Source organism: Uranotaenia lowii, chromosome 2 (genome assembly GCF_029784155.1).
Source record: "Uranotaenia lowii strain MFRU-FL chromosome 2, ASM2978415v1, whole genome shotgun sequence".
NCBI classification, from domain to species: domain Eukaryota; kingdom Metazoa; phylum Arthropoda; class Insecta; order Diptera; family Culicidae; genus Uranotaenia; species Uranotaenia lowii.
The window spans coordinates 95,965,133-96,037,221 of record NC_073692.1 but is presented as its reverse complement, the minus strand read 5'-3'; the positions used below and the strand labels follow the sequence as shown (position 1 = coordinate 96,037,221).

The window sequence follows — 72,089 nt, the reverse complement described above, 5'->3', positions numbered from 1 at the left end:
ATTTGTTACGTTATGAAACGAAGGGTTAGTACTTAAACAGTTCAATAAATGTGTTATTTTACTTTCAAAGTTATTTATTTATATTAAATCTTAACTTTCCAAGTTAATTCCTAGAAATGCATCTAATATATAAAGATGAGTTGGACTATATATGTTTGTTTGTTTGTATGCACCTTATACAAATCGACACCGCTTAACCGATCAGCCTGAAATTTGGTACAGTTATGTGTTAGGACCATGGTAAGGTTTTAGTAATAGTTTTGAGCCCCTCCCACCTAAGAAAAGGGACCCTCCCATACAACTTTCGTTTTTATTCACACGAATCAAAGTCATGGCACACATTTTGCCAACCGTTTTTCGTTTCACGTGTTCACGAGTTCACGTGTACTGGATAGCAAATCAAAGCCTGCTAGCGATTTAAAAATTCATAGCGAAGTTTTTGGCGGGTTTTTTCCTTCTACTGTTCTAAGCACGTGGTACTGGTACGAGGTATTTGATTGCAATAATGAGCCTTAATTAAGGATTTAAAAATACAATTACCCTTTTAGGAATATATTGACAAGAATTTCAGTGGTTTTCAAGTGTTCCCTACCGCCGCCCGGGGGCTTTGAGAGTCTACAAGGATACACAGTGAACTGAAAAGTGAACAGTGAATAACTATTTGGCCTGGAGGCTGAAAAACTAATGAACAGCTTTTTCATAGATCCCAGCTTTTAAGAACCAACCATTTTCATATTTTTAGGATTCCTTATAAAGAAAGAAAAATTAATAAGATTCAGAGTTATACGTTGAAGGCTGCAATTTCAATGCTTTGATAGCCGCCGGGAAATTTAAACGGGGGAGTAGAAATTTTATTAGATGATTAAATCTGAAATTTTAAGCTTTATAAAATTCTATTTCATTGATCAATTTTAACTTTTGATTTATTTTTGGCCATCAATGTGTTCAATTCTACCATCCAATTTGGAAAAAAAATCGTTTGGTAATGCGAGTTCAAACAAATAATATCAAAGAATTTTAACATTGATCACTCTTCAAAATAATTAATAGAATGATTGTGTCCGAGGATAAAAAACCTAAATAGAACTCAAATAAGACCATTTCCATAACATTTAAATGGTAATTTCGGTTCAGAGATGATTTATTTTTGATAACTTCAAGAAACTTTTAGTAAACTTTCTACATTTAAGAAAAACTAATCATTAAACAGTGTTCAATTAAAAAAGCGAAAAAAGCACTCATACAATTAAAAACATGCAAAATGAGTCTTAAACATAGTTCAACAAGGTTCAGAAGTGTTTTCTGGAAATTTTTAAGTGAATAAAACTTAAATATACCATTGTACAAATAGATCATCCATCTTGAAAAGTGGGATAATCTCCAAAAGAGATTTTCATCGAATGGAGGATGGAAAAGATAGAAAATTATTTTATCATTTGCATTTAAAAAATTAAAGGCCAAATCTATTTTAGCTACTTCGAAAAAAGGTGGGTTAAAAAAAAGTTTTTCGTGATAGGGAAAAGGAAAGAAAATTATTTTGAAGTGCTATTGATAATCCTCAAAACTATATGCTTCTTCAAAAAAAAAAATTAAATCGATAAACACAGTGAATAATCTCAATAAAAACTTTCAAAAGACTTACAAAACATACTTGGCCAAACATGAGCCAAATTTCTTAAAATGATGAATATAAAGCTTCCAACATTTCGAAAAATCAAACGAATCATTTTGATTTATATTTTTTGTGAACCCGAGCAAGGCCGGGTAAAATAAGCTAGTTTTTCATAAAAAAAAAATTCAAATAATAAATAATAGATTTTCAAAAATTTATTTTCAGAGAAATTCTTTTTGCATCTACTAAAAGTAGAAAAAAATATCCTTATTCTTTTCAACAACACAATATATTTGAAAATAAATTTTATTTTTTTGTGGTTTTTGTTCTTTTTTTTGTTTCCAAACTAACTGTAAATAAATGCAAAATTTTAATTTTGAATTAAGGATAAAAACTATGTTTGAAATGAAGAGTTAATCAACGTAAATTTATTTAGTGAAATTATTTTTTCGGCTATATCGGTTAAATTTATATTCTTTGAGAAAGATTATTAAAGAACCACGCTAGGCCTAATGTTGTGTGGTGGTTAATACAATTCTATCTGTATCAACCACTGCAAGGTAGTAGGCGCGTGAGGAACAAATCGATGAAATGTGATGAAAAGTTTCAAGTCAATTTCAACATCTTTCATCTTATTCTAATCTTCTATCCGTCTATAATCGTTCAATTCTTAAAAAAAATTTCTCAAAGAATATAAATTTCACCGATATAGCCGATAAAAAAATTTCACAGAATTAAAACTATGAAACTGCAATCTCCTGAAATTTGAATTTTTATTTCAATTCCGGATCTGAATCTTAATTTTTGAACCTGAGTTCAAATTCTGAATTCCAAATGTCACTACGAAGTATTAATCTATGTTCCAGAAAATATTTTCTTTTATTTATGAACCGACAAGCGAATTTTGTATCAAAACCATCAACCAAAAATCTCATTTCTATCAGAATTTTAAAAACTATTTATTTGAAATTCAATTTGTAAATCCTTATAAAATTGCGAATGATTAAACTGTGATTAAACTATTTCGAATTCTTATATTCACCATTGTGAAAACTTTCTTAAGTTCTTATCCTGCAAAAAACCTAAAAATTGATATGTTATAATAGTCGCGATTTTATTTTATTTTTTAAACATTCCGCAATAAAGAGTTTCGAATACGGAAAATGCATCTACTTGAAGTTTCAAATGCAAAACAAAGATTCCAATCAGGTTTTTTCCTCAATGATGATTCAAACTGCATTACATTAACAAAAACATTAGAAAAAAACTGAATAAAGAATCCGAAATCTGAATCCAGAATTATTGTATTCTATGCATATCACATATTTTTCCGCTACTATCCAGGCCGTGCAATTTCGGGTTATTTTCCCCAATATCCGCCAATAACAAAATTATTAGATATACATAAATTCTGAAGAAAATCTCTTTAAAAACTGCGTTTATAATAAAACACACCAGTCATTTTAAAATCGTATTTTAAGTTTCTTAAAAATCGTTAACATAAATTTTGATGAAATTTGCTCTAAAAATTTTGACGCAAAATACGTAATCATATTTCTTATGAATCAATTCATTTTTTTTTATTTTGCAAATAATTTGAACAAAACCGGATGGCATCTCGTTAATCTGTCAAGCTTATTCCTAATTTATCGAAATTCGATATTCGGGACTCAATTTCTATCAAAAAGTGAGAAAGTTTTTGAAAAACTGTGGTTGAATTGTGGCCCTTGAATAAGATTTTGAGATTTTTGCTTTAGTTCCGAGTCGAGATTATAACTCTTGAATCATTTTAGTCGTTCATCAAAATTTTATTGAGAGTTCGCAATTTTGAGTTTAGAGAAGAACATTTCACTTGGTTTTATGTAACCTCATAAGGGAGGTTAAACTCGAGAAACAGCTCTCTTTGAAAATTCGTCAAAAATTCTGCGTTTAGTTTTTTATAGAGAAATGAATCCAACTGTTGTAGATGAAATTTCAGGGACTAGATAAGAGAAAATCGATGTTGAAAAACATGCGAAAAAAATTCACCTTGTCTCCCGGTAGGACTTGAACCCACATCTTGCGCCTCTCCGGGGCCCATGTATTAACATTCTACTACAGGAGACCAACTGGCGTATGAATATTATACTGGTTGAGTGTCGATGTCTATCGGAATGAAGGGAATAGTTCTCCCATGTGATCATAATCATTTTTCTAGATCTATTTCTATTCCCATCATTTCATCTTACGGTAGTAGGAATCAAATTTGGACATTTTTAAGCACGACAAGATTTACATTGCCTTCTCATATCATGCACGTCAGTTGTCAGTTATGATGAGAAATGATGCGTTTGCCTCTTTTCAAAATTAATCTGGTGTGACTTAAACACTTTCCAAGGTTCATCGATTGCATAACCGAACTTTTCACGCCACTTTTCTTAATTTTTTGTTGTCATGATCTTATAAATATTATTATATATTTCATGTTGAATTTTTAAAAACAAATATATCCTTGTGTAAGACGTTAAGCTCTCATTTTGAACTTTCCTGGGCACTTTGTGAGTTTTTTTTTCGAGCATTCCGTAGTTGATCAACAGTCTTTTTTTCTAAAGCATGTTTATTCATATTTTTTTTCTTAAATTTTGATAAAAAAAACTGATGTATTGTAGCTGAATAATGACTGAAAAACATATTTGAGTTACATTAAAAACTTTCCAAAACTAAAAAATTTGATTGAGAATTTGAAATTTTTAGCTTAGAGAAGAATCCCAAGTAACCAAAAGTTCCATAGAACGGTCTCTTAGAAGCTTACTCAGCCCTGTTTTAGGGCTGTATAGCATTCTACTCAGCTTAAAATTTAAGTTCTTATCGATACTTTAAAGTTCCATAATCGAAGCTGAGTAGAAGGCTATTCAGCCATCGCATGAGACTTAAAAAAAAGGATTTTTTTCAAAAAGAATGGTAGGTATTTACTTTACCACTCTTTCATTGAAATTCTATTCATTTAATTTTTATTATACTTTTCTCGTTACTCTTAATGAATTTTATACTTACTTGAACAATTTTCATGAAGATTTGAACCTGGACCTTTTTGGTGAAAACTCAACACGCTACCTCTGTACCATAGCCAATGCTTTGATTGATGTTATCTAAAACTTCTATTTAAAGTTAACTCAGGTTTATCACCTTTTCCGAGTAGGCTTAGGATTTAAAATGTAAACATTTGCATCCATCAAATTATGCATCCTTTATTCTCAAAGCGGACTCGCATGGTTCATGATAAAACGTAAGTTTTTAAATGTTTGATTTAGCTTTTTGTGAAATGTATGCCTTACTTTTTTCTTACAAGTTCTAGTTTAAAAAAGAAGAACCCCATACGGTTGGATTACAAGTTTCTATTTTCAACAATCCGATAATGAAGTGCTGCGAGATCTCTTTCAAGTTGAAAAATTTCTGCAACAGCAAATGGAAAGCCAAATTGAGCTCGTAAACGAGTATGATTTTTTAAAATGAGTTTTATTCGTTCTGTGCCACTAACGATAATTTTTAATTTTAGATTCTTGTTGGGTGAAATAAAAAAAACAGTTCTTCAAAATGGGCCTGAAAAAAATTCAGAAGGCGCACAGTTTTCAGTTTTTCTCATTTGAGTGCTTCTCGTGCAAGAATAAGCTTCTCCCGGTACAAACCAGTGGAGACCTTGCTTTAGGCTGCTCCGCTTCTTCTGTTACAGCTTCCCGCCATGAAGAAAATAAAGGAAAATTTAGAAACATAGCAATGTAAATGAGAAAATATGATTCGGTGTGAATATATACTATCATTGAAAACAAAATTTGAATAATAATTTGATTTTTTTGTTTGTCTGGCTCAAAAACTAAACTATGGATTATTAATGTTCCAAAAGTATAGAATTTGTGGAAAGCTGGTGCAGAAACTTATTTTGGATTTAGTAAAGTATTCGCTTAGTATCATTTACTTATGAACCTGGACTTTTCCATTTCAATGTTCTTTTCCTAACATCATTTTTGTTCCAATCGCCGACGGAGACAGTAAAACAAACCATTCTTTTATTTTTTGTAAATAGTTTATACGTTTGCATTGAAGTTCTTAAGAAGTTCCTCATGGAACCAAAACGTTCGTAACAAGTTCTGCATGGAACCGAAAAGTTCGTAAGAAGTTCTTCATGGAACCAAAAAATTCGTAAGAAGTTCGTAACGAAGCACGATAGTCCAAATTGAATCCTGGATTTTTTTAAAGGTACTTGGAACGCACAAAAATGATCTATGCTACTTTTTTAGACTTTTTATGTTCGTTCAGAAGTCCGATTCAAGCTCTTATATTCAATTCTCTCGAAGACCTTTTACTCAGCCAAATGTGAACTTTTAATGCACAGGATTAAGTATTTATGAGACTTTTGGTTACTTGGGATATTTCCCTTCGTTTTATGTAACCCCATGAGGGGGATTTAATCCTAAAAACATCTCACTTTGAAAATTCGTCAAAAATTCTGCGTTTATTTAAAAAAAAATCTACATATGCATAAATGTGTCAAATTTCGTCATTTTGTCAATCCTCTTTTCAAAATTTATCTGGTACGGCGTAAATATTTTCCAAGGTTCATCTATTGAATAACCGCACTTTTCACACCTCTTTTCTTACATGTTTTTGTGGTCATTATCTTATATTTTTGTAAATTTTATGCTGTACATTTGAAAACAAATATATCCTTGGGTAAGACGTATAGCTTTCATTTTCAACTTTCCTGGACACTATGTGAATTTTTTTTCGAGCATTCTGTAGTTGGTCAACAGTCTTTTTTTCTAAAGCATGTTTTTCGTTTTTTTTCTTACATTTTATTCAAAGAAAAACTAATGTATTGAAGCTGAATAATTACTGTAAAAAAATATGAGTTACATTTCGAAGTTGCTAAAACTGTTGTGAATCAATCGAGAAATAGCAGTTTTAAGCTAGGAGTGTCAAATTGAACACTAATGTTCTGGTTAGGGTGTGTTTTCTTCTGGGCTTCCAGGGTGCATCCATAAAAAAGTAATTATGCAAAATCACAGATTTCAAGAATTCATTAAAAGTCCTCATAGATTTTTTTTTATTTGGATGCACCCGAAATTGCCGCCAAACTTCCAATAGATGTCATATTGACACTCAAGAGCGGATTAGAGTTATGGAAAAAAAGTAGAATTTCAGAAATCGCAAAGCAAAAACTAAGAGCATAAGAACCGATGACACCATAAACCATGACCTCTCAAAAATTATTTTTTTTTTTAAGATTTAAAACATTAAATAAAAAATTATTTATATGGGAAGTCACCGATCAAATATCAAAATCGTTGGTGGAATGGAACTTGAGGAAGCTTCACGTGGGTAGTGCTGATAAAAACGACTTTCGCAACGAGTTGCATATTAAATTTTATAAAAAATTCTAATCATTCACTTAAAAATTCTATTTTAAACCTACGTCAAAAGTATCTTAACTAATAAACGCATATGAACGACAATGCCAATTACTGAAAGTTTCTTATCACGTTGGTTGTGGGCAGTACTTATGTAAGCAAAAATACCGTATCTAAAAGTTTCCTTTAAACCACTGAATTGCATAAAATAACAAAATTTTTGCAAGGCCCCTTAAATTTTCACATTTAATACATTTACTTTAAGCAATAGGCTGAAGAGTCAACTTTTGAACACTGAACACGGTGCTTTTATGGAAGATGTTTAAAAGAAAAAAATACAGTAACTCTAATTTTTTCAGAAATGAAAAATTTAGCCTTTTCTGAATCATTTTCAGGCAAAATTGAAATATTTGGTCGGTGAGTCCTCATACGTTTTGTTTTTTTGAAGATTGGTGGTCCATATTTAGAAATTATTACCTGTAAATTTATTCCATGCAATGGAATAGTAACTTTTTTCATGGAAAACTTATTTTTTTATTTTTACTGAAATATTTTGTCATTCTGAAACAATAAAAAATTTCAACGCCTGAAAAGATAAGTGATTTGGACTTCCTGAAAAACTTATTTTTATATGAACATTTTATTTTAAATTTTATTATTTGGAATATCCTTGTTATTATTGGTGTTATCCAAATGTAACATGAATTTATATTTCTATGTGTGTATCTTGGAGAACTAGCTCTGGTTAAAAAATGTTATGATACATGAATAAGAACAGTCCAACACCATTTGATTGGTTTCCAAAAAAAAAAAAATACTAAAAATATATATATATTTTTAAATTGTTTTTTTGCAATATTTCCTCAATATTTGCAGGCTCTGATGCATATGGGTACGCACTTTTGAAATCAAAAATTTAATTTTTGATGATGTCACTCGTTTACGGCATTTTTAAAATAAATTTAAAGATAAATATTAGATTTAAACATATCTAAGGAGACCAGTTTTCAATAAAATTTGGTTAAAAGTTAAAGTACTTGCACTGAAATGTGCTCTCCGCTACATAACATCTATTTTAAATTTCTTTTTCTCATATTGATGGTGAATAAATTTTCTGTTAATCATTTGAACTTCACTTTTGCTTAAGAATTTAAGTACTGCTGATATTTTCATATTCATGATCAACAAAACGATGAAAAACGATTTTTTTTTCAAGAAAAATTTTTATTTTATCGATGGTTTTGGACCTGATTTATGCGTTTTATTTATTTTTTGTTTTTATGGATTTCTATGGTTTATTCAAATCAATGAGTTCTATACTTTTTGCCATAATTGGTATACAATTGAAGAAGTTATGATTGTTTTACTGTAACATAAATGCTTCATTATGATTCTATTTAATAATAAAGAGACCTTCAGTGTACAGTAGAATAATTAAAATAAGTAAGGGAGGAACAAAATATGATGAATCCGACGCGCTGAAGGCTAGTTTGCTATCGATAATCTGCAATTCACTTTTGCTAACAATACTGATAATTTTTGTACATATAAGATCGACAAAAACATTGAAATGCATTTTTTTTAGAAAAATTCCAAATTTATCACAGATTTAGACTAGATTCATCCATTAAATACATTTATTTCCAAAAAACTGTAAAATTTTATTTAAAACAATGAATTTAAGAGATGATTTAAATAATATAGTGGGTTGGAAATCGTGGAAGCTAAAGTTATTTAATCTTAACAGTAATGCTAGCTCTTTGAATAAAATGGAAGAATCACAGAGTGCAGCAGGGTTACAAAACTTGGGCTAGAAAATAATAAAAATAAAAAGGTTAAAGCAAACTCCAGGCTTATAATGATAATTGTATCAAAAGACAGAAACAAGCAAAATTTAAGCTAGATTGAATTGCTGTAGCGATTTGCATTGAGTCTGAAGTGCGATTGGAATTTTGAGACATTTAACTCAGGAGAAGTATAAAAACGGATTTCTCATCAAAGATGTCTTTTAACGTATTGTTAACTTTCCAAAATTCATTATCGTAATATGTTTTTCCAAAGCTTAAACTAATGCAAACGTTTCCACTCCTGAGCGCATTACAATAAGAGTTATCATAAAAAAGTTATAGCGGTTCCTAGTGTTTAGTAATTTTCTTAATCATTGAGCTTTTTTTCAATAAAATTTGCTCCAGTGTTGCCACAATAAAAAAATCTAAAAATTATGGATTCAAATGGATTCATATTATTTTAGATAATTCTAACAATTTCAGATAATTTGACCCTCTCAGACTACTGACAGGATTTGCCAGCCAATTTTTGATTTTTTTTTTTTAGGATACGAAGATACTTTTTAAGCATTTTTTATGTTAAAAAGCTCTGTAACTAGTTTAAAAAAAATTGAAAATTTTTCAAAGTTTTTAATGACATTGTTGAGTTTAATTTAAAGGTATTAAAAGTTAAAACTAAGAAAATAAGCTCCTCTGAAATTATGAAACACTATAAAAATATATATTAAATATATTTATTTCAAATAAAAAATTTTCAAAAAAATATTTTGTATGGGGAGTCACCGACAAAATATTTTAATTTTCGGTGCAAATGAACCGGAAGAAGCTCTTCTTTCTACCCATGCAAAAATTAGCGTTACTGTATTTTTTTTCTTTAAGTCCTTCTACGAAACACACCGTGTGAAAATAAAGGGTTACATGGTCAAAATTTGGTCACGGAAAAACGCGTGTAAATCGGTGAGATCGTTAATTTGGAAAATCAAATTAAATTTCTCTTTCAAGTTTAATTACTATAAAATTCAGGAAAAATATTCAGTTTGGCTTCCGATTTTCCAAATCCCTTGTCCACCTTCTTCGCCACAGAAAGCCAGTTTGCCTTAACATTTGCTTTGTAAGACTCTTTAAGTCTCTTATTAAACCTAAACTTGGTTTAGAAGCCTGCTATAAAACTTAAAGTGTTACTTGGGTTTGGCCGTCGTATTTTGTTTATCATCGCGATTGGGAGTCACTACCTTCTTGTAAGTCGATAGTCCGGCTCGTTTTTTGGCTCGATGCACGGTTGAAGACGATACACCCAGCTTATTTGCGGCATCTCGGAGAGAGAGGTCAGGGTTTCGCTTAAAACTGCCGGTAACTCTCTTTGTCGTCTCAGCGGCTTCCGGTTTTCGATTTCCTCCCGATCCAGACTTCCTGTCTGTCGAAAAACGTTCCCCAAACACTTTAATTACATTTGTAATGGTTTATTTGGCAACTTTTAGCGATTTTGCCAGCTTTGCGTGCGAGTAGCTTGGATTTTCGCGATGCGTGAGCAAAATTTTGATACGCTGCTCTTATTCCTTGGACGGCATTTTGACAACCGAACAGTGAAATCAAAAAAGGGGCAACATTCTTCACACACACACCTTCAAAATGAGGAGTATTTAAATTTTTAAAATGCAAAATTGAAAGAAATACGTCAATTTGATACTGACCATATTTTGACCGTATCACCCTTTAGGATAATAATTTTTTTCAAATTTGTATACCCCTGATGGGGATATTTATATGGATTTTTGTACACCTTCGTCTAGCTTTTTTTTACAAAATAAAGAGCTGCTATTTATTACCACAATTGGATTGTTTTGTCCAATCGAGTAACAGGAATTAATGCCAAGTATCGACCCAGTTACTCAACAAGAAAACAACATAAATGCAACCTGAGCCGGTGGTCATCCATCAGCCGAACTTTTCTTGGCTAACGAAAGTCATTTCCGATAAGCGTCAAATTTTTGGCCAAACCCCAGGCAGGTTTTCGAAGAGATCATCCCGCCAATCTCTTGGGCTTGGGTCGTCGTAAGGCTTTTTGATTATTTTTTTGGTTTTTTACGGTGGGAACTCTGCCGCCGGATATGCGGGGGCTTACCATCTTGCGGTGGCCGTTGAATGCTAATGAAGGTCGTTTGGCTAATGGGATATAAATTTTTTTTCTCATTGCAGTGTACTAGGCTCGGATTTTTTTTATGGTCATAAAGTTTACTGGCACATCGACTTGGATCAAATTGGATTATGTAATTACGGTTTCATATTCAAAAAGTTTTGATTTGATGGTGCTGCACCGAAAAAACGTCTATAAAAAATGTTTCTGGGCATGTTTTTAATTGGTTTTATTCTGAACAAAATTCAGATGTCTAATTTTTAGGAATTTTTGATTTTAAATACCATTTTAACGATATTCTTCCCAATTCCATGGATTTTTAGCTTTTCAAAACCGAGAAAGAAAATGAAATCTTAATAGAAACATTACTTCCATACATTTAAGCGAACCCATATTGAGCCGAGCGAAAGCAACAAACCAATCTCTGCCGATGATAATGGCTGATGTGTTGCTTCCGAAAGGTAACCTAAAGAAAAAAAAATGGAAAAATAATTTAGGTGATACTGAAGATGAATTTCCTCACCTAACAGATGGAGATAGACAGATGGATGGTGGCTGACTGACCTAAATCTTCCAACAAAAATTACCCCAACGACGAAGACGACGACGGAGACGGATGATGGTTGTGGAAAATCTGAAGCAGTTCAAGGTTACACGCTTGGTGGACCATCGAAATTGGAACCGATTGTCTTCGACACTTTTACGTGCCGGAGAAAGATGTTTTCTCTATTGCAGCTTCGTAGCATGCAAGGAGGAAGAAAATAAGAAAGGCTTTCTCTCAATGTGGGAGAAAATTGTTTTTGACTTTTGCAAAAAAAAGGTGTGTTGTCGAATTATCTGTTTTCAATGAGAAAAAACCAAGAGTTTGAACTTAGTTGATTTATGTTATGATAAAATTTCTATAAAGCATTCATTAGAACTAGGGAATAATTTGTATGTTGAATTGAATATAACATAAATTTGCATTAATATGAATCGTTTCACAATTTGTAATTTTTTGGATTTTTGAGCCATTTACTTGCGCATAAATGATGTCGTATCCACTCGTGCATTACATTTACATTTCGTTCTGAAAATAGAACGAATCCATATATTTCGAATACCTTATTTGTAGATGAGGCTGAGTCATTCGGCCGAAAGTCTTGAGGCCGAAAGCCAGCCACCCGAAGGTCATCCGGCCGCTGGAGGTTACACCGAATGGGTTATCAGGCAGGATAGGCCACTAGGCTAAACGGGTAAATCGGCTAAAGGCGGTTAGGCCTAGAGGACGCAATGCCGAAAGAATGTTCGGCAAAATGGTCACTAGGCCGAATGGTCATTTGGTCGAATGGTCATTTGGCCGATTAGTTATTAGGCCGAATGATCGTTTTGTCGAATGGTCACTAGGCCGAATAATCGTCAGGCCAAATGGTCGTGAGGCCGAATGGATATAATGCTGAATGATCGTAATGAATGGTTGCTAGGTCAATAAAAAATCTTTTAAAATTTTCTGCATGTTAGGCCGAATGGTCATCAAGCCGAATGGTCGAATCCAGCCTTTTTCCATTTGGCCTGATGACCATTTGGTCTGATGACTATTCGTCCTAACGACCATTCGGACTGGAATTTAGCCTAACGATCATTCGGCCTTACGACCATCCGGCCTTATGACCATCCGACCATAAGAACATTCGGCCTGATGACCATTCGACCTAATGACCATTCGGCATAACATCCATTTGGCAAAAAATTATCTGATCAAATAACCTTCGGCCAAATGTTCCATTCGGCCTATTGTCCTATTCGCCCGAACATCCTTCGGCCTGTTAACACATTCCGCCTAGCGACCTTCGGCCTAACATCTTTCGACCGAATGTCCGGGCCCCTTTCCAGAGACCTATTTTTGCTTTATTGGTGTTCATGTGAGTTATAAGATTTTTATGACATTTTCTATACATAAAACTGGGTACCGACGCGTTCGAAAAACCCGTCTTGATTATTGGAGGAGTAGGCTGCATCTGTAAACGACAGTTATGAATTTTTTTGTTGCTAATTTAAACTCCTGGAATTTTTTATTTTTTGTGTTGAAAAATAGTTAGAAGATTGATGCTTTGGGTTTGCATCGTATTGATTCTTGATTAGTTGATGTTTTGAAGTGTACAAGCATTATTTATTGCGAAAATTGGTGGATGAAGTCACTGGCCGCTGCAACAGCTGGAGCCGGTGCCAGAGCTGATTGGAAATGACGAAGAACTTTGTACTGAGAGCATCGAGCTTCAACATTTAGCGACCGATGAATAATAAAAAATGCTCAAGGAAAAGTACACTTCCAGGAACGTTGATTTTAGCGATGAACTCGGAAACAAATTTGAGTTACGAAGTGAAAAGTGGCGAATGGGATTTTACCGGAGTAGGAGAACAGGAATCACCGTTTCAAAAATACTGGTTGGAGAGATCAGCGTCCCAAACCTGCCTGGATAAGCGTCAACCTAAGAAGTTTCTGGTGAGATCAATCCATTTTTTTTTTGTTTTAAAGTCTGATTTTAACTGTACATTTTAAACATTAGCACTTTATAACCTAACCCTACATAATCATAAGTAGCGTTTGGCAGGGAACTCCACGCTTCATCTCTCCCTTGTTCCTGTATCTTTTGCATTTTCATCACATGGTTGGCCTGGCCGTAGTAGTATCTGCAATGCATTTTCTGTGTATCAGATACTATGTTGAAAAGAAAAATGAGAAACGCAAGTTTTTATTTTCCAGGATGCATACAAGTTTTGGCCATGATGGTGTTAGAAGAAGAAGAAGAAGAAGATAAAACTGGGTACAGACGCGTTCCTAGAGCTGACTCTGGTGGGAGTGGTTTGGGTATGGATTTCCAAATTTTAAAATTCAGTCCATAAAAGGAATGTAAATATTGAAAATAGGAGGCAAATGGAGGGCGAAGGGAAAAAGGGGTGCTGTTGCAAATGAGTTTTAAATATATACTTCACATTGCTTCTCCTCCTCTCCTTGAATTTCATGCACTCTAAAATCAGAAATTTTATTTCTAAAATTTATAAAATTCAAGAAAATTAAGAGACACTTTTACCAAATTTTTCTATTTACTGATAACCTTTAAAACAACTAATACATCGTTTTATAAAGCAATCTACGAATCTTCAATATGCACAGCAAAAGATATGATTATAAATAGATTTTTTTTTCTTAAATGAGAAATATTAAAAACATATTACTTGATGCACTCTTTAATGAATTTCTCGTGATAAAAATCATTTAACAAATGAAAATAAAACACACATTTTTAGAGCAGAAATTGAAAAAAAAATTAAAGTTATCCACAATATTCTTCCTAAGCTTCTCCATATCAGCGCTAGGCTCAAAACCAAATGTAAATGATTCTTTTTGTGTAACTACACATTTGAATTACCAAACATTTAAGAACAGTGTTTGGTAATAATTGCTTTAAATTCAAAATGATTGCGAAATTCTGATATTTAATTATTCTCTGAAGCTTTTTGCTGAATGGTAAAATTCGAAAATATCGTATTATTAATATTTATTCTGATATCGATTCTTCAAATATAAATTTAATTTTAAAATAAGATTATCAAAATCTTATTCTAAAGTTTGAATCTTTTGGATCTTATTTTCATTAATATTCTCTTTAATTTCAAACTCTCATTCTAAAATTTTAATTCCATTTGAACTTAAACGAATGAAATCCTAACAAATTTGTAACAAACTATTTTAAAAAAAAGTGAAAAAGAGTTTTTTTCTTTTGTATACATTATTTAAAGTTTTTTTTTGCATAGTTTTAAAAAGAATTGAAAAATTGAAATTAATGATTTGTATCTGAAAGTAAGTATTTTTTTTTAATGAAAAGTCTTATTCAAACGCGATTTGAACAACCAAAGTCTCATTTTCAGAATGGATTTTCTACTAAAAAATTATAACTAGAATTCTGCTGGAAACTTCTGGGGAAAAAAACATAGGCACATTTTTCCTGCCCATGTTTTAAAAACAGATTTTGAAAGGTTGTTGCGTCTTGAACATGATTTTTTTGTCAGACTTTGCCTACCACCTCTAGTTTTAGGGATTTTAGAAGTTTTAGAATCAATCAGTCTAGATTGAAATGATTCATTGATAATATAATTGATAAACAAATTTACTTACATGAAAAAGAAACAAAAAAAAAGAAACTATTCAAAATCCTCCATTGTGGCAAATTCCTGGAAAAAGCGATACAGATTTTGGCTACATAATCTCCTTTGAGGAAAACAACGCTTAAAAATATGTAATTTACAATAAGATATACAAGATTCATTTGGTTCAAAATGATTCCACAATTTTAACCCTTTCCTTCCCACGAGGTTTTTCATGTTTTAAAAATAGAAATATTGATTAACAACTAAAGTTCTAGAACAAAAGATGCATTATTTTAGTCTACTTTTATGATCCAGTTGATAAATTTGAGTTTTGAGGTGGATCATATATGCTCCATTGGGAAGATAACAACACAGAGGGTGCAAATGAAGAATAAGAAATAGCGGCCAAAATACAAGGAATTTCATCACCTTTTCGATCACAAACTAAAACGATCCTATTTTGTGAAATATTTCTTGGGTATATCCAGCTCTCAAAAGTCAAACTATTGAAATTTTTGAAATTTTCAGTTTTGCTTTGAGCAATGGCCGCCATGACACTTTTTACCAGAGAAACAAAACATGCCGTTATTCGAAAAAAATCACGAGCTTTTGCAAATATTTTGAGACATATGATCATTTCAGTAGATGAAATAGCTATCCTGAAGAGAAAAAACTTTTGACGGAAAGATTTTCATGAGTATTGATAAAAAACTTAGCAAGATGAAAAGTACCTTTTGTTCCCAGTGTATCACCAGTGATCCACTTTACTTATTCGAAAATGTATATGTTTTAGTGGAAATCTAAGCAAACCATCATTTGATTTTACTTACACAAGCAATTTTCTGCACGTCAGTATTTTTATTTGAGAATAATTATGAAAACTTGTGAAGTTATTGAACATTAAATGACGACTTGATTTAAATTTAAAAAAAATCCAACTTTTGCGCAGCTTTTGATCTGCCGAGCAAAAACAAGTGAATCAATTTTCTTCAAATTTTGTGCAATGATTCTTCATTCATACTTGCACATTCGATGAGAAAATGGTGTTGATCCAAAGCGCCCAGATCAAATGCGAGCTATGCGAAGTTGTGGATCACCTGTGCTACCATGGGAAGGAAAGGGTTAACAACGAGAAAAAAATAACAAAATTTAAGCTTCTATATTTTTTACTCAGAAGTTAAATTTAGTCAATATTCCGGGAGAATCGATTATTAAACTGAAACCTTTTTTTTTTGAAATCGAACACAAACACATACAGGATCTCAATGAAATTTGATGTTACCTCTATAAGAAATTCCTTTTTCTTAACTCTAAGCGTACATCTTCCGAGGATATGATGGCTAGCATCTTACAAATGCTAAAACCACCAACCCACAGAAAGTGTACTATGTATGCCGTGACCAGGATTCGATCTCATGCCCGCTGGCTTAGAAGACTTGAAGGCTATGCTCAACGCCACGGGCTGCGGCAAAGCACTAATTATTTCATGTTAAAAAGCATCACGTTAAAACAGCATCATTAATTACTTTTTATCCCGTCTTGGGTCTGAAAACTCTTAATAAACGCAAAATGTAGTGAAATACATAAATAATCCCCATTTGTTGCTGTATTTTTTTATGTTTTAACGCTCTAACTTGAATTTATGAATCTAGGAAGAATATGCTGTTTTACAGTTCCTTCATTTTTCATCCAAAATATTAATATTTGAAATGATCGATTTGAAACAAAACTATATTTGATTTCTTTTTGCCATTCTTTAGAAATTCATAAATAATTTTCAATGGTGATAAATTATGGGTAAGATAAATTCGTACATAAGAAACATTTTTTATATTCAGAACCTCATTTACTATTTTGCAATCAATTTAGGAAATCTAAATTTCAGTGTTGATATTCAATTAGAAGTTCTTATTTTAATTTCAATAACTAATATATGTGATGGAAAGATAAGCTTCTTATTCTTAGATTAAAGATTTAATAAATGTTTAATAAAATTCATAAAATGTTTTGATTATGGTTCTGAATTTATGGTTTTTCCTCGAGTTCAAAAATATCGTGAAAACACAATAAAAATCGTATAAGAGAATAGAGTGGAATCGTATTAGTTCCACGAAAATATTTCAAATATCGATATCAAAACGACACAAACATTTGCTGTACGTGATGTGTGAATCTTCATTGAGAATTATATTATATAAAATATATATTCTTGATTCTTTTCGTTTTTTTGGATTCACAACAACCTTGGCATTACAAATACATATTTTCTTTATAACCAACTATGTTTTTCTGTTTTTTTTTTATTCAGAATGAAAATTTTTGATGCAAACTATGAATCATTATTGAAAATAGTTTATATAGTTATACTGGGGCCAATTCAAACGAGGCTCTTTTCTTTGTAAGAATTCACCAAAATAATTATCTAATCAACAAAAAAAAATTTTTTTGTGCGAGAGAAATATGAAACTTTTATCAGTTGAGCTAGTTCTCAATTTCTGAAATTCGATTTTTCAAATACATTTTATTTGGTGATGTTCTTAAATTTTAATGTTTCTTCTTAATTAAATCGTCTTGAAAGTTTCGTTATGTTTTACCTAGAAAAAGAATGGGGATTTTGAATGCATGCTGTTAAAGAAGATTATTTATTTAAAGCTAATCTCAACAAATTTCAAACCTTTGACTTGATAAAAATTTTTTTAAATAATTTTTAACATGAATGATATACAAAATTAAAGGATATAAAATTAAGATTTTTTGTTCAATTTCAAATATATCTGTTATTATTTTGTTACTTTATAAAATAAACACAAAATCTGAGATTATAAACGTAAAAAAGTGGCAACAATGTTTCAAAGGAAGATAAGGAAGTTAGACCGTCAGTGAAAGTCCTACTCTTCTTAAATTCATAATGAAAAATTGATGACTCGTTTGGAAAATTTCACTGCAAGATAAATTTCTTACCATAGAAGTAAATAAAATATCCAATGTCTTTTTTACATAAAAAAAGGCAAAGATCTTTTGGTCCATCAAACATAGTTAAAAAAATTTGAAAAAAATTGAAGAATACTGCAAATCACATTATTTTGTGCATAACCATGGCAATATTATGGTTTTTTTTATATCTGATACCGTGATAGAATTTTAGATCAATAACGATGTTCTGTTTTCGTGCATCGTTTCCGATCTGAAATTACACGAATTATTTTTGCTGTGTAGGGAATTGCTAAATAAGCTTTAAAGTTTTGTTTAGGATTTATTAGATCCATCAATCCCTTGGGCTTATATGAAAGTATATTCTAAGATAAGATACTAAGATACTAAGATACTGCATGGTGAAAGCAATGCATTGTTTGCCATAAACGAAAACAAATTATTTAAACTATTTAAAACCTCGTTAATATTTTTAGAAAAAATTTCATCTTCTAAAAATTTAAAAGAATATTACGAATTTGGAACTTCAGAAATTGAAGCAGATGAAACATTCATAATCATTTGTTTGTGAAAATTTAGGCGTAGGCGGGCACAATAGTACAATTTTTTCCAATAAAAGTTTCCTCTACATTTGATTGCTTTGCCCAAATTTTTGAAGCGAACTGTACAATAGACAAAGAAATAGTAAATTAAAACTCAACACTCAGCATTTTTCAGTAAAAGTATTTTTTTTTTATTTCCATAGTCTTCCGTCTCACGACATAACTTGACGAACATAATTCCTAAAATTCACTCGGTCCATGGCAACCGTTCTCCAATTTCTCGGGCACCCCACGTTTGCCAGATCACGCTCCACTTGGTCTAAACTAAGCTTGCCAGATTGCCCGGTTTTATCCGGGTTTGCCCGGATATTTGATGCAAAATTTCGAGAAAGTCCGGTCCGGCCCGGTTGCCCGGATATTGTGAAAAAAGTCCGGATATTGCCCGGATTTTTTTACAATTTTTACAAAGAAACCAAAAAAAAATCAAAGTTTTTGAGTAAGTTTCAGCAAAATCGATTAACGGTATGGAAATTTTCAACGGTTGTTTCAAATAATATCGCTGATTTACTTTTATAAACCTTTAAATATTTAAGTGTTCCAAAAAGTTTTTGAAAGTCTGCAATTACATTAATAAAATATTAATTTCATATTTTTTGCATTTTTTCTTTGCTTTTATGTATAATAACACCTAAATTTTGCCCGGTTTTTGCCCGGTTTTTGGATTTGAAAAATTGAAATCCATGCCCGGATTTTGCTAGGTTTTTTTGAAAAAATGCCCGGAATTGCTAGGCCCGGATGGGAGTGAAAAAAATTCTGGCAACCTTAGTCTAAACACCTCGCTCGTTGTGCCCCCTCTCGTCTCGTTCCAAATGGATTCGTTCGTAGCGAACACCTGTTTTGTAGGACAGTCGTCAGGCATTCTCGCAACATGTCCCGCCCAGCGTATCCGGCCAGCCTTCACCACCTTCTGGATACTGGGTTCAGTAAAAGTAATTTGATAAAATCTAGTCCAGAATTTGCTAGTTACGGCTAGTTTGGAAACCTAGGCCTCTTCCGTTTGATAAACACTCTCCGATGGAGTGGAAATATTGAAAATTCGAAAGTACATCAATTAGAAAATTTCAAAGTTTTCATAGAAGTTTGAGAGTTTTCGTGCATTTTGTAACGGGTTTATTGCCATCTGAAAGGGAGGAGAGGTAGGTCACCCTAATCACCCTCAAGATAATAAATTAATCAAAGGAAAGACATAAAACGTTTTTATATTTTCTTTTCAGCCATACCGGGGTGAATGCCGGCGGTCTCAAATCGAATCATCGCCGCTCCCCTTCTTTTCTAATGCCAATTGCACTGTGATAATGAGAACTCATGATTGGAGTAAAGGCTGAATTTTGGGTGTAGAAGATGGTTTGCCTGTCTTCAGGCTATTTATTAAATCTCGGAAAATTTTCGAGATTTGATGAATAAGAAAACTATCTTTGTTAGTAAAGTGTGATTTCATATCCGATGATTTTACTAATTACAACAGTTTGCGAAGAAAGAAAACAGTCTCACTCAAGGTGTACACTGAAGATATTTACTTTTAACTATTTCATGTACTTAATCATATTATTAATTATTTTTAAACTTTTTTCTTGACAATCTTTATTAAAAATGGTCATCTGCAGTGAATACTGTATTTACGGCATTATTAGATTGATCCTTTGATATTTTGCTTGTGTGCTTATGTGATGAAATTTAAAAAAAATCATAAAAATACAACATCTTTGCTAAAATTTTGCGAAAATTACCAATTAAAATTCCGCAGAAAATCAGAAACCAAAATGTTTCTTTAAAACTCACCATTGAATTTAACTTGAGGTTGGAAGGAATTGTTTGGTGCAAACCAAAATACTTTAGAAACAGTTTTGGATGCTTGAATTACTTTGTTTATTTAGTTTTAAAAAAAAAGTTCGATTTTATTTGCAAAAGCTGTGTAGAATCATACCAATTTTTTGATAGGCTTACTCAGCTGCTATAACTCCTTAAGTAATGAAATTTTATACACCTTACGATACCTTTTAAGCTCAACTAGTGAGTTTTGAAAAAAAATATTGTTTTCTGTTTTCCTGCTGATATTTTTAATGTAAATTTCGCAAAATTACAGCAAAATTTACTATACTTACATGATTTCTATTAAAAATTCATCAAAAAAAAAATTCAACAGATCAACTTTATTAGAAGTACAGCATTCTTTGCTGATGACTTTTTTTTTAAAGCGATTGAAAAGAACAAAGTTTGAAATTAATTTGTACTATGATCACCTATATAACCGAAGTTTCTCAATTTTAGCACGCTTGAAAAAATTACTTTTCTTCAGTGGTTAATTTAACGAGTAAACTGATGTGTTTGGAAACAATTAAATTATGCTGATAGTGTGTCAACTGTATGATTCATCCTTCTAATTAAAAAAATCAATAAAAAATTCGATAAAATCAGGAAAAAAAAATATCGGTGTACACTCATTTTTGGGAGTGACTGTATGTAGGTTGTTATTTCATTTTTTTTTGTAATTTATTTATTTGAAACGGCTTAGACTTTTAAGTTTGTATATGTATGTATGTATGTATGTATGTATGTATGTATGTATGTATGTATGTATGTATGTATGTATGTATGTATGTATGTATGTATGTATGTATGTATGTATATCTAACATCCAGCTAGCAAGGCGCAGTCAGTAGCAGTGAACAAAATTTTCCTTATAACTTGTTCAAGATTCAAAGACCAAATGAACCAACATGAATGAACTATTCCAAAGGATAAGAAGTGCAAGCAGATAAAATTTACTCCATCGAAAAAATATATTGAAATCAAAAAGAATTTGATTCTTAGACTTTTAAGTTTGACGGAGCCAAAATCTGGAGTTGTTTCAAATTACTGATGAAAAACAAACCCACCAAAAGGAAAGACAATTTCGTTTAAATGTGGATGCCAAGACTTTTTAATTTTACATTATGCATCCATTCGTCATTTTAAAATAGGTAAAAGTTCACAAAAAGCAGTATCCAACGACAACTTTTGTTCTAATTTAAGTATATTTGCCTATTTGTGTGGAATTCGGTTCGCTGTTTAAGAAGGCAACTGGGCATACAATCATACACACAAGCCACCCTTCGGTTTAGCCAATAGATAGAAAGAAGAAGCATTTTTTTATAATTTTAACAGAGATGCAATACTACTCTTTATCCCATTTCTACCAGACGATTATCGATTTTTTACTTTGAAGGTCATAGGGCTTAATATTACAAAAATCTAGAAAAGAGTGATTTATTGCATTTGAAGACATCAAAATCCAATCTTAGAAAGAGAGGACGAATCTAAGGTAGCCAACCATAACGGATTATGTTAAACAAGTGTGCTTAGGGTAATCAATTTGTACTTCGTTTTGGCCCTTATAAAGTCTCTCTTATAGCAGAACGACTGAAATGATCTGCAAAACGACGAACCTTCGTGGGGAATCGTCTTTCTCCATGCTACTACCATCATGAGGCAATGATTAGTAGCCCTCCAAAGACGGCTATTCGTCCAAGGCAGACATTCATCATATCAGAGAACCTCATACCTATCTTCTGAAGAAGGAAGGCATCTAAAGAATGAATAATCAAATTCTGGTCCCTTTTCCAATCCCTTACTGCCACTAAACGCTCGCCAACGATTCGGTCCGGGTATGCTAATGTGGAACCCACCCAAACCGAGTTAAGATTTATGAACCGGGGATGAATTCTCAGTTTTTTCTCTTCGGGCGAAAATTGTTACACCTTGTTTTCCTTCAGAGCGCCCTGGAGGGGGGAGCTGTAAAATACATTTTTCAATTCTCTGTTTTTCTTCTCTTTCATTCATCTTTTTTTTTGCAATGGAAAAAACAAAGCGATATCATTTGTTACAAACAAAGTTACAAGTGATGCGTCACTCTTTTCTCACTTGGTCCACATCTTCTACAGCATCCATAACGTTTTTATACTCAAAAAGGAAAAACGGCCACCGACAGGCTGCAGGTTGATGCTTCACGGCATCACAACATAAGGAAATAAGCGGGGAAAAATGTCTCATGTAACACTTTGACGTGACGGGAATTTTAATGTTGGCACCAAAAGACGGACGCCTAGAGATGGAAATCTCGTGCTACTAGGAGACCATTTTTACTGGCGTTTGTCATCGTCCGATGGCGGCAAGTTTCATGATGGATGACGATGAAGCAACCGAGGCCCCAGAGAGGCTGACCAGTAAAGCTGGCCATCATCATCGGTCCATCAGAGGCCGCCACTTGTTGGATGGATTGTTGGGTTAAAAAAGAACACATGTAAAGCTGAACCCCACGACCCTTTCGGAGGTCTCGCTTCTCGTCGCAAGTCGTGATCCGTAGATGCGACCTATGATCCGATCCGATATGCTCGAATGAGCTTGCTTGTCCATATTCAAAAAACATATTCTTCTGTTTTCATTCATTTTTTGTCTTCTAAACATGTCTCGAAGCTTTGGAATACAAAAAACAGAAACAAAGTTGTGTCAAATACTTTGTCACATGAAGGCATATGCTAATAAATCATTGTTTCATGTACCACATTCAGATTGTATGAGAAATGGACATCAGTATAAAAAAGGGTGAAGAACGCTTCAAAATAATTAATGTCATGAAAACTACAACACAACTTTGAGTCTAAACTCAATTGAACTGTAATGAATTTCATCACAATAAAAAATTTAAAATGGTATCACTAAATTGTGGTAAAATATTGTCTGTGCAGAAGGTTTCGCAAAATGCTTAAAAAAAATTAATGGAATTTATTACTGAGCGAACAATAGTCTTTGGACAACTAAACAAAGTACAAAATATTGAAATCACAAGAATGAAATAAATGACAAAAAATATCGAAAAGATCAAAAAATGAGAAAAATAACAAAAAATGACAAAAATGACAAAAATGACAAAAATGACAAAAATGACAAAAATGACAAAAATGACAAAAATGACAAAAATGACAAAAATGACAAAAATGACAAAAATGACAAAAATGACAAAAATGACAAAAATGACAAAAATGACAAAAATGACAAAAATGACAAAAATGACAAAAATGACAAAAATGACAAAAATGACAAAAATGACAAAAATGACAAAAATGACAAAAATGACAAAAATGACAAAAATGACAAAAATGACAAAAATGACAAAAATGACAAAAATGACAAAAATGACAAAAATGACAAAAATGACAAAAATGACAAAAATGACAAAAATGACAAAAATGACAAAAATGACAAAAATGACAAAAATGACAAAAATGACAAAAATGACAAAAATGACAAAAATGACAAAAATGACAAAAATGACAAAAATGACAAAAATGACAAAAATGACAAAAATGACAAAAATGACAAAAATGACAAAAATGACAAAAATGACAAAAATGACAAAAATGACAAAAATGACAAAAATCAAAAATGACAAAAATGACAAAAATGACAAAAATGACAAAAATGACAAAAATGACAAAAATGACAAAAATGACAAAAATGACAAAAATGACAAAAATGACAAAAATGACAAAAATGACAAAAATGACAAAAATGACAAAAATGACAAAAATGACAAAAATGACAAAAATGACAAAAATGACAAAAATGACAAAAATGACAAAAATGACAAAAATGACAAAAATGACAAAAATGACAAAAATGACAAAAATGACAAAAATGACAAAAATGACAAAAATAACAAAAATGACAAAAATGACAAAAATGACAAAAATGACAAAAATGACAGAAATGGCAGAAACAGAGTTTTTAAATTTATAAAATATCATCAAAACAACCATATTTTTCAGAATTTTAAAAAAATGTCAAAGAAAAGGCTAGAAAGACCAAAACTGGCTTTAAATTGCAAAGTTCTTCGAAATGATTTAAAACTTAAACTAAATATATCCAAATTTGACCAAATAATCCAGAATATTTGAAAATGACCTTTGTCTTAGTTTCACCAAAATTAACAAATGTTCTAAATTTATCAAAACAATAACAGAAAAAACTAGAAATGATTCAGATCGCCGTTCGAATTAGAGTTTTTTCAAAGTGAAATTTTTAAATCTATATATTAATTACCTTTAGTTTCCCGAAATTTCTTGATCCCAAAAGGTGTCTGTCCATCTGTCCAATATCGAGTGTATTCAAACATTTTCGCCTCGGGCGAAATTTAGCTCTCATTTACTCTTGGCTAAAGACATTTCGTTTAACAACCCTATGTATATGATTTAAACGAATTTAAATTTTTGTTATTGTGTGTTAAGAATTGCATTTCATAAAACCTTTTGAATTGAAACTCAAAGCTGGACACACAAAAACCCTACCTAAAGAATGAGTTTATATGAAATGTAGCTGAATAAGTTCAGAATTTGATACCAACCATTTTAACTTCAAAAGTCATGCAACGAATTTTATACATCAACATGTTTGTAGCCATGTGAGATACTCACAATAGTGAATATAATTAGCAATAAATCTATATCTATCTACTACTCAATTCCTAATCCTTTTGATTATAAAATTGTCTTTGTTATCACAAACTATACGCTTATTTAAAATATTTTTTATGAAACAAAATTCAGCCTATATTAAATTTTTTTTCTTGTTTTTCTCAATATTCAAATACGTGTTTTAATGATTTAGACAAGCCAACAAATTCTCATTTTCCAAGTTGAAAAATAATTAAGAAATTATTATGATCAATTGGGTTCCCTTAAGTCTAAATATGCAAAAAGTTTTTTTTATCAATTTATTTGAATAACTTTTAAAAATATATTAAAAATGATTTGAGGAATTTCAGCATTTAATGGACAAAACATTAAAAACTAAAAATTAAGGTTATCAACTTTTCTCAAGACATCAAATGCTTTCATCTTCTGCGAAAGATTTCTATTGATTTCATTTACTTCATATTAAAAAAAACAAATACATAATAAAATACGGGAATTTCAACTAATTTGTTCAAAAGTTTTTACTAAAACTTTTTTCTAAAACTTACTCCTGTATTGTCAGTAACACTAGAAATGATATTCTAATTTTCAAAAACTTTAGAATTTAAATTTTTTAGATCATATTCCATCGTCTACAACAAAATTTTATTCCTTAGTTTAGTAAAGTATAATAAAAAAAATCAGAATCATTTAATTTTTTATTTCATGCAGATTTGTTAGGTCATATGTTATCGATGATTGGTTTTATTTAAAACTCAACTTCATTTTAAAACTCATAAACATCATTTCACAAAAGCGAGAGGTATCAAACAGACAATATGACAAAAAATTATAGTTCAGGACATCAAAATCTACCAAGTTTTCAAAATATAGGATCCTGTGCTGTTTCTATGAGCGATAAATAAAATTTTTGGAATAAGTATTTTTTTAAAGTAGGTACGATGTTTTTATTAGAAAAATTTTCTTCTAAAATATTTCAAGACTTATTTTTTCATCTTTATATTTTGTGTTTGTTTTCAAATAAACAAACCGGATATTTTGAAATCCATTTTCAGATATACCGAATTTTAAAGTCAAACTTTTAAGATTTTTGTAATATTTTTTATAAGTTTGCCCTTGTTTTTCAATCTTGAATTTTTGATAAGAAAAATATTGTTTCTTCATTTTGTCCTTTCTTGGACTCAATAATCCAATAGACAGCAACAAAATATTCAAATTTAAAATTTCAAACTACAAAATGTGCACTCGAATATCAAAAATGCTCCACCGATTGCTTTTTTTAAATCACCATTCTAGAATCGAAAATATTTTTTAAATTTAATCCATGAAAAGTTAGAAACATGATTCGAAGAAGCAGCTGTAAAGCTGAATTTTAATAGGAAATTTTAACCTTATTTTGTTTATGCTTCGTGCTTTGCTATGTACATTGTACAACCAAACTGGGAATTTCTTATTTTTATAACTTTCAGTTCCTCATTGATCATTCAAGAAATCACCCATTACTCAACTTGTACATTGTCAGTGTAAGCTTTCAATGCTGAATAGAACGTGTTGTTTCATAAACCCTTGAAACTGAAGAAATGAATTTTAAATTAAGATTATCAATAATCAACAATTATCATCCTTTTGTTAAACAATTTTTAATCATGGTTTATTTCTAGCCCCCTCTTACTAACCCAAAGTTAGAAAAAATACTCTCGTCATTTGAAAACATTATAAGTAAAATGCCTCAGTTAAACCATTTATAAATAAAAAAATATTGTTTACCTGATCTGAAAATTTTTTAACAATTGGGTTTTTATTTTTTCTCCAATCTGGCGTCATATTTTATATATTTTATTTCTGTGCACTGTTTTTCTTTGTCTAAAGCTTGAAATTCTTGTATTACTAAAAATTTCAATTCGCATACTATTTTTGGTGCTTTTGAAGATTTATTTCAAATTTTTAAACTAGGCTGCATTAAATTAATTTTCAAGAAAATTTCTAATTCCAAAAAAAAATCATTGCATTGAATTATTTATTAATGACCAACCGGAAATCGCAATAAAATATAACACTTATTTTGATTGATAATAAATCATATCAGTTATTTTGGTTTTCTTTTTGAGAGCATGAAGAACCAATACAAATTATTTTTAGTTCAGGGTTTTTATACTTGCTCAGGAATAACACGAAAATTGGAAGATTATCTATTCAAAATGCATAGGGTAGTTTTGAATCAATACTTACCTAAAACGTGGATATGTGTGTTCAACAAAAATATTAAAGAGAATGAAAAAAAAAAATGATTCAGGGTATTTTTGTTCATGATTATTCAGTTCAGTATGATGAATTAGAGAATATATGTTAAAAATTGCAACAATAAAGTTTCATAATATTTTAGAAAAAAGGTAGTTTTACACAGTTACGACTTTTTTGTTAACCATGTAAAAATGAAAAATATTTCAAAATGATGCATTATTAATAAACCTTTCAACGATTTATTTTAAAATTGATGTAGCATGTCTTTTAAAAGAGAGAAGTTGATTCGAATTTTAGTCTCTGAAGTGTATGTCCCATTATTTTCTAAGTCTGATGTTTGTAAAACGATAAGAAATTATGATTATGTTACAGATCATTGGGAATTGGAGATATCTAAGTTAAAAAATAAAGCAACGAACCGGTAAAGGACAAATATAATTTTGATGAAGTTAATTTTTGACCTTTGGTCGTCTCAAACCCTGTAGTTCTATGGTTTAAATCTTAAAAATCTATCAAAATTAAACAAAATGATGAAAATCACTTAAAGCGATTTCTGAATTCGGAAAAAGTTATTTTATTTAATCCAAAAGTTTTTTCTTTCAGTTTTTTCCATTTTTTTTATTTCGTGGCTCTCTTCATTGATAAGATGTAAGAATTTGAAATGAAGTTTTTTTTTTATTTTTTTTAAAATTTTTTTTTTACATGATAAAGCATATGGTCAATCCAGCGTTCAATGTATATGTTTGTATGTTCAAAAACTTTACCTGATAAGAGTTGGATAAGATTGATGCAGTTTTCTATCATTAATCGTGTAGTTCAATTCACTGTGTTTACCTGAAAATAGAGAAGAAAAAATCAGTTGAATTGTATAGAAAGGAGACAAACAATCAAAAATCATTAAAAAATTTCTTATCAATCATTAATATTCATTTTTTTTCAAGCTTTTTAAGAACTTTTGAGAGCTGTTATGATTACAATGCTGTAAACTGCATTTTTGAACTTAGTAAACTGAAGATAACTTTTAATAAGAATTAGAGCGCTGAATAAAAAAATCTCAGAAAAACAGTGTTTGAGTTGACTCCAAATTAAGAATTTTGGAAAATAAAAAAAAATGTACTTGAACTTTGATCTCTTGGACTGCATATTACATATCTCTTTTTTGAATATTGAAGATGAATAAATTTGATATCGATCATAATTTTTGCGTATGGTCCGCGGTATTGTTGATATAAGTAGAATGATAGAAAAACTGTAATAAACGCATTTTTTTTTTTTGAATAAAATTTTGTTTGATCGACAGTTTTAGACTCGAAAATGAGATTTCCTATGGGCCTTTGAGAACATCTTATTCCAAAACAATCTTTGAACCGCAATAATTTTTTTGAATCAAGTCCAATTGTTTGTCAGTCTTCAGGCGAAATATTCGTCTCAATTTTGGCTTTAAGATAATTATTCATAAGAAGCAATCGGAACGTGATAGAAAAGTTTTCAATGAAAAACCACTATTTTTTTTGTTTCTCCCGAGCAAAATATCTTAAGATCCCATTCACGCATGAGACTCAAACAACCCCTTCCCAAGGTCAGATCTTGTTGAAATGCGTTTTTCATTATTTTCAAAAAAATACTAAAAGCAAAAATAGTTCAATCATACCTAAAACTGCAGTTTGTATGATCTCCAGCAAATTTATTCACCTTCAGTATGCAAAAAAAATGTTATTGATGCTATGCAGTCGGAGATATTTAAATCTAAGTGCAAGTACTTTTTTTTAATTTTTCCAAAATTTCTCTTCTGAACATAACTTCTTCTACTAAGATTTTTTGACTTTCATGATGAATTCTGCGACTAATTTTACATTTAAATTAAGTGCAAATAAACTTCACGATTTTTTTTTAATTTTGTAAATAAGTTTTATTATTTGCGCTTCATCGCGAGCTTACTTTTGAAATCATTCCTTTTTTTATTGAGCCTCAGGGTTTCTGGTTTTTTAAATAACAGGTTTTCTCTTTGCTTGATTTTTTCATATGTTAACCTTCTCGAACCCATTTTTTTTGTCGAAAAATTAACAGGATATGAGTTTTATAAATACAAACGGCAAGTTTTATAGATATGGAAAATTTTAAAACAATTTTTTTTTTTGGAAACAGGATAACCATAGGGGCTTACTTTCAGTACTTTTTCTGCTGTTTTTTCACACACTTTTATCCACAATTTTAAAATATATTTAGAATGACTTAAAGCTTTTTTTTTTATATATATATTTTACAATTATTTGCTTGAGTATAGATCTTCTTTTTTCAAAGAGAACAGTAAATAGATAGGCAAATATTAAAATTAAAAGAATTACAGACGGAAATCAGTTGCTTTTAGAAGAAGGTATATTTCGAACATTAACTCCAAGTCCAAGACTACTAAATACATTATTATAGATCATTTTAAACAAAAAAAAATTCCCATTTTAATTTTGAGATTTGTCAAATTTACGGTTTCGTCGATTTCAAGGTAAACTTTTTTCGAGCTTGATATAAACGAAAAACTACTATATAATTTTCATTTTAATTATTTTGAATCTGATATTTTTTTCATCTTTTTTCATCTGATATAAACATTTTCATCAAAATACTTTAGTTTAAGCTTGAAATTTTAAGCGAAAAAGTTGATGAGTTGTTGTAGTTTAAAAATTGTTTTCCGATCAATCAAGATAGAGTTCAATCTATTTTTAGATGGTTTTTTTGACGTTTTCACTACAAAGAAAAGATATGATTCAAAGTCATTCATAGTGCATCAAATTCAATGAAGGCTACTTCAACAATGTTTCATTACAGTTAGTTCCCATATGGATTTTAAGGATTACTTCATAATTCAAGCTTCAACGTGCTTCAACTTCCCACCTGAATCGACTTCCTTACTCGTAATTGACCGACTCCTGGTGGGAAAACTGCAACAATCCCGAAGTCACTTCCCGCAAAACCCCTTCCAGGCTCAAAGTCAAATAGCTAGCTTAAGTTTCGGTAATTGTTTCTTCCCTCTCATTTAGTTTTCATACAACCGGGAAAGCAACCAGCAGCCATTCATGACACCTCCCTCCCTTTTTCCCGGATGCCTTCGGAATCGGAAAAGCTTTCTTCGTTCCGAACGATGATGTTGGTTTAAAATGCAAATTTTCCACACCCTTCCGAGTGCTTGTTTTGTGGTTTTTGCGGCAACCACCATATCGGAGGGATAAAACTGTGGTAACCGAATTCCGTGTCTAATATCCGTATCATCCCTGGGATGCTCTCCATACTCTCGGCAATGGTAGCTATCCTACATGCAACTATTGTTCCTCCATAAGGTCGAAAAAGCAAGCATTATGGCTAAAAGCTCCACGGCAGAATCCACTGGAGGCAATCCATTTCCGATAGCAAATTTTCTTAGCCGCAAACAGAGTGGCTGATCGGATGCTGGAGGAACCCTTTCAGGATTTCTTTTCGATGACTTTTTAAAATGAGAAATCTCAACTGAATTATTTCCCCATTTAAAGTCTGAAAATTTTCCACGTTATTGTAAAAATTAAAGTGTGACTCTTAGCCCAAAGGCAGATCTGTTTTTGTGGAAATCTTACCAATTAATGGTACGAGAAGGGTTAAGTTTACCATCATGATGCGGGACTCTTTGAGAAAAGAATAGTAAGGAAATGGGGAGCTTTTTGGCAAGATGCACTACGATACGCTTCGATTTCGCCACTGCCAACAAAGGCAAACGATGAAAATGGGTTAGTGCAGCTTGTTTGCTGATCTGAAAAACATTGTGTCCTTTCCCAGAATCCAAGGCTCAAATGGATTGCTGGGAGGATATGTAGCAAAAATCGTGATAGTGGAAGATCAACTTGCAAACATAAAAGTTCGAAAATACTCTTTAAAGTGATTGTTTCCATACATTGGACCAGAACTTATCATTTATAACTTCAAGATATGGTTTTGAAAAAGGTTATTTTGCTCTAAGAATTTCCTTGTTTTGTGAATTACTTTTCTGAATGCAGATCTAATAAATATCGCTCTTGAACCTTCATAAAATATAAAAAAGAATAGTGTTTTGGATGTTTCCAACTGTATAAAATGATTTTCAGGAAAAATCAAATTTAATTAAATTATAAAACTTTTTATATTTTTCTTGATTTATTATTCAAATCGGGTAGATTAGTAGTGTTTTCATTTTGGCCAACTTACATAAAATTCAATCATATTAAAATTTAATGTTTGAGCTGATTTTTCCTCAAGATTACAACACATTTTAGAATAACTTTTTTTTTCTTAGTGCCGATGATTTCAGAGCTTTTAAAAACTTATGTTGGGGCACTTAATACCAATACTCATAAAGTTTTTCCCTTTCAGCTCAGATTTATAAGAAAAATAAAGCAAGTTTATGAAAAATTCCGAACACTAGAAAGATCGCACCAGTCAAAATGACTGGTTCGATACTTTGTTGGATTACTTCGTTTAAAAAATTCATTAAAAAATACGACTTCTCATGAAATTTGAATCTCTACAATCGGTGTACCTATTTTTGATTTCACAAACCTATAACTCAAGCAATCTAAAGCAATTCTAAAGTCGAAATAATGAGCCCTAGTTAATTTTTGGTGTGCAGATGTGTGTCATTCGTTATAAAATTATTGATTTTCAAAGCGAAGTCATGAAGATGTGTAGAAAAATTTCATATTGACCGCTTATATTGGCGCTACAAGCACTTGACTCCCAAATTTATTGATCTGTTTTGTAGCTCAACTATCACTGAATTTTCCATTAAAATTTGGCAAAATTTCATCAAGATTTGCGAAAATTATGTTTGATTTAATACATATTCAGCCGAATAATTAGAGTAATTTTAGGCGATAAATAACAATTTAACTAAAGTAGTATGAGTAGATACATAAGTAATTGAATTATCGGCTTATGTCTTCAGGATTTTTTTTCATGATCGAATATTTAAGAAATTAAGTCAATTAAATAGAGTGGAATAGTTCTCCAATACAGACAGTGATATATATTACTGGCACACTTATAAATATTACACTGGGTGACAGCCAAAAAATAGTCTGGGGTTTCTCAGCTGATTTAGACTAATTTTTGTATCTTGAGTTAGAATATCACATTGATTGATGTATCAGGTCAACTTTTTGCGATACAGTATTCTAATACCATGGTCATTTTCGGACTCAGGGCGTCATAGTAGTCTAATTCAGTTGAAAAACCCTGGACTATTTTCAAAAAATCTTTTTTTGTTACTCAGTGTTATTTCATGATCGCCTGGCTACCTGAATACTATTTTTTTCCTCTCGGAAGATGATCAAATATTGTTGAATATTTTCTTGGCTGGTATAAAAGCATATGAAGTTTTTAGAAAAAAAAAATAGGTACGAATGTTGATTATCATCTCTAATTTTTAATCCAACCTCATACACTAAGTGCATTTCATAAGCTTTCAAATAAGCCAAACCGATCGAAGTATAAATAGTCGGAACAATTTAGCTTAAATTTATTGAAAAAATGGATTATTTGGTAAACCTTATCAAAAAATTATCATATTTAAGCTAAAAATATAACGAAGTTTGACTAAAAAACACTAACTAAATATCCAAAAAGCAATTATAATTCATGAGTTTTAAACATAATTAATCAGATTAGCGATACGTTGTTTGATTTCAGAGATACGCACGAGATAAAATTGTATGTTTTGGAAGACTGATCCCAATCTTTTAGTCGTTAACTTGAGTAGCTTTTTTATATATATTTTAAGTATATTGCAATTTTTTTTTGCACAAAATTAAATCAATGTGTTTTAATAAGTATGAGAAAAGGATTCAAATGCAACTCTAATTTGCAACACTCTTAACTGATTGGGTTTGAACTTGAATTGCGAATTTTTGGAAATGTTCCAACTTTATGCTAAGTTTAAGTCATATTAAGTAAATATATACATTTTGTCAAATACATAAGAAAAAAGTAAGGGCTTGTGATATAGCTCAGTTGGCAAGTCTGTTGTCTCCTGAGCCGACGTCCGCGAGTTCGAGCCTAAGAGTAAACATCGAACCCAGTTGTACCGGATAAGTTTTTCAATAACGATCCGCCAACTTTAACGTTGATAAAGTCGCGAATGCCATAAAGATGATAAACCGACTATACTCGAAACAAAAAAAAAAATAAAAATAAAATTTAGCTCATCCTTTTTCGAATGAGATCAAAAGAAATGCAATATGTCATAAGATCAATGAGAACTGACGGAACAAAATTTGGGTGTTTTTTGAGGAGGTGATCCAAAACTTATGGCTGGCAGTGCACCTGTATTATAATGATGAATAAGTGAATATTTTATTTCAAAATATGGTAGACACTTTTTCCCAAAAATGAAAAAACGGAACTATAATAAAAACGTTTATTTAAAACTCATGTTAAGACATGTTTTCGAGTTCGGTATAGTGAAGGAAGATTTGTCAAAATACTTTTTTTAAATATGCAAAAACCCTACCCAATATATTTCACTCAAATTCACTTTCCAATCAATAGAATCAGTTATTACTTACCTTTAGCATGTAAATAAATTATTTTTTACGTATGGAGGTGAATTCGCGCACTCATGGTGTATTGCTCTACTTAATAAAAAAAACTATGCTTTAAAACAGAAGTGAGCAACTTTTTGCATCAACGGAACAAATAAAATAAGAAAAATTTTGACGACCCGCTTTCAAAACAATATTTATAAATAGTTACCAGAGTTTAACGTCATTTTTTATAATGACAAATTTTTTATGGTAAAATGAGAAAATAAAACATAACACCTTTTTTTTAAACAGGGGGAATAACATCAGCCAAAATAACATAACAAGCATAACAAGCAATCAGGCATAACATTTTTTATGAAAAAATTCTACTACAACAACCCCTCCCCTATTTTTAACTATGGGTTGACTATGGGTCAATTTTCATTTGCTCATAACTTTTTCAAAAATCAATATTTTTTCACAATATTTTTCTCACATATACCTTAGTGAATTGCAAATATTTCTACATTGTTTCTTTTTGTGATTTGAATTGAATAAAGGAGGTTATTGGGAAAACAATTTTTCTTGCCCATTGACACCCCACACGATGCTAACTTAGTATTGTTAATTTTTGAATTATTATTATTATTTTATAATCGATTTGAAATGTTTCATCGATCTTTCTTACATACAACAACATCGTTTGTTTCCCTTTTTTATTATAAACGAAAGGCCCTCAACTTTCTGTGGTTCGATAAGGGTTTGGACCATTTTCTAGGAGAAACTTATTTTTCAACTGATGCTTCTATTCGTCATCACTTCAGTTTCAACTGGAAGTATAAAGCAGAATCACATCGATAAATTTTAGTGTGAAAAATGTACTTTTAATAAATTACTGTCTTCCCAGCATTTGACGCTGAATCGTTATAAAGTTTCTTGATATTAAATCCTTCTCTGAGCCCATTTTAGAATTTATTTTTTTTAACAATTCAAATTTTATCCTCATTGACCAGATTTTTTCTACAAACGATTTAAAAACTGTTCAGTATAAGTTCAATACATGGCTGCATTTTTAAGATTTTTAATAAAACTCAAAGAAAAAATCTTAATTTCACAGAATTTTGAACAAACTTCGTCAAAGTAACAGTTTGTATTCTTAATCCTCGATTTTTCTTTAAGATTCTATTGATTTTCATTAATTTAATTTAGAAGTCACTGGGAAAGGCTTTTTACAGCTAATTTATGGAATTCTTATGACTATTGTAATGCCCATTGCCTTTTTTTTAAAGGAAAAAGACTCATTTTATTTATGTTCGGCATAATTTTTTATGAAATTTCTAATAATAGCATCACAGAAAATCTTCAAAAAAATTTTGGGTCGTATCACAAAAATATAAATATTGTTTTTGTAGAAAAATCAGAAATTTTTTCGGAGATTTTGATGTGTCTTGGTTATAAGAAATGTAAAATCGTTTTCCCAGTCTTTATTGTTCAAAAATTAAAAAAAAAATCACTCAATTTTTATTTTTCCTCTACTTGAGAGCTTAAAGAACAAGCCATTTTTCTAAACGAAATGAAATAACTCGATTTTGATTTTTATCTGCTGAGCATATTCATCATTAAACATTATCCTGCTTGAAACGAAAAAAAAAAAATTATGATCTCACAGACAGACTTTGAAATGCATGTGACCATCTGAAGCCTAGCGATTTTTTGAAAACTCTTTTGTTCTGCTATTATGGATTTGAATTTGAAAGTGGTAGTTTGATAGTTAGGAAAAATGTAATCTGGACAAACAAAACTTTAATATTAAGTTTTTTCAAAAAATAAGACTGCCTTTAAGCCTTTATTAGAACACACTAAATGCTTAAAATTCTAGAAAAAGATAACAATCTGAATGGTTTTTGGGCAAATGTAACTACAAATAAGCACATTTAATTAATTAAGTGAGTGAAAAGGTGAGTTTTTTTTTAAATTGGTATGGACCAGTATTTGATGGTTTTGAAATCTATCGTATGAAAAATAATATAAGTTTAATTTGAGAAAAGCTTCGCGAGTCCCACAATATGTCTCCATGGCCAAGAGTTGCTCATCCCTGCTCTAAAACACATAAAACACAAAGGTTTTTTTACGCGGTATCAAATCCGTCTTTAATTTATAGAACATGGAATATTTTCGCTCAAAAATGGTAGTAAAAAACCGTCTAAAAAGAAGCCGTGTTAGAAAAACCGAGCGAAATCAAACTGCGTAAAAAACCTTAAGAGTATTAGTTATACAATTTATAAGCAATATGCTGACAAACTTCAGAGCAATATGGGGGCTAAAAAATTTCTACTTAGAAGAAATTGGGGTGGAACTGTGCACCCATGGTCATTACCCATAATCATTAAACACAATTTTCTTCAGATGTGTTTGATTTTTTTGATACTTGTCAACTTTGTGAAAATTAGGTGATTCCGTGGTAGAAAAATATGGTAAAAAAATATTTCCTTTTTACAAAAAAAAACATTTTGTAATAAGTGTTAACTGTCAAAGGTAAAAACCTGTTGATTCACAAAACATGGAAGACCTTCTTTGAATTGAAGAAAATTTCAATTCACACGATTTCATTTCATTTTAAGATTATTGGAAATTTTCTCGTTTTCCTCTATCTTAACAAATAAAAAAGATGCATAGGAAATAAATGTTTTGTTTTACGTCAGCGGAAAAAAAATTGAATTGTTTCAGTCTTATTAGCTTGATCACTTATTTAGTTTTTCATATTTTTCATCCCATTTAAATTGAAAAGAAAAATAAAAAAAAATTGCCTTCACAATTTAAGAGGTATATTTAAGGTTGCCAGAATTTTTTGACTCCCATCTGGGCCTAGCAATTCCGGACATTTTTTCAAAAAAACCTGGCAAAATCCGGCCATGGATTTCAATTTTTCAAATCCAAAAACCGGGCAAAACCAAGCAAAATTTAGGTGTTATTATGCATAAAAGCAAAGAAAAAATGCAAAAAAAAAAATTGAATTTAATATTTCATTAATGTAATTGCAGACTTCCAAAAACGATTTGGAACACTTAAATATTTTAAGGTTTATAAAAGTAAATCAGCGAAATTATTTGAAACAACCGTTGAAAATTTCGATTTTGCTGAAACTTACTCATAAACTTTGATTTTTTTCGGTTCCTTTGTGAAAATTGTGAAAAAATCCGGGCAATATCCGGACTTTTTTCACGATATCCGAGCAACCGGGCCGGACCAGACTTTCTCGAAATTTTGCATCAAATATCCGGGCAAACCCGGATAAAACCGGGCAATCTGGCAAACTTAGGTATATTGCTTTAAATTTTGAATTCTATATAATAAGTCAGTAAAATGTGTTCGCACCTCATTATTTCAAATAAAGATGATTCTACCCCCTGTAGTGTAGACCCCTCTCAAAATCGGCATAAAACTCGTGTAAATTGAGTTTAAAAAAACGACAACTAATCGACAAATGTGTTTATAGCTTTATTTTCGCATAACGCATTGACAAAACAATTCTTACAAATTTTTTTTTGAAATGATATCTATGAAGCTGTTCAAAAATTAAGGAAAATATTGTGCCGCCGAAAAAAAATACTTAAAATAAAGTTCTGCAGGTCCTGTGGCTATGCAAGTTTTAGAAAAAAAATGTTCCATTTTTTTGTAAGCGCTAAAGACCTCACCATTCATTTTCGAATTCAGATTAATTATTAAGCCAGCCATGAGCACGGTAGGAGCAAAGTCGAACTAGGCGTAGATAAAGAATACAAATTAAGATTATGAAGAATGAGTTTAAAGTTTTGAAATTCAGGGTTAAAGTTTTTTTTTTTCAGATTTAAAGACTTTTTCGCTCTAATTTTTTATTCTTGGGCATGGCTCTCATCCATTCCAAACTTGCATTAAAATATCAAATCCAAACTTGACGAATGATAAAAATTAGTGCGATATGAAACAGCAAAATTGAACCTCGCTTTGTTTTCAAAATATCAAAAAATAAAAATAGTTTCAGCAATAAATTTAAGCATCGAATAACTAGCAACAGTCTTTTTTCAAGAACTCAGTTGAAATATGCGATCACTTATTGAAAACATTGAGGGGGCTGAATATTTCGGTGACCATCAACTATGTATAATTTTTTGAGATTATATGTAATGACAGCACTTATCCGTCCGGACAAATCCGGAGTATTTTGTCTAAAACCTGGCAAAATCCGAGCATTTAGTATAAAAATAGTTGAACCAAAATCCGGACATTACCCGGGAAAGCTTGTTCAAAAACTTGGAATTTTTCAACAAAAATCATACTAAAAAAAATATTGAAAAAAAATTTGATGCCAAAAACTTTATAGATTTTTAATCGTATTTTTATGCTTCCAAAAAACTTTCATGATAATTTTTATGAAACTTGCTCAAAAAATTTCGTTTTGGACGCCAAAATAAAAAATGGTTAAAACACGATTGGTAATTTTGTTATGTTGAATTGGCAAATATAGTGAATAAATTCGGGTAAAACCCGGGTTTTTTCAACGAAGCCGAAGCAACCGGGTCTGGTCGGACATTTTCACAAATTTTGTATAAAATATCCGGGTCAACCCGGATAAAACCGACTAAATATTTTTAGAACGGTAAGAAAATGCTTGAAAAACCTTTAATATTTGTCTATAATAAATTATTAATTGATTTCTTTTTCTATTGCGAAATGACAATTTTTCCAACGTTTGTAATTTTTAACAGTATTCAATGGAAGATCTTGTTTTTCTAGATGAATTCTGTTGATTTATTATTTTTTGTATGTAAAATTTTGCATCTTATGAAACAGTTCGACTCACAAATTACTCTCAGATTTTTTTTCATAACAGTTGAATGTATGGGATAAAAAATGCATCAAGATTAGATGAAACAAGGAAAATTTATTATGCTGTTTTTTTTTGTTTTTGCAAATTAGATATTTGTTAGTTTTTTGCTCGTAGATCGGCTTACTTAACTTGAAAAATTTGAGAGTGGTTTGGCAATCAATGTTTAATACAGACCCCTAGAATTGTTTTTTGAAACAACATTACCTTCTATTTTTCGTTTTGCAGGACCTAAATAATTTAGATATAATCCAAAGAACTGTTTTTCCGTTTTGTAATGTTGATAAAATATAATAAAAATTGCATAGTTCTCTAAAATGACAAAAAAAAAATTCAAAACACATAAATGACTTGAATGATAAAAAAAAAATCTAGCTCATTAGGAAAATAGACAAAATTTACAAATGTGAAAAAATAGCAAAAACAATGAAAAAATCAAAAGTTATTAATTTATCTGAAACATGATAAAAAAAATTAAAAATGGCTGATAAATTGTCAAAAATAGATTAAAAGTGACACTGATGACAAAAACATTGAATGACAAGTAAAAAATAAATAAAGTTGACAAAAAATAATCAACCGTTTTTGGCACAAATCGTTTGAGCGTTAAGCCAAAATTCAAAGGGATCAGAATTTCAAAATAATTTTGATTTCTTTAGGACCTTATGTCACCACAACTGAGGATTTTATTGAGATTTTGAAGGGTTTTTTTTTTACAGATTTCTTATTGAAATATCTATATACTTTACGTGATTGTTAATGCTTTAATCAGATGCAGTTTCTTTAAACTTCGTGAATCAAAACCTCAGTGATTCGAATGACAATCCAAAAGTTGGCTCGTACAAAATTTACCGACTTCGCACTTTGCGAACTGTTTCCACATAAAAGTAACTTCTTTACCACCGAGTCAGCCGCCAGCATTCATTAGAACCATAAATAACTCCTGCAGCTTAGCCATCTTTACAATCAGCATCATCACCATAATAAAATCATCAACAGCGCAAAGTCAATGGTAGCCAAAAAAAAAAATAACGTCGGCTTCCCATTATCACTATGAAACTGCGTTAGGCGGTGATGACAAGTGGTTTTGCCGGGCCGGAAGTCCTAAAAGCGTTCGTTTGTTTGTGCTAGTTCATTTTCTTGTCGGGTTGTCTGGGTCTGGGTTTGGGTGCTTCCAACTTCCTCTAGGCAAGAAAGGAAGCAAGCATATATGAAACATACAAACAAACAAATGAAACGACTCCCAACACTGCGGATTCTGGCCGAAATGTTTTTCCGAAAGCACCGGAGAAGAAGTTTATTTTATTATGTGCATTGCTGCACTTGTGCGAGTAAATGGATGCACAAGGAAAAAAAATCATAAAGAGAATAAACAACTCAAATGAAAAACTGTTCACCGAATGCAAAGTGGTTGAATAAACAGACCAAAATCGGGGAATGCTTGCCAGGGCTTTAAGTGCGATACTGCTTTAAAGGATAACATTTCGGTTGTGGGAAAGAAAATTTTGCTATGCACGGAAATAAAACTTAAAATATCCCATGGTAAGGAAAGCTATGGTAAGAATAGTTTGAAATTAGTGTAGATTGAAATATTGCTAAAACCAAAAATTAGAAAATACTCGAAGCCTTTATTCAAAAGTGAATAGGTTTGATAATCAATATTTATCATTGATTTTATTGAGATAAGACTTGGCAATTAACCTTATATTTCAGCATAGAGTAAAATCTTTACAATGAATGTTGTGTTCAGGCTTCCCAAAAGTACTGCATTGCGATGACAGCTTTTTCTTCGCCGAACAAACTGTCTCAGTTTGCCTTTCCACTCGGTTCGCTGCTGTACCGTCGGTGACGAATAAAAACGCTTCGGCTACGTCGCACACGTTCGGGAACGAAGACTGTATCTGAACAATCGGCTAAAGCTTGCGCTGCCGAAAGTGTTGAGCTTTAAGCTGTAGCGAACCGAACCGACAGTTCGATTTTCATTCTTTCATGCCTCCTGTTTCGCAAATAATTTCATCCTAACTGTCGGCTGTAGGGCGTGACAGTTTTGCGCATGACTGTCACGGGCGACTGTCATGCCCATACCGTTTCCATGCCCGGTCGTATGCTGCTGATGCTGTTGCTCGATTCGAATAGACCGAACGAGCAATCTATTCCAACCGAGCAGCAGCATACGACCGAGGCGTAACGCGATGTGTGGTTTCGGTGAAGGTTAGGGGCTGTTCACTAATTACGTAAGCACATAGGGGGGGGGGGGGGGGGGGTTTCACATTTGCTTACGATCTCTTACTAGGGGGGTAGGGGGGGTTTCCAAAATTCTTACGTAAGAAATATAACATTAAAAATTCATCACAGCCATAACCATACGAAACTATATTACTCAGGTTTTATTTTACTCACTACCAATTTGTTCGTTAGTTTTGATGTTATGTTAAATTTATCTTAAAATGTCTTTCAATTAATAAAAACAATTGCAGGTTCTATAAAATTAATAGAGAATCAGTTCAAACCAAAAACACTAAATCACATTATTAAAAAAGATCGTTGCTTTCCGCTTTTCATCATATTAATCTTTTCAATTGAGAAATTTCAAATTTATAGAAACAACAAGGAAAAGGGCGCGCTGTGACACCACGATTTGAATCCATCATATTTCGAAAATGACTTCATATATATTTTTTTAAATCAATATAAATAAGGCGCTTTAAATAATGAATTTCTAAACAGTTTTTTCAGAGATAGACACTACCAGCTCTAAATTTTACAAAAGATTTACCAAAAAAATCCTAAAACTGAATCGCTTGCCGCTGAATGAATCTGAGCTTTTAGGTTAGTTGACAGTGTGATTGCCGTTAAACATTTTTGCCCCAATTCTAGTAGTATAGAATGATACTTTTTTTAAAAGATTATTATGATTTTCATGTAAAAAACATCAACATTTTTTATGGTACATTGTGCTAACCTGATCTCTCTTTTTGAAACCGGAATTCAGATTTCATATCGTTTATTCGATTGTGGAAATTTATTGAAAATTATTGTTACCAAAAACATGCGTTGAATAATGTTTTCTTTAATCGTTTATGACATTTCATCTGTTATTTTGTATAGATTGTGCTTTTCAAATACAGTTTTTTAATTTTACTTAAAAAGTGCTTTGCTTTGAAGTATGTTTGTCACATTTTTAATATATTCAAGCTAATTTTAAAAAAACGTGTTAATTTATCTGACACGAATGCCATAATGCTGGTAAAGGGTCAAAAATAAAAAAAAAAATAAAAATCAAAGAATAAAAAACGTAAGATCTTACTAGGGGGGGGAAGGGGGGGGGTTTGAAAAATCTTACTTTGTCTTACCAGGGGGGGAGGGGGGATCTGAATCTGAAATCTGAATCTGAAATCTGAATCTGAAATCTGAATCTGAAATCTGAATCTGAAATCTGAATTTGAAATCTGAATCTGAAATCTGAATCTGAAATCTGAATCTGAAATCTGAATCTGAAATCTGAATCTGAAATCTGAATCTGAAATCTGAAATCTGAATCTGAAATCTGAATCTGAAATCTGAATCTGAAATCTGAATCTGAAATCTGAATCTGAAATCTGAATCTGAAATCTGAATCTGAATCTGAAATCTGAATCTGAAATCTGAATCTGAAATCTGAATCTGAAATCTGAATCTGAAATCTGAATCTGAAATCTGAATCTGAAATCTGAATCTGAAATCTGAATCTGAAATCTGAATCTGAAATCTGAATCTGAAATCTGAATCTGAAATCTGAATCTGAAATCTGAATCTGAAATCTGAAATCTGAAATCTGAATCTGAAATCTGAATCTGAAATCTGAATCTGAAATCTGAATCTGAAATCTGAATCTGAAATCTGAATCTGAAATCTGAATCTAAAATTTGAATCTAAAATTTGAATCTGAAATCTGAATCTAAAATTTCAATCTTTAATCTAAATTTGAAATCTGAATTTGTTTCTGATTCTTAAATCTGAAATCTGAATCTGAAATCCGTTTCTAAAATCTGAGTCTTAAATCTGAATCTGAATCTCATATTTGATCCCTAAATTTAAATCTGAAATTTGAGTCTGCAAAGCTGAATCTGAAATTTAAATCCTAAACTTGAATCTGAAATCCGAATTGGAATCTAAAATCTTGATCTGAAGTATGAATCTGAAATCCGAATTTGTATCTGAAATCTGAAATCGCATATTTCAATTTGAAATCTAAAATCTTGAACTTTATTATTCATAAACGACATCCAATATCAGGCTGGAAAACAACACGCATCAATGCGTGTCGACCAACTAATAACGTAAGGATAGCCAGCCGCAGTAGCTAGCTTGAGCTTAAAGCAGAAGTTCGTTAATTCTAAATTAAATCGACCCGAGCGTGAGCCGATGATGATCCAATGCGAATCTCGGCTACAGTCGGACGTTATTAGCAGTACTGTCATGCGAAGTTTAACGCATTGAAAACTGTCACGAAGATTTCCCCATAACTGTCACGGAGCTTTAAAGGCTATCATATCCACGAGCAAACTTTCGCATGAGGTAAACCAAGGCGTCGTTGTACATCGCACGAATGCGCCTTTTAAAACTGTCGGGGAAGAAATATTCGGAAAGCTTTCACCGAAGTGGATGTGCGACGTTCGCAAGAAAACTGTCGTTCGGCAGTACTTTTCGGAAGCCTGGTTGTGTTAGAAGTTTTTTAGCTGACACTTAACTAACATATCATAGTGCTCGTGTTTTTTTCTTATTAAACTTGTTAAGGTTCTGGTTCTGGTTCTGGTTTGAACGAAGCTTAAATCAATGAAATATGTTAAAAATTCTTTGAAAAAAATGTTTAATTTCTAGATTTTTGTAAATCATAAAATTAAGCGGTTTTAAAGTGAAATTTAATAACTTTCTGCTTACTAACAAGGCACCACAAAGTCTTCTTTGATCCTTCCAAGTTCAGGATAGAAAAAAAACTCATTGCCAATTATGTTTGAAATAATTAATTCAATCATAATAAAAACTTTCGAAATGAAGGTCAACTTTCAATTCAAACGAAGTTTTTTGATGTTAGGGATAATAATCGATGCTTTTCTCTTAGAATAAATACTAAAAGTCCAAACCTTCTAAGGATTCGATATAATTTTTTTTTATTTATAAATCAAAATATTTCTAAGTGTCCAACATTTTTAACAGTATAAAAATTCGAAAACGTAAGAGTACAGAAATAAGATATTCTGAGCTGTGTCATTAAAGCACATGCTTAATCAGCTGAAATTTTTAACTTATTGGAACGAAAAATATATTAATGTGATGATTGACTCCTTTAAATACATCAGGACATGTCAAGTTTTATATGCAAAATTTTCAATTCATAATTTTTTTAACCTCTCACAACTTATTTGATAACTTTCTTATGCAAAAAATCTTAGCAAACTTGGAATGCGATAGATTCAGTTCAGAGAATCTGATTGATTGTTAAATTAAAAATTTTCATTCAAAAATCACCTAAAAAAGTTTTGGATGACTAATGATCTTTGGTTTTTGGAATTCTACTCTACACTCAAAATTTGAAATTCTTTATAAAATTTTGATCATTGAGTAGGGTTATTCATGAGTAACAATCTTTACTCAAAGACACTATCAACACCTGAAAACTAATCGCCGGTTCAGAATTCTGCTTCAGTTTTTAAAAATGATCGTGTTTGTTGATAGAAATTTGTTTCTTAAAATAAAATTTTAAATAAGATTATACTTGTTCCAGAGGTTCTAGTTCCATATTATTAAAATCTTAATTGCATTTCAGTTTTCATATTTTGGATTCTGTATCCAGTTTGGGATTTAATTTTGATTTGATTTTCAGTTCAAATCATCATTAAAAATCGAAAATAAAAGCTGTTTAGTAATCGAGCAAATTTGATTTTACATTTAATTCAAAATTGGAAACGTAATTTTTAAACTGATATGCGTTTGCATTATTTAGATGATAATTTTTCTAGACACGAATGCCACAAGGTGGTGAAGTGTCATAAATAAACCAAAAAAAAAGATGATAATTTTCCAAATTTTTGAAAACAAATAAATTTAGAAACCATCTTAGGTTTTGTTTGATTTTCAATCGAAGTTTTTAAACTAAATTCCTTAAAATCCCATTCAAAAAAAAAGTTAAATAATATTCCTTTTGCAAAATCCAAATATTATAAAGCTTCAAACTGGCGATCCAGAATTGGAAACTGGAATCTGATTCATATTATTGTTATTCAAATTTCGTTTTAAATTCGCAAGTCGTTTGGAAGCTATAATAAAAATTATAAATTCTGATTGAAACCCTAAACATCGGAATTAAAATTATAGGTTCATGGTTGAGAGTCTTAAAAAAATCCAATTCTTAACTTGTAATGAAAATGCTGATTTGGAATCAGAATTCAGGAATTGTTTTTTTAATATTTCAGAAATCGCATTGAAACTCGAAAACAACTCTAAAATTAAAATTATGAGTTCTGGTGCAGAATGATAATTTGGAATTAATATTCAAAATGTACATTCAGAATCAGATCGTTGATGAGTTTCACAATCAAAATAAATTAATCGAAATGACTTTTTCATTGGGGAATTTATCTTGTCAGAGATCGGATACTTATAATTTTGATTGTTAGTTCAATTTCAGAATAATCAATTTTTCATCATGTTATTTAGAAAACATAATTCGGCTAAAAATACAAATTTGATGTGGATTTCGAGTTCGTTTTGTCATTTGTTAAGAAAAATGGAATTACTGGAGTTGATTTTCGATTTAAAATATTTTCTGTTATCTTCCTGTAAACAAATTGCTGGGAATTCCATATTTTTGTATATTGTTTAAAATTGCAGTTGCAAATATAAAACTTGGAATAAGTTTATTATTTTTCCTTTCTAATAGGAATTTATTCTCGGAAATATTCTTCAGGAAATGTCACCGAGCTTAGAGACGCCGAATACGCTATAATCCGCCGAATACAGCAGGAGACATTTCCTGAAGAATGGAAGTGCCTGGTCGAAGGAAAGGAGATTCATCGAAGCTCACCCCTAAGATGGTTTGCTCCTCTAATTTCTTCGGAGAGCTTAATACGAGTTGGCGGCCGATTAGGAAAATCGGAGGAGTCGGAAGATACCAAGCATCCAATAGTTTTACCGGCAAAACACCCCTTCACAATTCTGTTGTACGAGTACTACCATCTGAAGCTGATGCATGCAGGTTCACAGTTGCTGCTCAGCTCTGTTCGTCTGAAATATTGGGCACTTGGAGGTAGGAATGTTCCTCGGCAGATTATACACAACTGTAAACAGTGTTTCCGCTCCAAACCTAGCCCCATTCAGCAGTTCATGGGTGAATTGCCTTTAGCTCGTGTCACGAGATCGAGACCGTTTTCCAAGACCGGTGTGGACTACTTCGGACCAGTATATGTTCGCTTAGCCCCAAGACGACCAGCAATTAAGGCCTACGTAGCAGTTTTCATCTGTCTCTGCACGAAGGCTGTGCACCTCGAGTTAGTTTCGGACCTATCGACGGATCGATTTCTTCAAGCATTACGCCGCTTTATTGGAAGAAGAGGATATTGTTCGGATATTTATTCGGACAATGGGACGAATTTCGTAGGAGCTCGTAATTTTCTACAAGAACTGCTGATTCATTTCCGTAACAGCCAACATCAGGAGAAGGTAGCCAAGGAGTGTGCGAACAACCATATTCAATGGCATTTTATTCCCCCCGCTGCACCCCATTTTGGAGGCCTTTGGGAAGCTGCAGTTCGTTCGGCCAAGAAGCATCTTCTCAAGGTTCTTGGAGAAAACGCAGTTTCTTTCGAAGATATGATCACGTTGCTTGTTCAAGTGGAGAATTGTTTAAACTCGAGACCGATCACTGCGTTAACCGATGACCCAGGAAACCTTCAACCGTTGACACCTGGGCATTTTTTAATTGGCGAACCATTTCAACAGCTACCAGAAAGGGATTACAGCGAGGTACCGATGAATCGACTTAATCAGAGCCAAGTTATCCAGAAAAAGCTACAACATTTTTGGGATAGATGGAGAACAGAGTATCTCACGCAGTTGCAAGGGCGATACAAGAGATGGAAGTCACCTGTCGAGATAACTGTTGGGAAACTAGTGATCATCAAGGACGATAATCTACCGCCATGCCGCTGGAGAATGGGACGAGTTGAAAAGCTGCATCCTGGATCAGACGGTGTTGTTAGAGTAGTTACTCTGAAGACGGCTACAGGACCTTCTACGCGCCCAGTTGAAAAGCTGTGCATACTACCAGAATCATTTCAGCCTGAAGAAGAGTACCAACTTGCCCGTGAAAACCAAACAGATCAGACCTCCCCCTTGTGTTCGTGAGATTTCTTTTATTTTCAGAACCGCGAGCGATTCAGGATGGGCGAGGATGTTGGATTACTAGAGAGCGATGTCAGGCTAAACCAATGACCCTTCGTACGACCCTGGATCATTAATGGAGAAGGACGGTTCAAAGATGTCGAGATGCAACTGTCAGCATCTCTAATGAACAGCTGATTAGAAGGAGTAAAATGATTGTGGACTATGTTTGTCCTTTACCAAAAAAGAAGCCAAAATTTTGTATTGTATCCAGTCTTTAGTCTTAAGAAAAACCGCCATTAGTACAGATGTTGAATTAGAATAGTAGTTTGTTAAATGTTGTCGTAGTTGAATAAATGTTTAAGTAAATTGTTTGAATTTCCGTAAAGCCGCGTTAAATAAATTGTGTCTAAACCCCAATTGTGACTTGTGAATAAATAGTGTAAAAATCCAAGTCAGTGTTTTGATAACCAAGCTCACAATCGCCGAAAGAGCTGACCCAATAGCTCCACCCAACCAAGGAATCCCCCACCGGTAAAATACAGTCCACGAAGGTATCCCGCACCCCAACACCATCAAAGTAATTCTTCCTCGTGGAATTAGTTTACAAGAATCAGATTAGAACCACAAAATTTTAATCTATTACATTTAAGTTTGAAAATGTTATTTGCTTTGAATGGTTACTTGAAAAAGAAAACCTTTTTTTATGCTAAAATAAAATGAGAAGCTAGGTTTACGAGTGTTTTTTAGTCAATTCAAAGATTTCTTTTTTTGCTAAAAAGTTCCTAAGGATGTATTTTTAAAAGTTTCAACTTTAATTAAAAAATCTGTTTGTGTAAAGAACTTAAAAATGATTAATCAAATAGTATAAAAATTCTTTTTTAATTTCCATTATTGCATTGATTAAACAAAAATTACGTAGTAAAAAATTGGTACCCAAAACCCTCCCCCCCCATGAGTCCGTTCTTCCTACGGCCCTGAGTTGGAGATAGAATGGAATTTAGATAAATTTATTCAAATGAATATTATATTAAGGATTTTTTTTAAATTTGGTACTGACATTAATAATTTTTTTCCGAGGTGGAAAAAGTTGAAGAGCTGGTTTTGATTTTTAGCTTATCTCCATATGGCTGACTCCAAATAGGGCACCCATTTTTTTTCTTCATAATCTTAAATTTATGTGGATCATAAATTTACAATTGAAATAGGAAAAAGACACTTAAATGTTTGTTATACGATATTGAGTTCTAAGCTGATGATCTTTTCCAAGGGTCATGAGTGCTTAGAGAGGAAGTAATCGTTCCTGAAATGCCTAAGTTCTGAAATTTTTTAAATATTTCGGGAACAAAACTCAAAACTTTTAACAGTTTTGACTCATATTTTAAACAAAAATGCTGCCAATAGAAGTAAAGGTTTTTTCATTTTTAAATTTTGAATTTTTCCATGTATTTTCTTAAACTTCAACATCTAGGGAACTTGTATTTTAATTCATTTAAAAGCTTCAAGAAGCAATGTTTCCAAAAAAGAGATTTAAGACAAATTTCTACGAAGGTTTGAATTTTTGACGCTTAGAGGAATATTTGTAATCAGAAACCAAATTTTATAATCAGTTAACTTGTCAATGTTTTTTATAAAAGTTTCTAGGAAACCAATAATCGGATTCAAATATTACTTGTTTGTTTGAAAAATAAAATATAGAATTGATATGGAAAACTCAACAGCTTATTCAAAATTTGCATTGCCTTTTCGTAACCAATTTTTGAAACAAGGAATGTTTTACAAAAATGTAGTTGTTTATGTTGCATCGATCTTTGGGAGATGGTTTCAATTTTTTTTGAAAAGATTTTATAAGTGACTTTAAGTGTTGTGAACTTGCATGTTTTGTTTCAAGTTGTAATAATGAGCATTTTCCAACTTTTTTGTAAGTATTCAAGCCAGGCAAAATCTGGGTATTTGATTTGAGAAATTTAAACTCAAAACCAAATTTTCTATTTCTCGGTAAATTAAGCCATTATTCAAAGTATTTTAGAAGAGAGTGAAAAAAATAATTAAAATATTTATTTTTGATAAAGCCTCTGGAAATCCAAATTGAAAAATAAAATGGTATTGCAGAGTTTTCAACTGAGTTTTGACAAGAATTTTGTGTTCTTTATGAATGATAAGGGCAATGCCCAAATTTATCTTGGTTTTGTATTTCAAGGAAGATCAAAAATTCTTTTCCTTGGACGAAGCCTTTTTTAAATTGAGGCCCTCAAGATCAAAGAGCTGCAAGTCATATATCATCAATTTTGAGTGAAGTATACCTAACGATTCTTCATGTTTCATCTGGTGCAAAACTTTACAACTTTGCAGCGCGTTTTCTCGAAACTATCATAAAGGCGCTTGCACCTCTCTTATCCCAAGCGCCTCAATTGTTTTTGATCTGTTGAGAACTTTGTTTCAATTTTTTGCCATAGTCCGTAGACATTTTGATTATTTTGGTTGGTCTTAAGGCATATTTTCGTTATCCTTATGTTTTCTGTTCGTTTCTCGAAGTTATAACAAACTTACAACAGATAACATTTGAAAAGTGACGAGTGAAAAGTTCTGAGTGTAGATAGAATATCTGATAGCTTAAAATTATTTCAAAGAACAAACAAAAAATTATGAAACACCTAATGGGATGGTTCATAAATGCAAGACTTTTTTTTCTCAAATCGTGATAGTTCCTACTGATGCATTAATTTTTTTCATTTCAATTCGTAAACTCGACTAAACAGCTTTAAAGTCTGATAAAAGTTTGAAGTCATCAAATTTTGAAAAAAAAAGTTAATTTCGGTTTTGCTAATAATATTGTTCATTAGAAGCAAGAAAATGTTTGTGATTTATTGAGATAAAATTTTCAATAAAAGTTGCTTTTATATAACAAGTAAGTTGGACTTTTTTAGGTACCGTAAACTGGGGGAACTTTGATCACTTTTTTCATTCATTTTTGAATATTTTGGTAGGGGTTGCTTTTTCGTAATATCTAAAATTTTTAAAACCCTTACTGAGGTGAGGAGTATCAAACATGATCATTGATTGTAGTAAATTCAAAAGACATTGGTGGTAATAATTGAATGTTTGTTAGAAAACCAGATTTCGAGTTTCGGGGTGACTTTGATCACTGTGGTTTTTAAGTACCGCAACATCTTCAAAAATTTTGTTATGGTGCCAATAAGCACACAAAGCATAAACATTAATAACAGTAATTTCTGTTAGGACTATACCCAGTTTTTCAACGTTTTTTTTTTAAACATTTATAGTCAAAAGATGGACAATGTTGCTGCATACATCCAGGGGTAAAAATTATAAACATTTCTCATTTTTTTGTCCTAAAAAACAAATCAAATTTTACCTTTATGCAATTTCCTAGATCCTCGCACTGTTCCCATGTATTTTTTTTTCTTCAAATTGAACCATTTGATAGGGTTTTAACCATTTTTACTATACGGGGTTTCTCATGGAAATACACCGTTTTTTTTTTTTTCAATATAAAAACATTATCACCAAATGACCTTAAAAATAACACTTAAACTAAACCTAAACAAAGAAAAAAGTTGAACTTTCACATTAAACAACCCATTTGCTCCTAATTGCTTGATTTTGATCAGGAGAGGTGTTTGTTTGTGAGCCTTCGAAAAACCAAATATTTTAAGTTTTTAAAATAACATTATTAGGAATATGAAAAATCTTCTAATAAAAACCAAATTTAGCTTATTCGTAACTAAATTTATAGGCTTTCAAACAGTTTTCAGATATTTTAACTTTTTGCTTATTTCATGATGATTATCTGCAAAAATTTCATGTTGATCAAAGTTACCCCGGTGATCAAAGTACCCCCCGTTTACGGTACTCGCAGAGCTTTGAAGAAGAGATTGACTAGTTCCAAAATAAGCTTCCTTTCATTCGAACCAGATTTTCTAAAGCTCGAGAGTGCTTGTTCGATGGAAAGCAAAAATAAGTCTGCTTCTTCAAAATCAAACGGAGACAAGAGAACTTTAAGGAAGCATAGAAAAAACTGCTCAAGGTTTAGAGTTTGATGAAATCATTTTGACGTTCGTAATTTCAATAAACTTAAAATTTGCATTAAACCAGACAAAAAATTGCACAAATCCTTCTTTTTGGAACCTTAAAAAGAAATTTGTGTAGAAAACCATTCATTAGATCAAGTTTGAAATCACTAAGTCAATGCCAGTAAATACACAAAAATGTATTTGATTTCTCTGTCGCGGATTTTAATTGCAGACCAAGATTATTCAGCTGGGTAGCAAATTTTTCTCGTTTTTCTATGGTCTCCGATTGAAAGAACATTTTTTACTTCAAAAAGTAAGCTCTTCTCGAATAGCGCAGACAGAATAATCAACAAAGTCTTACACACGCATCAAGTTGATTTTTTTTACGAAATAGCCTGTTCTTGATCGCAAAAAATCAACATGAATTTTACTTGGAAAAAATACTTCCTTGTGCAAAAAGCATGCGAATTTTAGATTTTTTAACTCAATTCAGTCATTTTTATTATCCACATTAGGGAAATTTTGCAAAACACTTAAATTTTCTTAAAAATTAATCTATTCACTTCCGTGTTAAAAACAACTATCATCACCCGTTTTTTAGTACCGTAATTGAAATTCAGTTGGCGCCGCAAGTCAAAGAGTTTTACTGCAAATTGCCAATAGACGTTGATCGAATTGAATTTGGCAGAAAAGGAAATTTTCAATATTACTTATAAAATGCCAGCGATCAAAGTCAGAGGTATAAGTATTTTTAATAAATTTTCAAGCGCAAGTTTTATAGATTGAAATTTTAAGCTCTGAATATGATGTTGCCGTCAATAGAAATTCTGGGTCCTGCTACTGTCCTTTACAAAACGTAGAAACTATGTTTTTCTTTCAAAAATTTCGATTTATAGGTTTATTATATTTTCCGAACTTGAAAATTTGAGAATTTAAAAAAAATGACAATAATATTAAAATTTTTTTCAAGAAATTGAAAAAGTTGATAATACAATTTAATAAACTTATTTTAATATTAAAACAAACATAAAAAATTAAAAAAAACTTTCTAGTTTGATGATATGGAGGTTATATGTTTAAAATGAATAATTTTAAGTGAAATCAATCATTGATTGAAAACTGATTCCTTATTTTATCATTATACTTTATTTAAATTAGGATGAATGATCTTAAAAATTAAATTCTTCAGTTTGCATAAACATGCAAAAATATTATTGAAAGCATATTCGTCTCTTGTGCAGGAAATTAGAATAAAAAATATTTTACTTCAAATTTCGAATTTGTTTTAACCTGCATTTGCTTCAAAATTTTTGAAATTCAATTTAAATTTAAATGGAGTAAAGTGAACAAGTGGAAGACTGCTATAACTTTTTTCGCTGAAATCAATATAACTTGCGATCTTGTGGAAATTGAATAATGTTTATGTTTAAAAAAATTTGTCAAAAAAGTAAAAAAATAAGTTTTTTAAATGATTTTTACCTATTTTCAAAAATTATTTCAAAAACAAAAGCTGTTAGATAAAAAAAAATTGCATATTTGGACTCAGGACACCCTAATTAATCAAAATTTGTTCTTAAATTTTTTGCACCCATGAAAATTGTGAAATTAGATGCTTTGAATAATTTAGGTAATTTATAAAGTTTAGGATTCAGAAGAATAAGAAACACAAAATACAATTGAGGATGAAATTGGTTTTTTGAGGAATATTTCATATCAGCATAAAATTTGGAATGACTCTTAGCCTATTTTTACAATAAAAATGATTAGTTATAAATTCATCGATACTGAATTTTGTTTTTATTTTGCTAAATCTGTTGATTATCGTGAGTGTTCAACATCTGTAACATGGCCACCAACTTTTTGTGTGGAAAATTAGTGTTCTTCTATGAGTGAATTTTGAAGTTCAAATGGTTGGCTTCCAATTTTGAACTTGTTAAGTTACACTTCTTAGTAAACCCCCATTTTCAACACGAGTTATGGTTTTTGTGTGTCAATACAATGTTTCAATACAAAAAGTTAACTGAATGGCAAATCGAAATCTATAATTGATGAGATTCGTGAACATCATATAGATTCGTAAAATGAAATGTCTTAGGCCTAGAGAGTGGTTTAAGATTAAACTAAGCCGAAGGCGAGCCGATTTTCTGACATGTTTGTTAACACTTATTTTTAAATTCCTAGTGGGATATTGCGTAAGTGCATAAAATTTGTAACGATATACGATGTTTTATTATGAAAGTGATTCGTTTTTTGGATGAAGTATGTTTACGTAACTACAGTAAATTCATTTCTCGAACTGAAAATATTATTTGGAAGTGAGGTTAAACCCTCAAATCTCCCCACGGTGTCTCTTATTGGACCCTTTTTTTTTTGAAAATAAGTATCACTAATTTTCGCTTCATTCGAAAGCTGGGACTTTTTCCTTTCATTCGAGCCCATAATAGAAGTAATCTATCGGGTGGTCTAGAACCTTTTTTTTTTTAACATTTTCATTGGTTTTTTCAACGACAAAATCATACTATCCACTGTAAAAACGCTTGTCTTACCTTAAGTGTTAATCCAACTCCATGTTTCAATAACAGATTCTAATAGAAATGTTCCTGGCTAAAACTTTGAAGAAAGCATCAAAGGAATAAAACTTGTGAGAAACAAGTTGGAATGTCCCAAGCAGAATGATTATTATTTTGTTTGAAAATTCTCAAAACTGATAGTACCAAGATCAGAAATAATAATCTACCAAAGGGCTTGTGATATAGCTCAGTTGGCAAGTCTGTTGTCTCCTGAGCCGATGTCCGCGAGTTCGAGCTATCGAACACAGTTGTACCGGATAAGTTTTTCAATAACAATCCGCCAACTGCACCGTTGATAAAGTCGCGAATGCCAAATAGATGGTAAAACGACTATAATCGAAACAAAAAAAAATAATAATAATAATATTCTACCAACTTAGATATTGATTGTGGTCTGTCAATGTTCTAGATCCCCTGATGAGTTATTTCATATTTGGGCTCAAATGAAAGGGAAAAGTCCCAGCTTTCGAATGCAAATACTAAGCGATAATTAAGCGATACTTATTTTTGAAAAATAAAGTTTTCTCTCGGAGACATCTTGACCTACCCCCCTGTTCACATTGCCTTGGTTGAATTTGCATTTTTCCAACAGTTCTTTCTATGTTTTTCTAACAATTATTAAAATTAGCATGAGAAAGTTTTTTGTCAGTAAATGAGTTGGAAATATTCACTTGTTTTCGAGATATTTAGATTTAAGTAAGTGTGGCTTTAAAACAAAACTTAAAAAAAGAGGGTTGAAACTGAATGAAATGGGACGGAATGAATATCGGACTGTCTCTTTGTCAGTTTGATGCAAATTATTTCGTATATAAAATTATTAATAATACTATTAAAGTGCAAACATTTTGATGAATTGAAACTTTCAGATTTTTTCCCATTTTTCGAGATCCCCCCTAGCCTTCGTGTGATTTTAAAAGAGGAATTAAGCGAAAGTAGAAATTATTTGTAAGAGTAGTTTATGAGACACTTAAAAAATATGATATGTAGCAAAAAGACCAGGATAAACTGCTGAAATATTGAACACACTAAACTTAATAAATCTAACGGGTTTCGGACGTACGGTGAAAGGTGGAAATTTTTTGGTTTTTACTGTTTTGCAAGTATTTAAAGTTTCCTGAATCTGAAAGTTTATTTCCGATTAAGCTTTGAATTTTGGTACTGGAATAAGAATAAAAAAAAACTGTAGAACGTCAAACGATGTGTCAACAGGCTTCCGACTTTATAAAATAGAATAATAATTGAAATGCAAGTTTTAAATTATATCATGAGAAAAAGCAATATAAACCACTGAAAAACTTCTTATTTGAAGCAAATGAAAGAGTGTCTTGATAAATCTTCTATGTTCTGAGTAAAGCATCCAAGGTAAAGTGAAAGAAAAACAAACAAACACAAACAATCAACATGCTCGTAATTCTCTCTGTCTGTCTGTCTATTTGCGAAAGGATTACATTCAAAGCGAGTGAGCCGGAGCCGCCTCACATTCCGCTACTAGGCTGTTGACACTGAAACCGAGCTGAACCACTTACTCTGACGCCATAATCCATTCTCGATTCATAAATCTAAGCGACTTCTGAGCCACTACGAAACAATCGACCCATCCCCACTAATGACTCTTCACACCCGCTTCATTACGATTCGAGCGACGAAAGACGACGACGCCATCAAACCGCATTACGTATTTACGACATCAAGCCCACCCACCCTAAAGTTAACGCTTTTTCGCGGGCGCTATCCTTTCGCACCATCATCATCAACCGAAGGGGTTTGGAACCACAAAACCCGCGCCAGCTAGCATTATAACATCATCATTATTATGGTCTTCTCATCAGCTTCAAAGCTTGGGGAAAGGGATGCTGCGGGTCACAGCTTGAGCCAGATCATCTTCAATCCCGCGAACGGAAGCCAACTCAGAAAAAAAAAACGCCAGCCTTTGGTTTCCTCTGAACGGAAAGCCACAAGGCGTGACTCATTTAGGCGGGAAAACGCGCGAGAAGCGAGGAGGCTGCGTGTCTGTCGCTGTCGCCATTGGTTAGATGATAGAAACAAACACAGGTTGGAAACACTGACAGCCAAAATGGGAAGCGTCAGTGTGGAATGAAATTATTTGTCCTATTTAACGTTCGTTCGTTCTTTCTAACAAAGAATTTGCCGGCTGCCGCGCCCCAGCCTGGAGTTTGCGGTTAACAAATCAAAACAGACAGACAGCCGCATCTCGCTCGACATGTGAGGATTCTTCCTGAAGCTATGCTGCAGGCATTGAATGAAAGCGAGCGACGACGACGTCGTGACGCCTTTTTTTAACACCCTCTGTAGAAGCGTGGATAGAATTCTAGGTGTTGAAATTCGACACGTTTTATTTGAGTTCATAGATGTGTGTGATTTAATGAATATCAATTGAATTCACTTCAAATTGTTTTTTTTAATTCACCTACGAAATACTCACAAAAACCAATGATTTGTAATTAAAAATTTTCTCGAAGGAAGCCCAAGCAACCAAGTGTCCAATAAAACAGGTTCAAAAAAGCTTACTAAGCCCTATCATCGATATGAAGTACGTTCTATGCAGCTCAAAATTTAAGTTTTCTTGATACTTCAAAACGCTAAAAAAAATCTTAATGATCTTCTATTCAGCTTCCAGCGGCCTTTTTATCGAGCTTCTAAAAAATCGTAAAATAAGCGAAAAATTCTCTCTCTATCTCATTTGCACCCTTGGCATCGGTTCATACCACCTACTCTTGATTTTTTACTAAGTTCAGTACATTATGCCGCCATGATGCCACGCGCCTGATTCCAAACTCGACAAATTGCGGTTTATCGAAATTTGTTCAATTAGGTTAATTGCATCTTTTCTACGTTTCCTACGTATATCGCATCAGAATGATCACTAGACTGAGTCGATTTGGGGTCATTTTTGAATTTCTCAAACCCTGGGGTCTTAAAAGCTTCGTTTTGGTCCAAAACTCATCCATGATTTTTTGCAGAATTTTTAAGTAACGTTTACATGAGTAAATTTGAACTTTTAGGTTTGTATGGGAAAATTGAATATTTTGTACTGAAAAATCAACATCATTTTTGTTTCTTCTGTGGAACCGAGCCTGCTAATGGTTTTTGTGCCAATTTATAAATTTCTTATAGGAAATTTTCCGCTGAACAACTTTATTGACTATCATAACTTCGTATCGTTTGAGACAAAAAAGTTATTAGCTGTTTAACAGGTGTATGTCTTTTTGGATTGATAAACCATGAATTCAATTGACACCACTGCTTGTGCCCCACGAAGTATAGCATGAAAAGTGGTTTTGCAATACTTCGCTGGGCACCCAGCAGTGATGTCAATTGAATTTCTTGTTTATCAATGCCAAAAGACATACACCTGTTAATGAGCTAATAACTTTTTTGTCTAAAAAGATACGAAGTTATGATATTCGACAAAGTTCTTCAGCGGAAAATTTCCTATAAGAAATTTATAAATTGGCACAAAAACCATTAGCAGGCTCGGTTCCACAGAGGAAACAAAAATGATGTTGATTTTTCAGTACAAAATATTCAATTTTCCCATACAAACCTAAAAGTTCAAATTTACTTATGTAAACGTTACTTAAAAATTCTGCAAAAAATCATGGATGAGTTTTGGACCAAAACGAAGCTTTTAAGACCCCAGGGATTGAGAAATTCAAAAATGACCCCAAATCGACTCAGTCTAATGATCACACAAGTATCAAATTACTTATTAAAAATAAGCCTGCCCGGCTTGAGGATCGAACCCCGACCCAGCAAACATTTAAAAAGGTTTATCGCAGGAACACCAGAACTATTCAAACTATTATGCCAGAAGAAAAGATTGTGTTAAACTTACCAAAATAGCATATAGCTACAAAAGTGGAAGCGATATATCTACAATGGCAAACCCCATAAAAGGATGAATAAACGATTTTACGTAATTTGAGTAAAATGAACAAAAAAAAATCCTCGACCGAGCTTTGAACTCCAGTCCTCCTAGTTCGCAGTCTGGTATCTTACCACGATGCCAACTCATTAGTTGATATGGTCCACGCTAGAGCTCTATACGTGAGATTTTCTTTTAACGAACCGGTCAAAGGAAGAAAGGGAGAGATCGGATAGAATTTCAATCGATGGACTGCCAATTTATCGTAAATCATTTCATTAAAATTGTAAATGTCGAATAAGCATATTCCAAACGTTTTGGAGATATATTTATGAATTGACTTAACTGCTATCTGACTCAACTATTTTTGGGCAAAGCTTGTCGTAAATGAATGATAGAAAATCACTCAATACCAACTTGTTTACGATGGTTATTGAAAATGTCTTAATAATCGATTTGGATTATCATTTCTATAACGATTTCATGTTAGCTGGGGACAGGGCCGTAGGAAGAATCGACTCATGGGGGGGGTTTTGGTGACTAAGTTTTTTTCTATGATTTTTTGTCTAACAACGCACGAATAAAAAAAATTAAAAACAAATTATGTTTGTAACTATATGATTATTCATTTTTAAGTTCTCATTGATATTTTCCGAATGAAATTGTAACTTAATAGAAGAGAAGAATGCCACAAGGATGGTCTATCATTAATAAAACCTTAAAAAAGTAACTTTAGAAAAGTGGTCCTTAGCCTAAAGGGTGAGCTAAATTTTTTTTAATGAAACCTCTAGAAACAATATATGAAATTTGCTTCTTCGACGGTTTAAATTTTTGAATTTGTTTAAAAGTATGGTAGATCAAAGTTATTTGGTTTGAGCATTAGATAAGTTCTGTTTAGAGTAGCCTTCAATTTTTTAAAAAAAACTTATTTTATACTAAAATCAAACAAGCCCAACCTTCTAAACTCTTTTGCGAATTCCAAGATTCTATCCTTTGATGAAAATAAATAAAATTTTCCGAAAAAACAGTGAAAGATAAAAAAAAATTTGAATCATATTTGCTTGATGCAAACTAAATTTATGATTTTAACTTAAACAATACACCGAAAAACTAAAAAAATGTGTAGATTTTTTAGGTGAAGATCAGGTACATTTTTCTTAAACAGGAAATATTTTTCATAAAAAAACAGTTTCATACTTAAAATCTTGTAGATGATTTTTTTAAATTTAATTTGGGATATTTTGCACGAATCAAAACTTAGAAAGTTAACTCAAATTCTACTTTATATTTGTGATTTTCAGCTGAATTGTGTGTACAAACTCATTCTGATTAAAAACTTTGAAATTTGGAAATTAAATTGAAAAGCAAATTTTTAAGTTTATGTTCTCTTGAATTTCTCGACTATTTTATGTTGATTGAAAAACTCATTCACAAGCTAAATCTTTTTATGAATTTTTAATTTGAATTCTAAACCTGAATTCAAAAATTGAACTTTGAATCTGTTTCCAAATTTCTTTTCTATTTTCGAAATGTACAAAAATTACGATTACCGAATCTCAATTCCAGATTTTATTTTCATGAACCATTCATTCAAATTCTATAGTGCTGGTTTAATCTTAATTCATTATTTCAGTTATTTATTTTTAATATGTTTTGTGAATCCGATTTAAAATGTGAATTTCGAATGGTGAATCAGAATCTGGTTTTCAATTATGGATCGCCACTTAGATGGTTTAAATGTTTAAATCTTGTGTTAGAATAAATATTGAATATTGAAAATGCTTTGATTTTCGAAAAACATGAGGGCTTCTTCTGCGACTCACGAAATTTCACGTCTGCGTATTGACTCCAGAAAATGCTTCAGAAAAGAAATTTGTGTATTGATGAGCTCTGAAGACCAGAAACAGCTCATCCGAACGAAAATTTCGAGGCTAGAGAGGCTATTTAAGCCTGCAAAACCATATGAAATGTCGTAAGTCACGTCACTCGAGTCGCAGAATAAGCCCAATGATTCAAATTTCATATGAAATGCCAACCGAATTCGAACAAGGATTTCGAAGCAGCTTTCCATTCTCAATTTCTTATGATTATTCGAAGTGATAATCAAGAATCCTAAACTTGATACAAAATCAGAAATACGAAAATATGTAGAAAAACAATTGTGGTTATAGGAATATTGAACCAGAACCTCCAAAATGGGTTTAATTTTAAATATAATATTCAGACCAAAATTTTTATGATAAGGTTGCCTAATTGCCCGGTTTTAACCGGATTGGCCCGGATGTTTTATATAAAATTTGGGAAAATTCTGGTCCGACCCGTTTGCCCAGATTTCATTAGAAAAGCCCAAATTTTCTCGACTTTGTTCTCATTCTTATTCTCAAATAAAATTTGTGTTGTAATTTTTTTTTATTTATGCGTCCAAAATTTTTGCAGCAAGTTTCAAAAAATTATCATGAAAGGTTTTTTAAGTTTTTTTTTTAGATTTTTGACGAGCAATTCCTAGGTTTTGACCAAAATTGCCCGGTTTTGCCTGAATTTGATCGACAATTTTGAAATGAAATATCCGGATTTTGCGAGGTTTTTATAAAAAAACAGCCCAGATACGTGCCGAAAAAAATCTGACAACCTTATTCTATAAACAAGTGAGCAAAATCTTAAAAACTGTAGCAGAATTTGAACTTGTAATGGGTTTCTGAGGTTTTTGTATTAGTTTTTAGTTCAGATAGTTACTCTTGAATATCTTTGCTCTAATAATTATCATAAATTTATTATGAATTAAAAATTTTGATTGTAGAGTAGAATACCTGGCCTCCTTTTTTGGACCCTCATGGGGGGGTTTAACCCCCAAAACCCCCCCCCCCCCCCCGTTCCTACGGCCATGGCTGGGGACCTTCGTGGTGAGAATCGAACACGCTACCACAAGACCACGCCTAATTGTTGTTCTAACTGGAACTAAAACTTGAAGTGATGATATGATTTTGTACCAGACCAAATAGCCAGCCAGCCAAGAAGCAAGCACCTAAATGCACTTTTAGTGATTTAGTTAATCTTGTTTTGAACACTTTCGTGCCCTTTATGTGACTGAAGTCCCTTATAACGTACATATTTATCACTTTTGCAACTTTGCAAGTTCGTTAATGAGTACATAATGGTCACTCAAGGGAATTTAGCATTTAATTTTCTTTGTCAGCCAATATGTAACTTTCAAAGTCTTCATTCAAGTAAATATGTGATTTTTGATTGCTTGGATGCCGCTCTTCAAGGCCGTGCCAACGGGGAGAATGAAGTCCTTATCACTCTAGCATTAAGACATTGAAATTAAACAATTTCGATTTGAAATTCAATAAACCTCTTGTTGTGAACCTCAAATCTTCACAATCAAAAACTCTACCACGTTTTTAGAATGAGATATTATCAGGAAATGTAAATGAATAAGTTCAAAATTAAAAAAAAACAACCATTTTATTTTCAATATTTGTCTTTGAAGACCAATTTAACAAATAATGAAATTGAAAGCCATGTGGCAGGATTATAATTCTCACGATACTCAACAAAAATATGAAGAACCTAGTAGGTATACATTATTTTATCACTAACTTTAAGCTGATACGAAATATTTTGAAAAAAAAAAACGATTTCAACCTCAATTTTATGTTGTCATTCTTGTTCTTCTCAATGCCCATCTTCACGTTCATCATCTTCATGGTTTTAATAAATTACACAAAGCTACAGAATTCGCATTTTTTCGAGGTGCAAAGAGTTTAAAAGCTAGCCCGAAAATATGCAAAAAATATTGCCTAATTACATTTGTTTTTTTTAATCAACTTGAGAAAATAGGTAGAAAATATTAAAGTTCAGGGTTGCTAGCGAACCGGGGAAACCGGGAATTCCGGGAAAAACTTTGGAATTTAATTGAGAAACCGTGAAAAAAATCGGGAATTTCAGCACCTTCCTGGGAGAATTGTTATGATTGAAATTTTTTTCACGGAATTTCAAAAGTATTTTTTAAATTATTTTTGTAGTTTTTGACAGCCTAGATATAAATTTATCTCATTAAGGCTTATTTTCGTTAATTATTAAGAATCGCGATTTAAGCTAATTTCGGAGCAATATAAGACAACTCATTTTTTCGCTCTCCGCAAGTGTGCTACACTTACATGACTCAAATTTTATAAATTTAATAATGAAACTATTATCGACAAAACTAAACACAAAACTAACTATAGTCAAACTTGGATATGTGAGAATCCAAAGGACTGAACTTTTTTTCTCGCTTGAAGAGATTTCTAACTTATGTAAAAATTGTATCAAATACAAGCTCCTGTCGAAATCTAAGATAATTAGCCTGATACAAAATAATATCTTTTATTCCAATGAATAAAGTTCAGCTATCTTTTAATATAACTGCAATCAGAAAATAACTAACTATTTTCCAACAATTTGATGATTTTAAGTGTTGTAAGACAAATCCGCATTCAAGTTGACAAGCTAATTTGACATTATAATTCGATGTATTTTTTTAATATTTCTATACAAACTATAGGTACAATTTTGTTCTAGAACTCTAAAAAAAATTATAGGAAACTACACATAGTTTCAAGATCAATTAAACCGGACTTATTTTTTCAAAATTTTTGAAATTTTGTAGCAAAACAACGAATATGGGATGTTGGTGCCATTGTCAGAACAATCAATCATAGTGAGTTTACTATTGCTCGGAAAAATAATATTCTTATACCAATAATGGAATCCGCAAAGTTTATGCATAATATGTTGAGCATTGGTTTTGATGAAAATCAAACGACATAAAAGTTATCTAATAGTAAAGTAATATTAGTTCAAATGTCACAAAAATGCCTCCGTCTCGAATGGGTGAAAAAAATCATAAAAACCTGTCAATTTGATACGAAAAGACTAAGGGCTTCAATTAAGACGCCGAAGTATTTGTCATGACCTCTAAACTTGTTTTGAGATACAATTTAAAAAAAATTAAGGTTATTACATTTAATTATTTTCATTCATGATGATTTTATATTAAAAAACGAGTATATTTATGAGAAAATCATCATTTGTAACCGGGAAAAAACCTGGGGAAAACCAGGAAAGCTTTGGAATTTTAAAACGCAAAATCGCTAGCAACCCTGTATTTAGATATAATTAAACTTTTATGACACATCTCTAAAACATAACAAAATATATATATTTAAATAACGTTTATATAATTTATAAAATTCTAAAAGATCGCAAGTAATTTTGAATTCTGTAAAAAAAATATAAATGGTTTGTTTTTGTTTATTTATCCAACTTTCTGTTCAATCCGGGAGTTTTAACGAATTAAAAAAAAATATATTTCAAAACAAAGTTTATCCAGTTATTCACTTTCCATAAGACTTCAAGTGATTTTGACCTCTGTGAAAAAAAATTTATAATAGTTTTGTTTTTGTTAAATTTTTTGACTTTTTGTTAAATCTGGTAGTTTTCACGAGTTAAAAAAATTTATTTTAAAATAAAGTTTATCCAATTATTAACTTTCCACAAGACTGCAAGTAATTTTGATTTCTGTTTAAAAAATTTAGAAGTTTTCTTTTTGTTTACTTTTCCTACCTTCTGTAAAATGCGAGAGTTTTTACGAATTCAAAAAATCAAAAAATTCAATCAATCAAATTTAATTTAAAAATATAGCTTTTTAAAGCGAAAAGTTTGTATAACAAAATTAAATCCTCTTCAAAAAATATTGTAGTAATGTTAAAAAATACTCGCAATAATATGTATACAATAATAAAAAAGAGAATAACAACAAAACTTTTTAAGATCATTTTCCTTGTATCTAAGACCAAATTATTTCTTATAAAAATTTCCTTGGTTGAATGAAGTTTATTTAAAAAAAATCAGCATCAGTTCTCCTCTTTGATGTTGGTTAGTAAGTTCTTCAGTTATCAATAATTGATTTCACTCAAATCTGATTCATTTTCATTTTTAAACTCCATATCACCAAAACAAAAAGTGATAAACGAAAGATGATAAAAAATCGAGTTCAATAAAATATTTCTCCTACGAGTTATCGATTATATTCTATAAATAAGTTTTTAAAATTATAAGATGTTTGTAATGGAAAAAATTCCATCTTGAATGTATAAAACAAATCTTTTGCTTCTTTACATTTTGTTTTAATTTTCAAATAAATTAACTGATTTTTATACTCCTTTTCTTTTAATTTCCAAAAATATTTACCGTATTCAATTTAAAAAAAACATAAGTGAGATTGTCTTTGGATTTCATTTCTTTTTTTTTTTGTTTTCAAAATATAATTTTCTATGAAGCCAATAGATCATAATTTTCAATAAAAAAAATCGTTGTACCTTTATGTTTTAATTGGCAGCGACAAAATATTCGGAGCTTGAAATTTCAAACTATAAAACATGTGCCTGAAAACTCATGATTTTTCAACTAGCCTATTTAAAGTTCGAAAAATGATTTCAAGAATAAACTTTAAAGCCAAATTTTAAGGCTCAATTTAAACTTAATTTTTGTTGGCATTGTGCACTTAATATTTACATACAAAAAATATTAGAATTTTTTTCCAATCAAAAATTTACATTTCAGATTGTGATTATGTATATTTTTTTTCAACTTCATGATTATATCACGGAATTTTTTATCATTCTTTCTGGATGTATTCGAATTATATATTTTTATTCGTTTTCTGGTGTTCAGGAAATTAATCAACTAATTAGACTGCTTCGAATTCATTTTCAAGCAAATTTCTGGTTCAGAATATGGAATATCACTTGGAATTAGATTTAACTGGTTTATTGGGAATGCCAATAATTTGAAATTTAAATTCTGATTTATTTTGAATTATATCAGTTAAATGGTTTACATTGCTTCAAATTTGTGTGATGGCCATCAGTATAAAAAATAACTTTAAAAAAAAAATTCCTTATATGTTGTGCATTTTTGGCATTGTTATTATTTCTAGTTTAAACCCAGTTGCCCGGATGTCATTGAAAAAAGCCCGGTTTTGCCCAGATTTATACACTTTATTTGGCAAATCAATCAGAAAGAAATTGTGTTGTAAATTTTTTTTGTTAAAATCTTAATTTCTCCGGCACGTTCAATAAAAATAATCATGAAAAATGTTTTAAAAGCCTAGGATACGCGGAAGCCTAAATCTACTGATGAGTTTAAATTTAAAAAAATTCTAACTTCTTTTTCCTTGATTATTGTTGAGTAGTACCGTTTCGACAAAATTTTCCCATATATTGGCATGAAAATTTTGACATCAAATGCCCCGCTTTTGTTAGGTTTTAAAATTAAATAGTCCGGCCCAGATACTTTCTGAAAAAAGTTCTAGAAACTTTTATCGTAAACCCTTTAAAATTTTGATTTTTTTTTCTTCAGCAAAACCGTTCCTATATAAAAGTAGCCATTGATAAAATGTTGAACAAACAAATTTGTAAAAAAAATTGAGGCTTTAGTTTTCAAATTTTTTACTCATCGCCCCTCTGTTTTGATATTTGATTGCTCACCGTCATCGCCCTCATCAGGGTATTTTTGGTATATATTAGTTCAAACTTTGGAAAGCTGTTTGGGTCAATGTGACCCAAAAAGCAAATTCGAATCATCATAACTCTTCAAAAAAAAAAAAAAAAAATATATATATATATATATATATATATATATATATATATATATATATATATATATATATATATATATATATATATATATATATATATATATATATATATATATATATATATATATATATATATATATATATATATATATATATATATATATATAAATTTGATTTTAAAAATCTCGCTGTGGAATAAAAAAAAACGCAATCTGTAGTACCAGGCAACTTCCTGTAACAACCGGAAGTTCTCTGTCAAATAAAGCCGTAATAAGGCTGTGTGGGTCAATGTGACCCGAGAGTTTGTAACCTGGCGGCAAATATTGATCGATTTCTATGATTTCTAATTCTTTGTATAAATAATTTGATCTCGTTTGTCAATATTGAATGATTAAGTCAAAATGTTTTACCGGATTACCAAAATCTAATTCAGAATGGAAAAAAGTCCCGAAAAAGATCTTTTTTTTTGAAATTCTAAACTTTTGATAGGTTTGAAACACTTGAAATTGTCGAGAATATATCTATCCATAGATGTCAAAATATTTGGGAGTCCAAAGGAAGTTTTGGCCACTCCTAATTTTGGCTTTGCATCACCGTTTCTCGTTTACCAACGAACTGATTTCCTGCATTTAAATTTTAGCTTTTTATTGTTTATTTAATTATTATTTTATAATTTTTTATATACCTAGAGATTCAATAAATAAAAATCGAAAGTTTCCTTTCTTCCTCCACCATAATTATTAATAAGAAAAAACATAGTTTGTACTTTTTGTCCTAACAGTAAAATATCCAATTTTCATTCTGTACGTGTCCAGGCTTTTTTACCAAAAAAAACCTGAAAAATTCTGGAGATGGTGTTTCTTAATTTTCAACTTTAAATCTAAGCAATATTCGTGAAAATCCGACCGAAATCCAAGTATTTTCAATAAAAAGCGAAAGATAAGGTGAAAAATTAACAAATGAAATTTATTTCATCAATGCAGATCCGCTGCGTTCAAATTTTTTCTTACAGTTTCACAAATTCAAGCAAATTTATTTCCTTAAAAAACATTAAAAAACTATTTTCATTCGAAGCAATAAATTAAAAAATCTAGACAAAACCGAGTTTTTCCTTTAAAATTGGGCAGATCAGGAAATTTCCAATAGTTTTTTAAATCCTGGCAAGCCCGGTAAAACTAGGCAATCTAGAATGCTAACAATTAAGGATAAAATATTTCAATCAACTTCGACAAAATTATCGATTCCGTATTTCAATTTGTATATGTTTTTTTTTATTGATTTTTAAAGAGACCAAATTTCCCGAACTTTACTTTGCCGGATTAAGCTTTCAATGATGAATTGAGCATTTTGTACTTTTAATATATAAAGTTAAATAAATATTTTTTTCTGCCTGTTATTTTGATGACTGGATAAATTTAAAAAATATTTTATCTCTAACTTTGATCAGTGGCACTCTTGAAATTAAACTGAATAAGTTATTCTTTTTATCTTATTACATTCAATCATAAACTATGTTTTTTAGAAACAAAAATGTGTAGTTTAATAGTTTTAACACAGGTTCAATTCGAAGTTTTTTTTTATCGTATTTGCATAATGTTTTATGGTGTTTCGAATTTGTTGACTAGACTCCTTGAAATATTTTTTCATGCAAATTTCCAATCCGAAATGTTAAAATCATTTTAAATAAGGAAGGAACAAGTTTGATACTCTTTTTTGTAGCTTGGAGTTAAAACATAACGAGGAAAGGGGGGGGGGAGATAATAAAAACAAATAATTAAAATGTTTAATAACTAGGAACTAATTAAACAAAATTTTGCATGCAACAAGCTTGCATACAGTCATTATTGAACAAATTTAAAAAAAAATCGAGTAATTTCAGATCGCTCAATTGATAAAATACTCAGAGAAGATACAATTCCCATCTTCTATAGTTTGACTTTTGATCTTTCAACTGTTTAAATTTTCCAAGAATTTATCAAATTTTCAATAAAATACCTTGAACTATATTTATTTTCCTCTTCGGGATTTTCGAAAAATAGAACCTCCCCTTCATAGGAAAATTGATATAGTTGATGGTATTTGATTAAAAATTTCTTAACTTTTTCGAGAAAAATGAAGAATTTAATATATGTTCCGGCCTTATTAATTGATGAAAAAACATTGATTTGAATGTTTGATTCTGATTAATTTTGAATCTCAAAAGTAAAATTTTTTCGTGTTTGTGTGTTGGTCTGAAGCACGAAAATTCTTTTCAAAACAAATTTTCTTATTTATTGTGCATTTATGCTATTGTTATTATTTCTAACAGAATTTGAATTGAAAAACACATCCATCCCCAGCTTTCTTGTTGAGATGGATTCCAAGGCTTAAAACGGTTAATACTATAGACATTTTCAGAAATATCCATTGAAATTAATAAATCGAAAATATTCTCCCCAAACGGCTGTTCCGAGAAAATTCCGGCTGCATTTTAATGTTTTGTATCACCGATCACATATCCGCACGTAAAACAGCTTCTTCCACGAAGAAACAATAAAAAAAAACATTGAAACCGAACCCGGAAAGGACTTTCACCACATAGACACAGACAGCTCGGCCAAAACATGCAACAAACTCTCGGAGGAGGAATCCCGATTCACGGGATTCACGGGATGGTTTGCTTTCGCAAATATATCCTAGAACCAAAGAGCGGAATTTCGATGCTGGAAACAAATCCTCGGGAAAACAGCTCCCTCCTGAGCGGCTCGGTTTGGGTCATCCTGACCTTACTTGGCTTGGCTTCGACTGATTCAAATCTTCTGGCTGATGCAGAGCAAAGCACAAGAATGACGATGGTTCCTGGGAGAGCCATTTTTGTCATTTCCGCGGGAATTTTTGGTATATCTGTGTGCATGTGTGAGGAAACGGTTAATTGTATTTTGTGTTAGTGCCAGGGAACAGTTCACTCTACTTTGTTCGAAAATTATAATTTAGACGCGATTATGATAGGCTTGAGTTCAGCAAAATAAATCATGCTGAGATCTTTATTAGACTGTTGTGGGTTGTTTCGTTGATAAATAATTACTATCGACTATCTCGAAGACCTTGTATGCATATTGGCAAGGCTCCCAGAATTTTTTCAGCACGTATCCGGATCGGACAAATCCAGGCAATTTTATATAATAACCTGGCAAAACCCAGGCATTTGTTTTTAACACTGACGACCATAAATCCGGGCCACATTGAAAACCCAGAAATTATTAAACAAAAATCAAGAAAAAAAAATTATGCGCTTAATAAAGACAATTCACAATTGTCTGGCTCCATAGAGTGCTGGAATAAGGCCACTCTCTTTTGTGAAAGTTATCGTCAATCAGCCAATGTTGGAATTGTTGAGAAAATGTTTATTTCGATGATGAACACAATCGTGAGTGATGATTACGTTAAACCTTTCGTAAGAAATTCTAGGAAGTTTCTTAGTAGTCCGAGATTGAGATTGACGATCGTACCGAAAAAAAGATTCCTGTACATCGCATGGTTCCTTCCACGTTTTCCTTGCTTTTTTTTTTCTTCAAAATTGCATTCACTATTGCAGCTATGCTGCGATGTAGCAACGAAGCTAGTCTAGTGCATTCGTCTACAGCTTAGTTTTTTTTTTGTTTTCGGACGCCTTCCGTGACTCGCTTTCGGGAACTCCCGGGTGGATGCATTTTGGTTTCAATGGTTCCGCTTCCGGAACGAAGGGAAATGGAAAGACAAAAACTGTGTCGGCTGCCTGGGCCGTTTCGTTCGTTCGTTCATGTATACGGGATGCCTATCTTTCATTCACGTTTGTATCTGGCTCCGTGTTGGGTACTCAAGTGGCCCACGTATGGCCATTTTTCGGGGATCCTCTCCTTCGAGGGAAGAATGGCAGCGGGTTTTGCCTTTTTCACAACTTTTTTTTCTTCTTTAAACAGACGATATCGATTTTCATGTCTCCAAACTATCAAATAGTGATGAGATTCTCCTGGACCCGACCACTGGAGCATGTTAATCTGATAACTCGAAATTGCTGTCACTGATCCGGAAACGATGTCTCCCCACAGAGTTGGGAAATAGTTTCTTTCGGAACAAAACCAAAAATATCCATCAGGCATCCGGGGCAAATCGGGCCCAACTTTTAAACGATCCCCATTGTAGGACCGGTGTGGATCCAGTGAGAAAAATAAAACACAGTGACAACTAAATTATAACTCAATGACTAATTTATGGTGGCTACTTCCTGTTCGTCTGGTGTTTGGCATCAGGGACAGCTGCTTCAGGTCCTTTTGGAAACAAATGGATTCCGGGAAAACTTTGCTGGACGTGGTTTTCTCCCTTTTTTAGGTCCATTCACCGTTCGCTCATTCATCAGCCTACGATTGCCATTGAAAGAGAAAGTTTGGCCGCGCTTTGGTTCAATTAAATCCGACTTGGAGACAATAGCGTGGTGCCGGTGATGGAATTTAAATCCCGGAAATATCTGCTTCCGGTCCAGGATGTCAGCCAGAAGACTCGAGTGATGGGCGCACATTATGCACAAAGTGTTCCGAAAGGATAGAACAAGTTGAAATGTTTCCATAATTTATCAATTAATTCAGCAGGGTGCACTTTCGGGATGCATTCTCTTTCTAAGGATGGCCTTGTTTCCTAGATAACGCGCGGTGCATTTACTTAAGATTGGTTTCATCTTGATAGGGGTCCAGCAGCAGCAGCAGCAAGCAAACTTTTTAATTATAAACTTTTAACGAAGTGGTACGAAAATGGTAACGGGACATTTCTCTCGAATCACAACCATGACATAACCATTAGTGAAAGGATGCAGTTCTATAAATGTCTTTCAGTTCGAGCTGAGCAAGTGCTATTTCAATTTACATTAAAAAAAAACAAACAGTAAGGAAGAGTGGGGTAATGTGGGCCACTCTGAATATCTCAGAAGTGTGATGAGATAAAAAATCTCAATTTAACTGACATCGTCGTTGCTTTGCGTAAGCATATTTTTCTGTATGATGTTGACTTATGTTCGCATCTAGCTGAGCAAGTGCTATTCCAATTAACATAAAAAAACAAACAGTAGATAATAATTTTTCAAATCACATACAAAAGGCGTTTCTCCATAACGCTGCCTATGATCATTTTAAAATTTTCAACAGAAATACAGAAATTTTCAGTATGAATCGTAAAATTTTATTTCGAAAAATTAAAAAAAAAAAACGAATATATAAATTGATTTTCGGCGATTTCAATAATATAATATTCCAAAAGTGACATAAAAAACATGTAACTGATACTTTCGAAAATCATTATAAAAATTTCAATGTCATAGCAGCATTTCATTCTAAACTTGAAACTTTTTCGGCATCCCCATTCTTTGCTTGATCATCGAGAACGCTGCACTCCTTTCTTTGCTTGAACCAAAGCAGTGTAATTCATTTTCGATATTTTTCAGGTTGCCTTGAACGGTGAATTTTACAAATCAGGATTTGTATGACCATCCTGAAACTTATTGTTATCTAAAATAATATTAGGATCAGGGTAAGGATCGGGATCTGAATCAATGTTTGAATCAAAATACGGATCAAGATCATAAGAAATCTGTATGCAGTTCAGAATCTGAATCCCAATAAAGATAAGAATCAGGTTAAGAATCAGGAACAGAATGAGAATATTAGGTTCAGGTTCAGGATCAGAATAAAGGTATCCCGAGCAGACTTTTATGGCAAAATTATAGCAATTTTTGCTATCACGCCTTGAGAGCCAAATTTGCTCTCATTTTGCTTGACATAAGGTGGTACACAGCAAAAATGAGAGCACAAATCTTCATACTTGGTTAGCAAAGTGATGCCTAATTTTGCTAAAACTGAGACCCTAACTACAGCTCATTTTTCGAGAGCTTAGAGAGCACAATAATGCCATATCAAGGCATCAACAGGATTCCATTGACAGCTAAATTTGGCATCAATATGCTCTCGAAACATACGTTTTACTGGGTACCACCTTAATTCAAGCAAAATTAAAGCAAATTTAACGAACAAAGCGTGATAGCAAAATTTACTGTAACATTGCCATATAGTTATTTTTCTCAGGAAAATCAAAATTTATTTTGGTTTTGGCTTTATGCCAAAAAGCTTTTATGTCAAATGACCTTTATGCCATATGCCTGTATGCCATATGACCTTTATGCCAAATGTCATACTCCCGAATGCTGATAGATGCTGTTATCCACAAGGTGATGGAAATTTTCTAACCGTAATTTATCTACCAATTAAGTTAAAAAATAAACATTAAAACAAAAATGTAGTGGACTAACTAGCGGATCTTTGGGGATTAATAAACCTACCAGTTTAAAATCCCAATAAAAAAAAATCAAGCTTTCTTTGAAACAAAAAGTCGACATTGCTAAAGTATTCGTGTATGCGCAGCGAGAGGAACATTGAATCACCATAATTCGGGAAAGTTATTCCAAATTTTGCAAGCAAAGCAGTATAGCATGTTTCGGTACCTATACATCTAACACATAGAAAAGAATAAATAAATACCACCTATAACTATGCAACTGCAAAGAAGGCAGTTTTATGACACTCTTCAGTGTTAATTCAAATCGCCTACACTTATGCAAAAGCAGCTACATCGGCATATCACGGGCTTTGTTACGCTGTTATATGTGCCTAATTTAACTGGATATTCAATGCTTTAATGTAGTAAATGGTTCGATGGTCGCTAATTATGGATCAGTTATTTTTTTTAAAAAAATTTAAAAAAAAATCGAAAAAAAAAAAAATACTTGACGCCCTCAGAGCCGAAGGGGTTTAAGTGCAAAAATACGAAATTTTGAGTTAATAATGACAAATGATTCTTCATGTTTCAAACTATATTTTAGGATTTTTGAAATTTTTTCACATATCTACATTTACGAAATAAAAATACAAATTTTAGAAAATATAGTGGA

At 31.6% G+C, this 72,089-nt stretch overlaps 1 protein-coding gene across 1 annotated transcript; it reads left to right on the top strand.

Moving 5' to 3' along the window:
* The first annotated feature begins 30,962 nt into the window (after positions 1-30,962).
* Positions 30,963-47,145, top strand: LOC129741698 (uncharacterized). The gene is made up of 3 exons (XM_055733444.1): positions 30,963-31,020; positions 45,597-46,991; positions 47,051-47,145. The coding sequence occupies exons 1-3, from the start codon at positions 30,963-30,965 to the stop codon at positions 47,143-47,145; spliced, it is 1,548 nt and encodes a 515-aa protein (XP_055589419.1).
* The last annotated feature ends 24,944 nt before the right edge of the window (positions 47,146-72,089 follow it).

Coding starts and splice junctions, on each gene's coding strand:
- LOC129741698 (XM_055733444.1), top strand. CDS start 30,963: ATGCACTACGATACGCTTCGATTTCGCCACTGCCAACAAAGGCAAACG. Junction 31,021..45,596: donor AAGGCAAACGATGAAAATGG/GTTAGTGCAGCT, acceptor AATATTCTTCAG/GAAATGTCACCGAGCTTAGA. Junction 46,992..47,050: donor AGAAGAGTACCAACTTGCCC/GTGAAAACCAAA, acceptor TTTTATTTTCAG/AACCGCGAGCGATTCAGGAT.